The sequence below is a fragment of the Hydra vulgaris genome, chromosome 07 (genome assembly GCF_038396675.1).
Source record: "Hydra vulgaris chromosome 07, alternate assembly HydraT2T_AEP".
Taxonomy (NCBI): domain Eukaryota; kingdom Metazoa; phylum Cnidaria; class Hydrozoa; order Anthoathecata; family Hydridae; genus Hydra; species Hydra vulgaris.
This window is the reverse complement of record NC_088926.1, coordinates 15,151,396-15,208,336: the sequence shown is the minus strand read 5'-3', so window position 1 is coordinate 15,208,336 and position 56,941 is coordinate 15,151,396. Positions and strand designations below refer to the sequence as shown.

Below are 56,941 nucleotides of genomic sequence, written 5' to 3'. Positions count from 1 at the left end.
AGAGCCCATCGAGTTGGAAAAGAAACAGGAAAAAACAGATCAATAGTTGTTCGATTTCAAAACTACAAAGACAAAGCCCTAGTGTTAAACAAATATACGACGATGAAGCTTTGGAACGAGCGGTTGTACGTTAACGAAGACTTTAGCGATTTTACAATAAATTTACGAAGAAAGCTTTTCAAAGAAGCGAAGGAATTGCGAGCGAAAGGTAAGTTTGCTAAAGTAACTTACAATAAATTAATTATTCGTGGCCTATAATTATAAAGGAATTCTTTTAATATTCTATAATCAAATTTAAAAACAAAAATGGATGACTACGAATCCTTTACTTTTAATTTTCATGATAAATACTTAAAATCAGATCTTAATTCAGATCCAGATGTCAACTTTTTTAATGATGTGAACACACATTGTTCTTATCTTTATCCCAATAAGTTAAAAGAATTTCTTAATAAAAACGGCACTGAAAATCAAAAAATCAGAATCCTTCACATTAATATTAGAAGTCTGAATAAAAATTTTGAAAAGTTTTGTGATTTTTTAGATGAAACTGAAAATATTTTTAATATAATTTGCTTAACAGAAACATGGATTTCTTCGAATGAGTTTAAAAAAAATTCCATTTTCCATCTTCCAGGTTTTGAAACAATTTTGTTAGAAAGACAAACAAATAAACGGGGTGGAGGAGTTCTGATTTACGTTAAGGAACACATTGTATATCATATTAGGAATGATATGTGTGTTTCTGACGGTGATAAAGAAATCGTAACTATTGAAATTTTAAACAATAAAAAAAAAAGTATTCTATTAAGCTGCTGTTATAGACCACCAGATGGTGCGTTTGAAAATCTTAGTTTCTTTTTACAGCGTAATATCATTCACAAAGGTAGCAAAGAAAACAAAATTACTTTTATAATTGGAGATTTCAACATGAACTGTCTAATTTATAGTAAAGATAAAAAAGTAAAAAGTTTTTATGATGAAATAGATGATGATGGATGATGAATCAGATGGTGATCAGGGCCAGCCCTGGAGAAGAGACTGGTGGAGAGACTGGCCAGATGCAGAAAGAAGATGAGGAGGACCCCTTCAAGTACATGAGGGACTACGACGATCTGTTGGCAAGAAAGGGTGTCCTTGAGGAGGACATTGAAAAAGCTTACGATGAGTGGAACAGAATCAGAGTGAACAGTAAACTACGTGTCTCTTATGACCAGTTCCCCCTGCTCCACAGAGTTGCCTGGTTGGATATGTTCCTCAAGTACAACACCCCCCTCCCCTCCTCCGCAGCTGTGGAGAGGCTGTTCAGTAGTGGTTCAGATATCTTGAGGCCTAAGCGGTCGAACCTGACAGCTTTGACAAACTTGTTTTTATCAAGGGTAACCTTCCCTTGCTTTCTTAAAATAAATTTTTTGTACGTTTTCTTTTTACAACTTTCTAAAATTTGTTGGAAAAATTACCATTCTCTTTTTTGTCGAAATTTTCTAATGCAAAAATTTTTGTGGTTATTTTTTTTATATGCTGGACAGCAATTTTTCTATATACCACCATGGCATACTGCTTTGGGTGACAAGATAAACTATAAGATGCATTTAGTTATTTATGTTTTTGATATTTTGAGATAATTATGATCGGAACATGCATTTTGGAGGTCAACATGTTAAAAAAAAACCTCAGAGGAAATTTTTTTATTCTGGAATTTTTTAACATTAATACACAAGATCTTTCAAGAGAAGAGATAATTTCATCAATTAATTTTTTTAACTAAGATTATCGGACTTAAATTATCGGACCGGTAAATCTGGGAAATTATCGGACTTAAAATTATCGGATTGGTCTTTTTTTTGAACTATCGGACTATCGATTATCGGACCGGTGAATCTGGAAAATTATCGGACTATCGATTATCGGATTAAGAAAATAAACTATCGGACTATCGATTATCGGATTAAGAAAAAATTATCGGGTGCCCACCTTTGATATTTACATTACTATTATTAACTACTTTTAACTATTACTACTAATATTATTATTGTTATTATTATTGTTATTGTTATTGTTATTATTGTTATTATTATTATTATTTGTAGTATTATTAACACCGTTATTTTTATGTTATAAAGTTTATTGTTTTTATTATATATTATGAAAATTAGCATTATATTTATTTGAATTAGATATTATTAGCATTAGCAGGTGTTTACTTTATATTAGTAAATTTACTATTTGTAAACATCTTGAATGTAAAATCTTATTTCAGAAATAAATTATTGATTGATTGATCACAAAAAATCACAATGTTCTATGGGAAGATTATGCCATTCAGTATTCAGGCATACCCCATATGGTTGTTGCTCACAAAATTTTAGATTGTTACCATGGTTTTGATAGGAATATTTCAGCGAAATATTTATAAACAGATATAAAAACAGTTATAAAACAGTTATAAAAAAAAAATTAGAAACTGTTATAAAAAAATAGTTATAAAAAAAAATTATAAAAATGCCAAGGTTATATTATCACATTTATCATTCATACTCAATTAAAAACTTTTATTCTTTTATTTAAATTAAATTCTTGTTTCTCTGAAAAAACAAGAATAAAAGTTTTTAATTGAGTATGAATGAAAAAAAACATTATCACTATTTTAAACAAATGAACATAACATTTCAAAGGTGGTGCCTAATCCTTTTTTTTACAATTTTTAGTAAATTATAGGAAATAAAAATCATCTTTTATCATTTTTTTTCTTTTAGATGGATGATCACAGCTTTCAAAAAAGTTATGTGATTCTGCAAGATACAAAGAAGTTTATATGTCCTGCAAAGTTAGTTATGAGAGAAATATTACAATTTCCTGATTTCAAGGTTTGAGTAACTAAATTATAGGTAACATGCCTGTTATAATTTTATAATGTATGGTGTTTTGACCTAAAGAAGCCCTGAATTAAATTTTAGGGTCCCCAAAGGTTAGTGGAAAAATATATCTTTCTAAAAATGTGCCTTTATTGAATCAGAATTAAGGTTTAGGTGTCTCACCCGACTTCCTTTGCTAAAACCCTCTATAAACCCAGTTTTGTCCTTATTGTTTTTGTATCTTGTTTTATTTTTTTAATTTAGATACCTAAGCATTCAGCTTGGCACAAAAAAAAAGCATCAAAACTATTAAAAGAAAAATTAAAAATCTCATGTTTAAATGAAGTACCTTATATTCGGACAATTGTTGTAGCTATTGATGATTTATCATGATAAACACCCTATTGGAAAGGTAAGAATAAAATTTTTTAATATACTTTTTACTTGCAAAAAAGTATGTGTATATCAGAAATATTGAGTGCGTGGAGGGAATGAGAGCGACCAGCACAAGCATACCAGTTAAAAAAAATTATACAAGGTGCTTTTGTTATCAAATTAAAACTAAACAATAAATACACAAAAATAAAAGCTTATTAAAATGGCTCATTTTTTTTTGTAGGCAAATGGCTCAATGTTCTACTTGTAACCATTAGTTTCATAAGGAATGCGAAAAAATTAACGATATTTCTTTTGAAAACTAAGATAAATATTGGAAATGTCAAGATTGCTACAACTTGGTAAGAAACTAATAATTTGTTATATAAATTGTTAATAGCTGCTGATTAATTATTAATAGCTAATGCAATTAGCCTTATATATAAGTAAAGGAAAATCAAAATGAAATGTTAGTTTACCCAGCCACAAAAATTTATAATTTATTAAAAACCTGCAGACCTCAATTTTTTTATTCCTTCTAAATATTTTCCATAACAGAAATGACTGTTTTTTTGTGTTACAATAACTACTTCCTATTGTATATCTCAGAAACTAGAGCTAATAAAATTTTTTTGATGAATAGGGGCACCAATCAGGGTTGCTGTTCCAGGCAGCGTGACAGTTATTGTTGCCCTGTTAATAGCTTTCCTTTATAAATTTAAATGTATTTAATTTTTGTTTTCATAATTGTTAATATCTGTTTTATTTTAGACTTCAATCATACACTAATCTTAATTCTTCATTGAAACCTTAAAAAACAGCAAAATCACAAAAATCTTTCCCAAATGAAATAAAAAAGTATGACAGACAATGCAATAGAATAAACAATCCCTCAAAAAAAATGATTATTTTCATAGCCACATATATTTAAAGACATTATTCTAACTGAACGTTATGTGTTTGTTACAGAGTAACTGAAGCATGTTTTTACGTAAATAATTTTTTCATTATAATGCAAATCTATGATACTCTTCTAAATGTGAAGATATCTAATGGGAATGTATATATTATAATATTTGTTTTAATTGCAAGCTCTCCTTTGCTTAAAGAAGATTTATTGACCAGATTAAGAATAAGTTACAGCTACTGATTAGTTAATAATAAAACTATAAAAACAAAATGGTAAGTTTCTTTTAATCAACGAAACCTTTATAACTTTTTTCTGTTGAATATCTCTTTATATTTAACAACATTATTTCATTTTAGTGTGGATACCGTTGAGAAACAGTTTATTGGATACTGTTGCAAAATGGTTTTAATTTAGTAATTTTCAAGATTTGAAATTTACTCTATTGATCATTAACTAACAGTTTAGGAAAGAAAAAAAAAATTCCAAGGTAAGAATAATTTTTTTTATTGTTAGCATTTAAAAATGGTTTCCATATTAAAATATGCAAATGTAAGATTACCATGTTTTTTTTTTCTTGTTTTTTTTTGTAAACATCTTTGCTTCCAACAAGGCTGCAAGCAACCACTAATTAAAGTTGGAAATTACTGGAAGAGAAAAGATAAAGATTGTAGAGCAAGATAACGATTGACAGATGACTTAAAGGATTGCAAGTTATATGAATCAGGGAAGCAAGATGAAGGAAGCAAATTCTAAAGAACTGATGTTCAAGGAAAAAAACTAGACGAATAAGAGTTTTTGGAGTACTTAGGAACAGTCACAGAAAACGGATGAGACTTAATTGAATGACGAGTAACACGAGAATGAATTTTTGTAGATTGTACAAGAGACGCTAGCTCTTAGTTGGACCTGCTTTGCAAGAGCAGGTCCAACTGTTTACAATGTGTTTTTGCACCTTGTCTAAAAGAGAAAGGACATCATTAGAAGATCCGCCCCAGATATGGCAACAGTATTCCATACAAGGCCAGATTTATAGAGATAAAGTATAGAATCCGAAGTAAGAAAGTGTCGAGCTCAATAAAGAGCTCAATAAATGCAACCTTAGCAGATATTTTGGCAACAGATTTGATATATGGTTTCCAAGAGAGATCGAAAGCAAGAGTTAATCCTAGAAGGTGAAGAGTGGATGACTCATCGAGTACATCACCGTTCATAAATATAGGAAGATCTAAATTATTGCGTTAACAATTGACTGATTTAAAATCGAGTTTAATCTATATTGAATTTCACCAGCCACTGTGAGCCCTATGCTGTAGCAGAAGTGAAATCCTTTTTAAGCTCATGTGAGATTTAAAATTTTATACTTGGCATTAATCGCCTTTAGGTTTGACAAATTTTAACTAATATTTAACTTTTTTTTTGCAAAATATTTTGCGCTTTGTTTCCCATTCCATAAATTGAAGATATTTAAACATATTTTTCAGTAAAGACTAAAAGAGAAGAGGTGGTTGCATTTCTTCAAGCAGATTTAGCAATACCAGAAATAAAAAACATTAGCTGTGTTAAGAGTACAACTTTCAACAAAAAAAAAATGTTTAAAGAGCCAGGATATAAAAGAAACCCTTCAGTTACAACAAAAAAAACTTATCACTAACATCAAACCCCACAACAGACATACCTAATCAGGTTCATGAGAGGGATGACCCAGGAGCTCATTGTCATGTTTTACTGGTAAAAAAAAACTCTATTGTTCTATTGGTGCTATATTGTTGACTAAAACATATACATTTCTTCAAACTGATTGACTACTAAGTCTGAGTCTTAACATTTGACATTTTTTTAATGGAAATTAAAAAAAAAAGATTCCTGCTTCTCTTTTCACATATGAAAAATGACTCACAACAGATCAAGCAAGAAATAGCAGAAATGACAAGTAGGCAACTACAGTCATGGTAGATAATGTAACTGAACCATTTCGAAAACAAAAATCATTCTCAAGTTATGTTTATCTTGCTGCATTTAAAGAACTTAAAATGCCACCTGTGTTTTAAAAATAGGGGCAAATCAGTACTTGGAAAAAATCCTAAAATAAAAAAGTTCTTTAATGGGTCTAAACAAACTACCCAGACTTGACAAACATAGTCTATGTTCGAAATGGAACTCTGTGTCACACAGTTAATGCAATGCAGAAACGGTTGTCCAAGAACATAAATTTCTTGTCAAAAGAAATCTGCAAACCTAGGTCATCAGACCTTAGTCCTCTGGATAACTCTATATCGGCTAATGTTTAAGTAAAGGCTTGTAAATGCCAACACGACAACATTGACAAATATACAAAATATATTATTTCAATATTCAAAAACTTTAAATTTCACACAGTATCTATGAAATGCTAAGATAATTACTATTAGGAAATCAATTTTTTACAAATATACAGTTAGTTTTTGGCACAAAAGTTGGACCAATATTTCATTTTTTCACTTTGTATGATATTTAATGCATCAAGCATTATTCTGGAAATTTCCAGAAGAAAGCTGTTAAGGGTGGTATCACATTCAAAATGTGCATATAATAATATAGAGATGATGGATTCATAAACAATGATGCTAAAATGTTTTGTTTTTTTGTAACCCCCAGAATTTGACTATTGCTATGAAAATATCAAATGTTTTAAGTGACCCACATTTGTGAAGCTTCTTAGATTTAACACCACATTTATTAATAATAAAATTTTCAATTTTTATGTAACAAGTCACATGGTAATTCATTTTGTGGTTTAAGCTAAAAACAATATTATACAGAAAATTGCATGGCTTTCAACAAGATTTTGCGAGGCTGCTAAAAGGATCTGTGCTTTAAGATCACTGATTTTGCTTATTTGGCTAGTCAGGAAATTTTTGCTTGGAAGGAGACAGACATTGCTTAATCTAATCTTAATCTTTCAATGAGATTACAATAGTCATAAGGCTCCCATGAGTTTTAGACCTAATTTGTATTTTTACAAAATTTATTTAGATCTAGATTAGCCACATCTTGTCCCTGATTATATCTGTTCTGAATTTACCTCCAGGCTAAATTCAGAGCAGATAAAGTGATATAGATTTGTTGATTCTTTAAATTTGAAATGTAGTTGCTTCTTCTAAACATTTCTTCTTTGTACTATAGGCAAACAGTTTTTCGTCTGACTGTCATCATTTTTTGTTTGTATTGTCATTTTTTTAATTTTGTTTGATTTGGCAAATAAATAATTATTTTTAGTCCATCACAAAGAACTTTCAACTGTAAAAAGTAAATAGCAAAAGATGTTGTCAGCGCTTTCCCAGAAAGAAAAAAAACAAAACTTTTTTCTAGCCTTTTTAATTGAAAAGAATTTTTTTTTTAAAATACAAAATAGTTTTACAATAAAGCTGTCATGCTGATTTACAAGAATGGGTTTAAATATCTTGTAGTACCGTAAAATACCTTTTTGGTTAACTCTTTATGAGCTTTGATCTATAAAATAAACAAAAATTTCTATAAAAACATCTGAGAAATAAGCGAAAACTAATTTTTTTAAAAACTTGAGCAAATACCTTTTACCTTTGTAGATATTTGAAATGATTACTAACTTAAAGCGAGTAATAAAGGGCATGAAAATATTAGTTCTTGTATTCTTGTCTAGAGAGTGTTGTCTTCTTGATAAGAAGCCAACACTCTCTGATTGCTTGAGCTTGAAAAGGATTTTACTTCTGCTACATCATGGGGCACTCAGTGGCTGGTGAACCTTAACTCAGATAAAATCAAATTTTTTTCAGCTAATCATTATCACCAATCTTCTTATATTTATGAACCGTAATGTACTTGATGAGTCATCTACCCTTTATCTTTTAGGATTAACTTTATTTACCCTTTATTTTGTAGGATTAACTGTTATTTCCAATCTTTCTTGGAAACCATATATCATATCGATTGCAAAATCTGTCCTTGTTTGGAATACTGTTGCCATATCTGGGGCAGACCTTCCAATGATGCCCTTTTTCTTTTAGACAAGGTGCAAAAACGCATTGTAAACATAGTTGGACCTGCTCTTGCAGCCAATCTTCAACCATTATTACATAGTCATAATGTTGTCTTTATCTCTTTTCTATAAATACTATAATGGGCACTGCTCTAAAGAGCTAGCGTCTCTTTTGCCATCTACTAAAATTCATTCTCGTGTTACTCGTCATTCAATTAAGTCTCATCCTTTAACTGTGACTTCATCAAATCATCATTCAATTTGCTCTTCATATTGTTTTCCTGATTCAAATAATTTGCAATCCTTTACGCCATCTGTTAATTACTATCTTGCTCTATAAACTTCATCTTTTCCATAACTTTCAACTCTAATAGTGGTTGCTTGCAGCCTTGTTGGAAGTGATGATGTTAAAAAAAGTTTTATAGAGATTTAAAAAATTATATTATTTTTAATTGAATATTTAGAGATGCTTAAGGTGAACATTCTTTAACAAAGCAATTTCCCTGTTTGTTTGTTTTTTAATTTTTTTCTGATTCACTCCTAACAAGGCTGCAAGCAAATACTATTAAGTTAGGAGTTACTAGAGAAAAAAAGAATACAGTTATAGAATATGGAAATGGTTGACAGAAGACTCAAAAAGTTGTAGGTTGTATAAGACAGGAAAACATGAAGATGGGAGAGAGTTTCAAATAGTTAAAGTGCGGGGAAAAAAACTAGACAAGTAAAAGTTTTTAGAGAATGAAGGTAAGATATAGTAAACGAATAAGACTTTGCTGAATGATGGGTCAAACAATAAACAAGATCTAAATATGAATAGGCCCCTAGATTATTTGAATAATAACTTCTTTAAAAAATGCACATTTTTAATGTATCATGTTTGAATATTTTATGCCTAATGTTTAAATGTAAAGAAAATTTTTCACCTTGTTTGTTTAAATCTTTAAAGTTTCAAACCTAAAAATATATTTTTTTGCATTAAATACAACCTTTATGCCTTTTTTTCCGTAAAATGACAAACTAGTTACTTATCAATTAACAAGATTCTTATCTCGCAAACAAAATAGTATTATTAAACTTTGATTTTTTTATTAACCTGAATTATGCTTTATTTAAACAGAAGCTTTAAAAAGCTGTCAAAACCATATAAAATGACTTATATTTTATGTTAATGCTCTTCATCTGATACATTATTATTTCCAACTATAATGATTATCACAGCGCAGTATTACAATACTATTCTAACAATAACTAAATTTAATAGTAGGGTATGGTTTAATCTAACGGTATGGTTATAAAAAATAAATTAAAAGTAAATATCTTTTTTTCTCTCGAAATATGACTCAACATAAAAATCTAGTAATGTTTCAATAGCTTTTAGTAACAGTAGAGAAAATTGCATCCTTTTTTTTAAGATTTCAATAACTTTTTAATGATGAAGACTTTATAAGATTTAGAAACATTTTTAAATAAAAATAAGTGTTACCTTAAAATGTTATTGATTTCGTAAATCTGTCTCTTTTAATTTGTAGGTTTTTATAAATGACCAGTTAGTTTATGATTTAAAAGATAAACATCTTACTGAGTTTTAACTATTAAAATCATATCTAAAAGTACAATGTAAAACTAAATGTAAGGTTGCTTAGCTCCAAATCACTAAAAAAAAAAAAAAGGATTTTAACATATTAGTTTTCAATTTTCAAAACATAACAACTTTACAATAGTTATAAAATAACATGCCTAATATTTACAATAGTACAATAATAATTACAATAGTTATAAAATAACATGCTTAATATTTATCAGCATTATTTTGCATTAAAAATAACATTTGTTACCTCTGTTAAAATGTATTAGCCTCATTAAATTAAACTAAATGTTATTTCCAAGGAAACTTGAGCAAATACCTATTAATTTGGTATCTAAATATTTGAACTAATTACTCACATTAAGTAAGTTGCAGATCTCATCTGAAAAATCAAAAAACTGTATTATTCTTGAATACCATTTTTTTATATTTAGTGATGCTAAAGGTAGATCTCCTAATAAAGCAATTTTTTATATCTCTTGATAATTGAGATATAACTATTATTGAATAGTTATGCACAAATTGCTAAATAAGATACTAAGTCTTTTATTTTAATTATCTAGACTTAGTATCGTATTTAGCAATTTGTACATAGCTATAATTTATGTAGTCATTGAGTTTGGTGATTGCAAGAAATATTTAGGGATTATTATTGATTACCAACCTAACTTTACTGAACATATAAAACATATCTCCAATAACATTGCGAGCAAAACTGGATATTTTGGTAGAATAAGCAAACTTTTAACTCAATGGACTAAAAAGATAATCTTTCTAACTATAATTACTCCCCGCTATGAATATTGTGCTTCTATTTTTCTTAATATAAACAATAATAACTAAAACATCTTAGAAAAACTACAAAACTAAGCAATGAGAATCATATTAAAATGTGAATGGTCAACTCACAAAACAGAAATGTTAAAATTGCTTGGTTGAATCAGTGAAAACAATTAAATAATTTTTAAATCACTATGTTTAATTCACAATATTACATCAACTTAAAATGATATTTTTAAACAGTTCTATTTAAAAGACTGTGAGTTACATCAACATAACACTAGACAAGCTAGTTATTTTCATAGTAGTAGCCAAAGTAATAGAGCAGGGCAGAAGTTATTGTTTGTGTGTGGTTTGAAACTACTCCATGAAGTGGATTTTTTGTTTGTGTGTGGTTTGAAACTACATCAGCTAGTGGATTTGTTCAACTTGACTTTTTTTAAAAATTCAAAAAACTACTCCAAACTTTAAACATTATTCCAAAAAAAAAAAATTATATATATATATATATATATATTATTTGTAATAAACGCGAACAGTACGAGTCAAGCCACCTTCGTTTAACTTAATAACGAGCCAAACTGTAATTAAAAACTTGTTAATACGGAAAAATAAAAAAATAAAAAATATACGGTAAGCGAAAACATCGACCTACTTTGGAGTTATGTTAACGTCTGCTAACCATTAAACTTAAAAGCTTACAAAGTCCATGGATTTCCAAAGGTCTTATTAAATCTTCCAAAAAAAAACAAAGACTCTATGAAAAATACTTAAAAAAAAAAACTTACAAAAATGAAAACAAATACAAAAATTATAAAAACCTCTTTGAGAAAATAAAAAAACAAGCAAAAAAAAATTATTATTCTAATTTATTGCAAAACAATATCGGAAATAACAAAAAAACATGGGATGTTATAAAAGAAATAATAGGGAAAAAAAAGATTGACTCTGGTAATACACTGCCTAAACGTTTAAGTACTAATGATAAAAACATATTTATCAGTGATGAAAAAGAAATTGCTGAAAGCTTTAACAATTATTTTATAAACATTGGAAAGACGTTAGCAAATAAAATAACCCAAAGTAAAAAACTATTTAAATCACACTTAAAAAAAGTAGACTTTACAATGGATGAGTATGACTTATCTCCTGATGAGCTTTGGAATGCTTTTGAAACCATACAGTCCAGAAAAAGTTCTGGTCTTGATGACATAGACTCTAAAGTTGTTAAAAACGTTTATGACGTTATTGAGTATCCCCTAATGTATATCTTTAATCTCTCATTAAAAAATGGAGTTTTTCCTGACCGCCTAAAATTAGCACGCGTAGTTCCAGTATTTAAAAGCGGAGATGACTCGACTTTATCTAACTACAGACCCATCTCCATACTCCCATGCTTCTCAAAAATATTGGAGCGCATAATGTATAATAGACTCTTTACATACCTCCAAAATCATAACATCCTCTACAACAACCAATACGGATTTAAAAAAGGCCACTCAACTGAACATGCTGTAATAAAATTAGTTAACGAAATTTTAAGTGGCTTTGACAAAAACAAACACACCCTTGGAGTATTTATCGACCTTACAAAGGCTTTCGATACAGTAGATCACGAGATCCTTCTATACAAACTTTATAATTATGGTATAAAAAATAAAAATTTAAAATGGTTCAGTTGCTATCTAAAAAACCGTAAACAAGCCTTATTTTACAATAAAACATACACTCCTCTTGAAATCGTCACATGTGGTGTTCCCCAGGGGTCTATTCTAGGACCTCTGCTTTTCCTAATCTATATAAATGACATATTTTTATCTTCCAGTATATTGAATTTCATTCTTTTCGCAGATGACACTCAAGCTTTCTATACCCACTCTAACATTACTACACTTTTTAATACAGTAAATCAGGAACTTGAAGAGTTGAGCGATTGGTTTAAAGCAAACAAACTTTCTGTCAACATTCAGAAAAGTAATTATATCTTTTTCACAAAACCATACAATTCAGACAAACTACCATTAAAACTTCCAGATATTCTATTAGACAAAGTTAGACTAAATCGAGCGTTCTCAGTCAAATTCCTCGGGGTATTCTTAGATGAACATATTAACTGGAAAGACCACATTAATATATTAAAAAACAAAATATCTAAAAACATTGGAATTATGCATAAAACCAGATATACTTTAAATAATGCATGCCTTAAAAGTTTTTATTTTGCATATATACATAGCTATATTAACTACTGCAATATTGCCTGGGGTAGTACCTACCAATCAAAACTAGATTTAATATATAAAAAACAGAAACAAGCATGCCGTATATTAACAAACGCAAATAGAAATGCCAATTCTAAACATTTAATGAAGGAACTGAGAGTTCTTAATATCTATGAACAAAATATCTATTGCATTCTTCAGTTCATGTTTAAACTCAAAAATGATCTGGTCCCTGAAGTCTTCCATAACTTTTTTCGCCTTATCAATCACAAATATCAAACAAAATACTCTATCAAGAACTACTATATTCCGAAAACCTCTTTAAGACAATCTAAATTCTCAATATCCAGCAGAGGACCCCAATTGTGGAACTCATTTCTAACAAACAAAATAAAAACGATAAACTCATTCCAACATTTTAAATGCGTTGTAAAACAACAGCTACTAGACCTCAACATTAATGAAACAATCTCTTATTTTTAAAATTTTTCCTTTTTCATTTTAAATCTTCATTTTTTCTTGAAATTCTATTATATTACTTACTTGGTTATTTAATGATGTTCATTGTAAAAAAAAAAAAAAAATTTATATGTATTATAAATATTTTATTATATTTGTATTTGGTTTATATTTTTGTTATATTTTGTCAACGACAAAAATGGGGCAAGATGATAAGACTATTGTCTTCTACTGCTCCAGTCATATATTTCACGGTAAAGTGTTGTACAAACTTATATTAATAATGACGAATATATATATAAATATAATAAAAAAAAAAACAAGCGAAAAATAAGAATCGCGCATTTTTTTTAAAAAGCAATAACACGATAGTTGTTATATGTTACTTTTACTTACATTATTTTAGTGAAACAACGAAAAGAAGATGTCCGAGTTAAAGCGATGCTGAAAATTTTAAGTGAACGTTTAAGTGACGATGAAAATCAATTTTTAAATACCCGCCTAACCGGTGTGGAATTAAAAGAAGCCCTTTTTAAATTTGAAAACGGAAAATCTCCGGGCTATGACGGACTTCCAGCTGAATTTTATAAAACCTTTTGGCAGACTTTAGAAAAAGATTTTGAAGAACTTGCCTACGAAATACTTTTCCTAGAAAAAAATACCAGCCACTCTATGAAAAGATCAATTATTTCACTGATTCCCAAACAAGGAGATCTTACCGAATGCAAAAACTGGAGGCCTATATCCTTAATCGGCGCTGATTACAAAATAATCACAACAACGCTGGCCCTAAGACTTGCAAAAGTAATAGGGAAAATTATACAACCAAATCAAACTTGCGGAATCCCAGGTAGAACAATATTCTCAAATTTACATTTAGTCCGTGATCACGCGGAATTTACGCGGAATTTAAAAATCTACCTAGTTTCATTTTGTCAATAGATCAAGAAAAGGCGTTTAATAAAGTCGATCGTGCGTTTCTGCTTCAAATTCTCCGAAAATTCAATCTCTGAGAAAATATTTTATCTTTTGTCAACACCCATGGCGTACTTTATAACAGGCCTATTCACCGTGCGGATGACGTCATAAACTGGAGGCGAGTTTTTTAAACAAAAAATACAGAAAAAATAACCTAAACTGAACATAAAAATTAATTTTTAAGGAAGAAATAATAATAAACAACAAAAATGCATTTAAAATATATTACAAAATAATAATACTTTTTTCTTTTATTCTATTATAGCGATATACAGTATAATTATTTAAATTTAACAGTTCAATTTAACAAAAAAACAGTTGCTTTCGACCTTTGTTATTTAACACTAAGTTTTAAAAGTTTTTGTTTCGGTTCTTTTTCAGACCTTGGAGAATATAAATTACAATATTTCTTAAAGAAAACATTTGAAAATGTAACACCATGGTTTCTACACATATTTAATTTATAGGATTCTGATACAAGCATCATTAGATTGCACAAGGAAGATATGCATGTATTATCAGCTACTTCACGAAACATAATATAGCAATATATTACCCATTGACAAACTAAATCACCAGGTATAGTTAATCCTCCACGATTAATTTCTTCAGTAAAATCTCTAAATTTCTCATAATAAAAATATGAATCATCTGAATCTTTGTCATTTCGGACAACATAACCAGCTATGTAAATTAGAGTCATTTTGACATCTATAGATAATATATTTTCTAATTCTGGCAAATTATCAAATATCAAACATTTTTCTTCATTTTAAGTAAAAACTACATCTTGTTAATACGACAACTTTATTATACTTTTATTTTTCGACTCTGTTTATTAAATTCTATTTACAATTTTTATACAGAAACAAAAATTCTCGAGGGCGTAATTATATACAAAAATAGCTTATGACTTGACTAATAAATTACATCAATTAACTTTGATAATATTATGACAAGAATTTTATACACGTAACAATAAAGTTTTATAACGATCAGCTATTATCACATCACCCCAAGAACTGAAGTTCTTAAGTAACATAGTCATTTAAATATGTCGGCTTTTTCCTTTCTCTGGTTGATCGTCTGATCGCTGGTAATAAATTATCAACGATTTCTCTGCCGTCAGCTTCCTCCTCAGCGTCAACAACTGTTTCTTCAGTTCCTTCCTCTCGTGCAGCAAAAATGTCTAAATCTTCTAAATCACTTTCATCACTGTCAACCTCTTCACTGATAACAATTTTACTTGAAGCGTTTGAAGAATTTGAGGCAGGAGCTATTCTCACGTCTCGCACATGTCTTGGTACACCATCAATTTCAATATTTGTGTTTGTGAGTATGTCAGTTACAGTACCAATTTTCCAAACTGAAGTGCACTTTGCATCAGCGGGGCGAACATAAACTTTTTCTCCAATTCTATAAGTTTTCATAACTTGCCGTTAACTTTCCTGAGTTTCAGTGTTTTTCTCCTCTTGAATTGGCAGACGCCAAACGTACTTATTTTTTTGAGAAGCAGGTGCAGATTCCTCGTTTGTTCCCACCGTTGGTGTTGCATTGTACCAAAATACCGCTAATAAAGGACATATTTGTGCCCTCGCAGCTGTTCGTTTTACTGTGCGGTGGTTACGCTCAACAATCCCATTTCCTGATGGTCTATATGCACATCTATACTTCTTTTTAACACACCATTTTTCACATATATTTGAAAATTCACTAGATTTAAACACCGCTCCATTATCCATTAACAGTTCTTGCGGCGGGCCATGCTCCCTAAATACGGATTCCAATTGACTTACTACATTTTTGGTATCTTCGCGAGGCAACTTTCTCCAAATTGCAAACCGACTTGGTCCACAGTCAATCATTGTTAAATATGGCGACCCCTTATAGTGAGTCACATCACAAGCAACTCGGTACCATGTGTCTGGTACATCTAGCACTCCATTTTCCCATTTTATTGGCGCTGGATCAATTGAATTACATTGACAACATTTGCGAACACATTCTTCGACATCTTTTCTTAATACGTGCAGAAGTCTTCGTTGCACTGTAAACATTGTCCGATTAACGCCAAAATGATGCTTTGAGTGACAATTACGAATTTCTTCAGCAATACTTACTCCACATAGCTCTTTAGTACTTCTTCGTGAAAGCTCATTTAACCAAGTCTTTGGAACTCTTGTCAACACGTCAGCTTTGTTTTTGGAGGACGGAACCCATTTTAACGTGATGTTTATATTATATTCTTTTATTAGGTCTTGCAATAGAGAAAGTCTTCTTTTAATAAGCATTTCTGATAATGCATTTGATCGAATCCTATGACTTTCAGTCAGCATACTTTTTAGCCATCCATGAACTGTTACTGAATCAGTGAACACCGACAAATTCTTTATATCCCACTTAGCAGCTAGGTTTATCCCACGCACCACAGCATCTAATTCAGCAATATTAATATGCATAACATCATTTATACTTCGAAGCCAGGCTGCATCCTCAACTATTACGCCATCGTATTCTATAGCAACCCCTATTGCCATGCTGCTAGCATCACACCACAATGTTGCTCCATTTTGAATCCCTTTAGCATTCCATTTCCCTCTCACAGAATCACAAACTTCTAATCGACACAATATTTCGATTAACCATGACTGAGCTTGATCTCCGATTAGATCATCCCAAGTATTTCCTTTACTATGACGTTTTATAAAACTGCAGGCAATTCTAAGCCACCCTCCAACAGGATAGTGACCTAATAAGTGTCCACATATTGAAAAAAGTTTCCGTCGTGTTACTTTTTCAGTTTTGATATTTTGTGACTTTGGAATGATGTATAATGCTAAATGACATGACTGAGCTTGATCTCCGATTAGATCATCCCAAGTATTTCCTTTACTATGACGTTTTATAAAACTGCAGGCAATTCTAAGCCACCCTCCAACAGGATAGTGACCTAATAAGTGTCCACATATTGAAAAAAGTTTCCGTCGTGTTACTTTTTCAGTTTTGATATTTTGTGACTTTGGAATGATGTTCCACGTTTCCTACATAGCTCCTTTTTTTCATTTCTAAACAGTTGCAAACCCAACACTCGTGCAGTATCACATTGCACCGGCTCTTTTGTTACCAATCCATAACACGCTAAATGATTTACGACCTTTTAAACTGATGTCTTTTCCAAATTGACAATTATGTCATCAATGTAGTGGTCTGTTGCTTCACTAATACCAGCATTAAGATTCAACACACTGCCTAAGACTGAAGACATTATTTTTGGGGCAGAATTTAACCCAAAACCAAGACGTGTAAGATAGTATTTTTCTTCTTTGTAGACTACCTTCTGATGCTCCCACAAACTCGGATCAATATGTATTTGCATATAGGCGCATCTAAGATCAAGCGTTGCAAATTTGTCACCAACAGTTCTCCATTTTCTAACTTTTTCATCACATGCATCACTTGAGGCATTATGTGAATTAACATACTGATTCAATTCGCGAAAATCTAGAACAGGTCGTATCTTTCCTTTATTTTCCTGCTCAACAGCCATTAACGGGACAATCCCTATTGTACTTTTTTCTTCTTTGTTGCATGGTTTCAACCAGCCATTTTTTACCCATACGTCCATCTCGTCATTAAATTGATGTAACAACTGGGGTTTCACCTTGTACTGCGCGACAGAATTTCTCAGTTGTGGTTGACCTTGTTTCCATTTATATTTAGCAGTCCACTTTGTACCATCAAAATAAGCATCAAAATCCTTGTCCTTTATACCAACAGCTTGTTTCTCTGCATGAATTGAAACAAAACCAAATTCAATTTTTCCATTGTACAAATGCACTCCTCCATAGCGATTAATGACATCCATACCAATAATAGCATCAATACCGTTGACAACACTTTTCAGAATCATTACTGATGTTTTGAGCTTTTTTCCTTCAATTATCAATGTTACTGTAGCTTCTCCCTCCGTTTTCACAAATTCTCCATTAACAGCCAACACCATTAGTTCATTTCTTCTGATACGAACACCGGCTTTCTGAGCCATATTGTTTGAAATAATAGTTCGAGTACATCCGCTGTCAACCAGTGCTTTTCCAGTAAAGGTGTTCACTTGCACAGTGCATATTGGGAGCGCCGTTAGTTGTTTAGGGAAACAGCTGGCGCTCGCGATTCCCCATTTAAGTTTCCCTGATGCAACGAACAAAATCTTGCAATGTGTCCAGATTCTCCACATCTAAAGCATTTTATTCCATCATTAACAATTTGTTTCTTCGAAAAACAGATTCGGGCAACATGTCCAGGCTTGCCACACTTATAGCAGTTAAAATTAGTAGCGGATGGTTTTTTAACATGTTTATCGAAACCAGAGATTGCTGTTGAAACATACTCTTCTTTTGTTTTTTCCGTCATGAGTACTCGTGCATGGTTTAATGCATCCTGTAAACTGATCCCAAATATTTTCACTTGTGCTCGTAGCTGCTTTGAAATTTCACCCGGCAATCCAGTTATGAACGCTCTTAGCAATAATTCTTCGCTTTCAACGTTGGCCAAACCCATAAGTTGACGTAAACTGGCCAAATACACATCAACAGATTCACTGTCATTCCATCTCCGATCTCTGAACTGCTCGTAAGCTTGAAAACCATCGACTGCAAATGCATCTAGTAGAGCTTTTTCAATGTCCGCAGCGGCGGTTTTTTGGCTCTCCCCAAGTTGCTCATATAATGCAAACGCACTGCCTTCAAGAAACAGCGGAATGATCAATGAAAGATCGCCCATATTTTGCAGCTCTCCCACCAGTTTGATTTTTTTCAGCCACACTACAACATCTCCAGATCCATCAAATTTTCCAATCATTTTCGCCATAGATGCCATACTGCCGAAATAGCTTGTTAATACGACAACTTTATTATACTTTTATTTTTCGACTCTGTTTATTAAATTCTATTTACAATTTTTATACAGAAACAAAAATTCTCGAGGGCGTAATTATATACAAAAATAGCTTATGACTTGACTAATAAATTACATCAATTAACTTTGATAATATTATGACAAGAATTTTATACACGTAACAATAAAGTTTTATAACGATCAGCTATTATCACAAGAATGACCTGATGTAGTAAAATCAAGATCAACACCATATTTGTCTAATTGCAAAAGTAGTTTTGTTTTTTTGATACCTACTTTCTCTAGTATTTGTTGAACAGTGATAAAATATGTACCTCCTGATCCCTGTCTCAGTTTTCCAAACTGCTTTTCTAAAGGATCAGGTGTAAATGTTACAAGAAAAACATACTTATGACTTGCAGACAAGAGAAACTTTGATAACTCCACAAGGCCATTACAAGTGTGATAGATACTTTTAGAAGTATCTTTAGTGAAACTTTTAAAACGAACTATTTGAGAAGAGCACATTTACTTAGCCATGTTTTACAAATTCTAACAGCTTTTGAAGATTAAAATCATCAGAAGAGAAAATAGCAGACCGATTCGGATCACGCATATGTACATCTGCATAAAGGCTATGAACATTAACAATTCTCCAAAATTCAGTTATTATTGAAAGAAAAGAATTAGTCTCATCAACATCTTTTAACTCTGGGTGACATTTTAAAGCACAAACTGTTTCTTCACAAAATACTTTCAGACAAGTTGAAACTTTTTGCCTTTCAATTGGTTTGGGGAACACAGCAACATCTGTAAGTTTAGACATTTTAATCATTTGATTTGATTCTAATTTATGCAATGCTACAATATGAGACCATTTGGCAACTTTTTTTTCTTTATTAACAAAAAATTCAAGTTCCTGTGACTTTTCAGTGATCCAATTATTGCGAATATTTTTTAAAAGGTGCACAAAATCATACAGAAGATATATATTATCTTTTGTTCGCCAATCTGTCTCAAATTTCTTGAAAAAAGCTTGATTTACCCTGTTACCGTCACAAACTATAGAAATAACATGACCACCAGCTGCTTTATCGCAGATAAAAGAAAAGTAGTTTGTTCAAAAAGCAAATTTGAATCAATGTCACCAAACAAAGTAATAACCATAAAACTTAAAACAGTATTTGCAAGAACATTTGGATTATTAACTGCTTTTCCAAAAACTGTTCCCCCATGGTACTGCAACATAGTCTTTACATAAACTTCATCTAATAGAAGAATGCAGTTTTTATGTCTAATGTCTGTTAAATTTGAAAAAATCTTTTGTAAATAAATATCCTCATGAATAGATTTTACTTTTGATGTTAGTCTTGTTAATGTTGTTATGCTAGGAAGTTCAAAGTCTTCTCGAAGACGATTATATGTAGCATGTGACATTGCAAAGTACTCAAAAGCTCTAATCATTGTTTCAACAGAATACTTTTTATCTGTAACAGGTTTATCGTTCATTGAAAAAAGTTGCTGTTGAATAATTTTTTTTTTACTGCTTATCTCATATGAATTTAAAAAGTGAACTGCTTTTTCAATATTCGACCATCTATTCAATAAGGTAATTCTGTTCTGTGAGAGTGTTTTTATTAAGCATTTGACTCCAAAGTGAAAAGATTCATACTGAAAATTATTATTTATTTTTAGAAGAAACAATGGAACACCTGTGTCATGAACATACTCTAACGATTGAATCAAAACTTGATTTTCTGTTTTAGTATTAAATATATCAATTCCATTAAATTTATAGTTTTCTTTGTTTGTTTTCAGATCATTAAAAGATTTTATAACATCTTTTAAATTAAAAGCAGACAACTCGTCAGGTTGAACATTTCTAGTTTCTGCATGTGATCTTGAAGTTGTTCTGGGACAACCAGATGGTTTAGGTATTAAACTTGGTTTTACACACTTAAACACAGATGGAGGATCACATGGTCTTTCTTTGCCATAATCTTTTGTCGAAATGTATCCAACAGGCCAGTGCCTTTCACAAACAACGGTGTCTTTCTTATCTGGTATGTTGTTTCTTGGCCAACCACTTTTTTCTTTCTTCTGGTGTTTGAGGAAGACGAAAGTTTTTTCTTTGGAACTTTTATCATAATTGCCGTTGCAATTCGTGACACAGCATTTACGACCCATGTTTATAACAAAGTGAACTAAAAATTTTAAAATTGATTTAAATAATTTAGCAAGCACTTCGACTTTATGTTACAGAATGAATATAGGAAATACAAAAAGTTCGCCTCCAGTTTATGACGTCATCCGCACGGTGAATAGGCCTGTTATAAAGTACGCCATGCTTTCCGCACAACATTTCCGCTTTCATCATCAGAGCTTATTTCATCAGAACTGTTGAGATTCAAATTTTCACCATATATAGATAAATCCATAATCTTTGTTTTTGTTTGCTTTAATAATCCTTAGATTTTAATATCACGTTTCCTCATAATATCACGTTTCTATATTCGCTGTTTTGAATTAACTCGAATAAATAAGTTAACGGCCGCCGAAAAAGTCGACCTACTTTGGAGTTATGTTAACGTCTGCTAACCCATCACTGAACTCTAAGTTAAAATATTCATAAGCATTATTTGCGTCTTTGTAGTTGATGAGTTGATCCCAATCTACCAGTGATAGATAGTTACGAAATGTTTCAATGGTATTTTTATCTATCTTTCTTTTTGTAACGCTTATTAATTTGTTTGATTCCTTGATTGATTTTTCTTTGTATATTGAATTTGATGTGAAAAATATTGGGAAATGATCACTTATATCAGTTCTTATGATTCCGCTTTGAGTGAGATATTTCGAGAAGTTATTAGTAAAAATATTGTCTATGAGAGTTTCAGTATGACGAGTTATGCGAGTTGGTTTATTAATTAATGGTAAAATATTGTGCTGATAGAGGAGATTTAGAAAGCGTTCGACTTTAATATCATTTTTTAGGTTTAAAAGGTTTATATTAAAATCCCCCATTAAGTATATTTGTTTATTACTAACGCTTACTAAATACTGTTCTAAATAGTTTTCAAACGTTGTTACATTTCCGCTAGGTGGTCGATACATTGCGGTTAAATAAACACTTTTTTTGTTATGGATCAGTAGTTCTATAGTTAATGACTCACATTCCGCATTACAATTACTAAGATTTTCTGATTTTTGAAAATAAATTGAATTAGGAATTAAAAAACATATTCCGCCTCCTCTGCCACCAACTCGGGTTTGATGAATTGATTTGTATCCTGGTAATTGAAGATTCGAGTTAACGGAATCTTCAATTTGACACCAAGTTTCTAAAAGACATATTACCTTGAATTCATGGTTTATGTTTCGTAACATAGCTTTAAGATTTTCAAAGTTTTTTTTAAGACTTCTAATGTTTAGGGTTAATGTCGAAAATAATGGTTGCGTTGAGTTAAAATAACAAGATACTTCCTCAACATTAAAGTAACAAGAGTCAATTTCAATTTCATTAAAAAGATTTATATCAGGATCTTTATTTTTATTCAAAAGCAGTGAACTATTTTTATCAAAAAACTTAAAAGTTTTTGTTTTATTTGTTTTGTCAGCCATTTGTATTATAAAAAATAAAAATATACTTTTGAAAACGAAAATTAATATTTTTACTTACTTAGATCTTTCTTGGTAAAATCACTTTTAAATTTAATAATTTTGTCGTACCTTACAGCGACGTTCTCTCCGTTTTCTCTCCTTAGCTTCGCCTCTGAAAATAGCTTTTTTCTTATAATTGAAGTCTCTCGAGAGTAATCTTCGTTTATATAAATGTTTAGTCCTTTGAGTCGGTGGGCTTCTTTTAAGATTTTTGTTTTGTCTTTAAATCTTAGTAATTTTAGAATTATAGTTCTTGTTTTTCCGTCTTTTTTATACCCTGTGGGTTGTGGGTCTTTATTATTATATATGTTTTGATGAAATATTTAAAGAATACCCAAATACGACGATAATTAAAACGCATGTTTTTGAAACAAAGAAAGTTTATCGCAATAAGAAATTTTTTCAAAATTTCTGGAATATTTGAGCAAAATTTCCGAAAACTTTCAACCCTTATTCAAAGTAATAATTCTTAAAGTAATAACAAAGACATAATTATAACTAATATATAAATTATCATTTTTTTCTTCAACTTGAAGTTTCACCATTGCTGGATCATCAGGAAGAGTTACTAAATCTAAAAAAAAATTCAATTTATAGAAAAAAATATTTTACAGGAAGTTATAAATTATTATAAAAATATTTTTTTATTTAATTACTATATTTTTTTGGTTAACGGGAAGTTACAGAAAGTAATTATTAAATAAATTTCTTTGGAATGGGGATAGTTTAATTTGGTAATTTGTTTTTATAATTTTTTAAGAGGTATTTATTTTCGTGCCTACATTCAGAAATTAATTCAGATTTTTTATTTAATAAATTTTCCTGATTTAAATGAGTAATTATTTCAAACTTTTCTTGCAAACATAGCATACATTTTTTGGAAATGTTATTATAGGCAGGGGCAGATTTTAGAATAGACCATTGTAAATTAAAATTTTTCTTTTTTCTCTTTTAAATCCCAAATATATTTTGACAGCATAGTCTCTTTTGAATATTTTTTATGTTTAAACGATTGTTTGTGGTTGGCATAACGTTTTTTCCATTCCCCTCATTTAAGCCAATATAATGTTTATCAGGGTTATTTTGTGAGGAAACAATGCACTTGTAAATTACATTTTTTGAACGGCATTTTCCATTTAGAGGGCAATCTAGATTTCCCTCTAAATGGAAAATGCCCCAAATATACTATTGCTATTCTAAACTAAATTTATATTTATCAACAGATTTCAAATTTTATCCTATAATACTTTAGCATTCGAAAATTATGACTATGTAAAGTTTCCACCCTCCCCAAAATGAGGGGGTTAAAAACTTTACATTTTCATAACTTTCGAACGCTAAAATATTATTAGATAAAATTTGGAATCTGTCCATGAATATAAATTTAGTTTGAAATAGAAATTGTGTAAAACTTGGTAACTTATTGCCCTCACATTTGGGGCTGGTGGCACAAGTTTTTGGGTTTTGGTAGTTCCCAGGCTTTACTCAATGCAATTTTTTACAAAGTGTTCTCATTTAATATAAGTATAAACATACCCAAAATTAATGATTGCTCCATGTCCGAAAGTTATCTATCTTAATCACCAAAAAAAGCTGCCGTGACCCCTGTATTTCTATGGTATTTTTCATTACAAAATCTAGCCAGTTAAATCGAATTATAAATAAGCTATTATAATATATTATATTATTTTCGATGTTAAACTTAGAGATGAATCTAGAGGAAGGTGGATTAGCCCTCCCCTATTTATAACCTTTCTTTCAAGCTGCAGGAGGAGGAGGGGGAAGAAATAAAGAAAATCAACGTCATCTTAGACTTTAAATTATTTACACTCAACATTTTAAAATGTTTTTTGTTACATTCGATGCTAAATCCTTTTTCTTTGCCCCTTGTTTACTTCTTTTTTAAACATAGTTAAGCAAAAACAAATCCTGTCTCTTTTTTTCTTTGTTTGATTTTCCAAACGGTTCTTTAACTAGATTAATGGCGAATCTCTTCTATATTTTCTTATGATAAATTTGGAATGGTTTCCAATAGGAAATACATTTTAAAGTAAAACAACGCTTTTGCCATGCCTCTTGCATAATGCAATAGAAGAAGAATATATTATCTGTTACATCTCTGTAGAACTGTTCAGCCTCAAGATGTTGTTTATTTATCCAAGTTTCTGTTTGAGTTTGAATTCTCATTAATGGAACTGTGTCTTTTTCATGATCATTCCAGACAGATTTTATGTGTTTAAAGAGCTGGTTCTCCGGATCAGATGTGTTACTACCTTGATATATTGTATTAAAGTTGGTAATATGTCATTCCAAAATATGGCGTCTACAGGCAAGGAGAAGTTGTGGCCGCTCCAGCTTATTCACCATTCTCATTATAACTCCTTGGCTTTCCATTGGTAGAAGCAGTAGTATCAAAGCTTTATTTGGTAAATAAGAAAATCTTAGTGATTAGAGCCTGGGAACTACCAAAACCCCAAAATTTGTGCCCCCAGCCCCAAATGTGAGGGCAATAAGTTACCGAGTTTAATGCTATTGTTATTTTAAACTAAATTTATATTTATTGACAGATTTCAAATTTCATTTAACAATATTTTTGCGTTTTACCGTTTTTGGGCTGTGAAGCAGAAGTTTTGGGGCTTTTGTAGTTCCCAGGCTCCAATCACTCAAATTTTTTTCGAAACATCCTAATTGATATAAGTATAAACATACCCAAGTTTGATGTTTGCTCCATGTATGCAAGTTATCTCAATTGCCAAATAAAGTTGCCGCGATCCATGAAATAGGGAAAATCATTTTTTTTGGATTACTTTTTGACTTTTCTATAAGTTTTCCAGCGTTGAGAAAAAAAGAAATACAGTTTAGAGTGCTTAATTTTATTTTTATATTAATCATTGTGAGAGTTTATATAGGAAAAAAAATTGAATTCAATATTATTTAAATTTATATGTATTAAAATGCATTCATTAGATAACAAATTTATTGCGTAACTTAAGGGGGAGGAATTAGTAAAACTTTTACTATTTGTAAACTTTGATTTGTTACTAGAAGGGGAGGAAGGGGAAATTGTCAAAAAATGCGTTACAGTTTATGTACGACCCCAATTTTCTGAAAACGTAAACATTAAAAAAATCTTTAAAAAAAATCTTTTAAATTTTTTTTCTTTATTAGAGTTTAATTAACAATGTAAACATTTTTTTACCTAATTGGGCTTTAGTAAATAATAAATTATTGCTAATTAGTAACTGCTTTAGAAAAATGTTTTAAGCATTGTTGAATGGGATAACTTCTGATATCATGGTATGTTTATAATGCATGTATATTTATAAGCATATGGAAATTTAGCAATAATAAAAACTAAATGACATAAATCCGTATAAAAGTTATCTATACTTCCTTATTAACAGTTTGTTAGTTTATCCAAAAACGTCGTATAGAATTCACAAATAAAAGTCGAGAAAAGTAAAGAAGTGAATAAGATAAATCTTTACATTACTGTCCTTTATGTTGTTGTTTGAACAATTTTGAGCACAACAGATTTTTTAGAATGTTTGTTATCAATTCCTATCAATTTTTTGGTTTTTTAATATCTACTTGTTTGCGTGATTCAATACTTTTTAACTCTTTTATAACTTCTTCTTCACGTAATTTAATCTTTCTTAACTGTTTTATAACTACTTTTTTACGTGATATAATCTTTTTATCTCTCGTACAGCTAACCTTACCACTTTCTCGCATAACCTAGCCTATTGCAAATCAATTTTTAATTACAAAAAAAAAATGAAACGGTTCCGTAATTATGCATGATGTAAATATTAGTACATATTTCTTCACTGATATTAAAATTACATCTTTTTTTGGCACGTCTTCATAATGATTATCTTATAAGATGCTTAGTTATAGAAAATTCTTTAAGAATTTCCTCTTATTCTTCGCAATGTTATCACTTCATTTTGACTCATCATGACTACCGATGCGGTTGCTTTCGTTTGACGTCAGAGCGAATTAATCAATATGATACCTTTATATATGTTTATTATATAATATCTATAGAACTTCAAAAGTGTTTTATTTTGTATTTTAAAAATTAAAAAGAATTAAAAAAAAAAGTGCAAATGATGGGATTTGAACTACGGCGCTTTGCAACAGAAACGCTGCGACCTACCCACTTTGACCATATAGGTGTATTGTACTACATACATTTTAATAATATTTGAGAAATAAAAGAATTTATAAAACGGCAAATAAATGCCGTTAAAACAAATCAAAGTTAAGGAAATATAGCCGCAATGCACTTTTTTAGTAAAAGTTACACTGTAAATTGTTATATATGTTTAAGTATACATTGTTTGAAGTTTACATAAGATAGATATTTGCATACACCTTTTTTTTCTTATAAAAAAAGTGTTGCGACTCTTTCTCGCCATTACCTCGGTTGCAATGGCTGTCAAGAGTTCCTTGTCAAACACGCTCAAATGAGCTTTAATAAGTTGCTCGATATATAACATGATGATAATATACATGTTTCCTTTTCCTTAAGTAAATAATTTTATTCTATTTTTTATTTTTGAGAATGAAGATAATTTACAAAGTTAACAAATAAGTAAAGTTTACTTAATAAATAGTTTTGTTTTTTGTAGATTATCAATTATTGCTTTGTGTGAAGATGTTTTTGTATTTTTTTTTATAAAATATTTACAAATATTCAACTAACGATTAAACTTCAAATTAAAGTTACAATTGTATGGGTACACCACACTAACAGCGTTGTTATACCGGGCTGCAATTTTTCATTGGTACAAAGTAACCTTTTTTACTTGGAGATATAAAATATCTTTTACCTAAAAATGTACCGTCCGTTCCTAAATCTTCTTCGTGATCAAGTTCAATACCTGCTACAATTATATTGCTTTTTTTGGGAAGATTTTTTATATGACCCATATACTTAAGAGTTCCTTTTATAGGTTCTGATTTGCCTGTTATTTTGCATCTAACATGCATTCCAATAGATGGTTTAATATGGAACATAGACTCAACAGCCTTTAGAACATTTTCGTTATCAGTGGCGTTGCTGCCGTTTTTTTGATCTTGTTGTTTTTCAATTGAAGAAGTATTGCTTGTGTTATTCGCTGCACCTTTGATTCCCATCAGGTTTTTTGCCGTTGTTTTAGATTTTGAGCTTTTTTTGTTTTTTTTTTCTACTTTCATTTTCTTTTTTTCTGGACGTGAAATTTTTGCTCTTTTTTCTTTCGGAATGGGAACATATTCGCGTTCATAAATACGTTTAGCTGCGTGCGAATGACGCATTGACTTTGATATGGGTACTGTATTAATTGCTAAAGATTCTGCAAGTTTTTGAGCTTGTGTTGCCTCGTCCAAACCACTACCACTTCCAAAACTATCTTCGCTATTTGTTGCCTCGTGTACTTCTGTTACTCCTTCACGTCTGAAAAATCATAAATATAATAAGAAACTAATTAAATGTCAACAAACACAAACTTTCAATAATATATTTTTTCATGGTTATTACTTTAGTTAATTTACCCGGCTTGTTGTTCCTCAACACTTTTTATAACTTCTTTAGGAACAGCGTTTCCAGAATCTCGACCATCATATCTATACATCACATCGTGTGTAATGAATGTTGCCTTTAAAAAAAAAAAAAATTAAAAAAAAATTAAACTCTCAATTCTTTATTTTTTTTGAAAATATAAAATAAAAATATTTGTCATAAAATAAAAATATTTGTCATAAAAAATAGTACTAAAAAGATTGAGGTCGTAACAAAATAGCAACCAGACTAAATTACCTTATTTACATGTCCTAAAGTTGCTTCCAATTCATCTTCCACCTTTGGAACCATTGTGAAATTTACAAATACTGCATCACCAGTCCCTACCTCAACGTTTTTTGAAACTGCATGAAACCCTTTAGCACGACATTCAACTTCGTAGGTTCCCGGTACTAAAAGTCTCCAATAGTCACCATCTTCTGCTGAACGAATGTCGTGTTTTCTATCACCAATGCTAATTCGTGCTCCTTTTATTGAGTTACCGTTTTCATCTTTAACAAAGCCTTTAATTCCTTTGCTAGCCTTAAAATTTAAATTAACAATAAAAAGTATAAACTTTGTTTCACGTGAAACCTTTCAATCCCCACCACTTCCCTGGTAGTACCGCGCTAAACTTGTTTCTCCGCGCAGTGGCCTTGTTTGTCAAGGTTTGTGTTTTGGAATTATAGAGTTGAGAGAGAGAGTTGAAACCACAACTTTAGTAGCCTCCTCGACTGTAGTGGCCTTCATGGCAAGGGGGGGAGGGGAGGGAATTTAAATTAAAAAAACAAGCAAAAAAACTATATATACCCCACATATAAGAATAATGTAGAAACAAATATTAAAAAAAGTAGCTTGTTTATAAAGTTTTTGATATCGAATAATTTTCCTTACCATTTCAATAAATTTTATCAATGGTTTTTTGTTATCTCTCCAATAAGATTCGAGGTCTTCTTCTCTTGGAAACTTATGACATCCTAATTCTACTGTTACTTCATAACAATTTGAGCGCACGTAGTTATAATCTTGCATACCTCCATTAAGTGAAGACCACGCAGCTCCATTGCTGATGCCGTCTGTGAACCGTTTTAGTGCATGAGTACAATTCATTTTTGGGTTTGCTAAGTGCATTTGTGGGTGATTTTCAGAATAAGACTTAGCTATTTGACGAAATAAATCGTCATCAGGTGTAGCGCTGTATGCAGATTGACCTGTTGATAAGTATTAAAATTAAGTTAAAGAAATAAGTTAAAATAAAATAAACGAAAAAATAAAATAAAAGAAAAAAATATATTAAAACCAGAAAAAAATATTATAATCTACCCATTGCGTAAGATTAATTATGTGTAACAACTGAGCGAATATCGAGGTTGGGTTTTTTAAAAATCGGTTTAATTTTTTACTCTTGCTTGCCTAATTTCCTTTTTTTAAGAAGTGGTACAAAATTAAATTCTTAATAAAAATCTTGGCAAAAGACGGCAATTATGAAGAGGCAACAGCTCTTTGTTGCTACTTTTCCCCCTAAATCAACTCTTTTACTCCAGTATGCCATCATTTTAATTTAATCATTTTTTAAATGGTACTAAATTTTACATTTTGCATTAAAATTTTAAAATAAAATTGATCAAAAAATTAATATTAAATGTAAGAACAAAAAAAAAAAATTGTTTAATCTTTTTTTTTTTTATTATTGTTATTATTATTTTTGCAATTTCTTCGAATAAACTTTTTTTTTATTCCGTCCTCATAAACTAAATTTTTTTATATTTTAAAATTGAACAAAAATTTGTAAATCTACCATTATTTAATTTTGGGACAAATTTTATGACACAAAAATTTTTTTTATGACTTTTATTAAAATTATAAAAAGGTTTTGCTTCAAACTTAAATGATAATTCACACGCAATACATAAATATAATTCACACACAGTATATAAATTAACTTAATTATTATATGGTTATGCAGTTACATAGATTAAATACACACATTTATACATTCTAAAAATAAAAAAACATTGAAAATATTTTCATACATAGTTTGTTTTATTTCAAGAGAAATAAAACAAACTATGTATCAAACTATGTAACATAGGGGTTTTCTATTAGCAACATTTACACCCATTGACTTCCCCCATTAACTATTTCAGTAAGTTTAAAACAAATTATTGATGTTAAATTTAAAAACAAATTATTGATGAAACTTTCAACCAAACTAATTTTGAACTGCTACTTATTTCTTTTCGCGGTCCTGGTTTATAGAATAAAATAGTTTTGCCTAATTTTGATATTTTTTCATTTTTTTTTATTTTATTTTATTTAGGTGCCCCAAGAAGTCCTTACGGCCTTATCACAGAGCGCTGCGGATGAGCATTTAATTGGAAGTTCACGCCTCCTTTCTAACCGATGTCGCAAAACTTGCCTAGAGGTGGGGTTTGATCCTTCGACCATATAAACTAATAGACACGCCTTACTGTAAGTTAATATTCACAAAATTTTGAAGTCAACATCTTTTAGCGCGTGACGTCACGTCTGGGCATTCAACAATTTATAATATCGGTTTAGGGCGAAAATAGCTTGACGTGTTTAACACTTTTTAAGTTTTAATATTTATTATGTATATTATTTTGCTTAAATCTTGATCTTAAAATAGAATATAGGTATATAAAGATTATGGTTTTATCTTGTTCTGCATATAATTGCACTCGAAAATATACTAAAGGGGTTTCTTTTCATGTGTAAATAGCTACAAATCATTCTTTGCTAAGATCCGTTATATTTCGAATATAAATAGCATATTACTTTAATATACCTATTTTTGTTGGTAGTTTTCCGAAAGAGCTGGAATTGAGGAGAAAATGGATACAAGTTATGCGGAAAGATGGTTTTACTTTTAGTAAACAGTCTAAACTTTGTGGTAAATATTTCACTGGTATGTCATGGAGTGACACTCCATAGACTTCCTTCAAATCACTTCATAGACTTCCTTCATATTAGGAAGTCTTTGGAGTTCACAAAAGAAACTAAAAAAAGTGTCTTTGGCTGGAATAAAAACAACACGGTTAAAGTAGAGGTAGACTATCTTAAGAGAAAAGTGAGAGAATCCTTGATAATACAGTATTGCCAGTGTTCTCCAAATGAAGGCGGTTTGAATGAAGACGACGGTGATACGTCACATCGTCGTTTTGGAAACCTTATTTTTCTTATTTAAGACGCAAGAACACATTACATTGAAGTTTTATTATTTGTTTATTTTTTATATTAATTGAATAACGAGGGTATATATAACCCCTAGAAATATTGTATTTTAATATAAAGAAATTTCTAAGGATAAGTTTACAATGTAAACTTATCCATATAAATTTATTAATTTTAAATTAAATTTTTATTAATTTTTATAAGTTTTTATAAATTTAATTTTTAAAATTACTTTATATAATTTAATTAAGTTGAAATGTCTGTTATAGTATGTAAACTTTACATACTATAACAGATGTTTCAACTTAATTAAATTATATAAAAACTTATCAAAAATGTTAACTATTAAAAATTGTTAGCCAGACAAATATTTCTATTAACATTTGGATAGCGCCGGAATGGAAGCCGGTTATAAGTAGGCTAGCTTTAGTTAGTTAAGCCGCGCCGCCTATTAGTAGCCGGCGGAGCCGCGCCACCTATTAGCACTAACAATTTGATTTCTTAACATTTTTTTAAAAAAGTATTAATCCTAGAAAACTACCAAAAAACAGACAAAGTATTATTTCAAATAATACCACCAATGATTCAATACAGTAAGTCTAATGTAACTAATCTTTTTGCAATGGCATAAATTGATTTAAAATTTGTAAGTTTACTTTTTGCAACACATATATTATGTACCTATGTATGTTTTTAAGAACATTAATGTTGATAATTTTATCGTTAATGTTAACTATAATATCTCCGATGATTCAATACAGTAAGTCTAATGTGAATACTTTACAATGGCATACTTAACAATTACTTTTACAACTGCATATATTGATTTAAATGTTTGAGTTTACTTTTTGTGACATATAACACCTTATATTTTTAAGAACATTGTTGATAAGTGTTAAATCAATCCTAACATCAATGGCAAACGGTATATTGGTGTATTTGATGAAAATGTTATGGTAACACCAGAAAATAGTAAAAAGTTTTTAAAATTAACTATAAGTAATTGCTTGTTGCTAAACAAAAGACAATTAAAATGCTTCAGCAATCCAAGCGTCGTCCAATAAAAAGGATTAAAACTTACATTTATTCCTTCGTCATCTTAAATCAAAAAGTATGAATCATATGATGAATCAAAATCATAAATCATACTATGATTTCTGAAGAAATATCAACTACACTAATAGTATGATATATTTTTAATAGGAGTAGTTGTTAAACATATTTACATGTTTGACATATATATGACATTTTTATTTTATTTTTCTATTTAAATATATTGTTACTTATTTAAGTTATACCTTTGGGATTATTTTGTTTTAGTCAACCTACTGTTGAAATATGCTTTTAATTTAGTAAGTTTTTACGATTAAAATTTACTACATTAATCATTAGATAACAGTTAGGGAAAAATTTAGAACATCACAATTACGGTAGGAATAGCGATGATTATTGTATTTGTTGCAACAGTAATAATTGTTGTTATGATTGTAATGCTGATAATTTGTTGTATAATTCTTCTTTTAACTGTAACTATTTTTACAAGAGTGTGTGTTTGGGCTGTTGTGTATCATTTACATAAAATCTTTTTGGCTTTTTACTATGCTATCATCTATTTCTTGATACCCCAATCAATAACGCCCCATTTTACTTGATTGAGTTATCAAGTATAAATATGATGTTGTAACTGATAATATATTAATTTATTTAATCTATTTAATAACAGGGAACTATGTCTGAGTCTACAAAACAGTTATTTTATTGGATTTTACAAGAAAAGTTAAAAAGCATTACCCACCAGAATTACGAAGCTTTGCTCTAAGATTAAATTTTTATTCTGCTAAAGCATATAGTTATGTTAGGAAAACATTTAATAATGCACTTCCTCATCCACGAACTATACAAAAATGGTATTTAAATAAGCTTTAGTTACTCTTCATAGCAAAGTAAAGAGGCTCAAAAAATTGATTAACGTGTTGTGTGTTCATTGATGTTAGATGAAATGGCCATTAGAAAAAAAATTGAATAGACAGGCCACAAATTTTATGGTCATATTGATTTTGGAGCTGATATTAATAATGATAGTTTTTATGGTAAATGGTTTTAACTGTGTAAATGGACGTTGGAAAGTTCCTGTTGCATATTTTTTAATTTATAGTTTAGGTGGTTGTGAAAGAGCTAATATTGTCAAGCGTTGTCTGCAATTTTTTTATGAAAGTGGCGCAGAAATTATCAAATTATTATTGCTAAATATTTAAAGATACGATTGCACCAAAAAAGCTGACTCGATCAACGATATACGACATAATGAACGTATATAAAGTGTATTCACAAATCAAATTTTTTTTTCGTATCTATAAAAAGTTATTTTGTATATTAACGTAATAAAGCACATAAAGTTGTAATCAAATTTTAATGCATTCTAAGAATGCATTAAAATTTGATACAAATAATAAACATAATAATATTTATAAAAAAAAAAAAATGATAAGATTTACTAAAAATTTTTACATTTAACCTTAAGTTTTCTATTCCTTAAAGCTTTATTTCGTTTGAATCGCGTTTCATTTTGCCCAAACGTGACGTCACGAGCTAAAAGATGCTGGCTTCAAAATATTTAACTTATGGCGTGTCTATCAGTTTATATGGCCGAAAGTTTGAACCACGGATACTTTGTTTCTGAGGCAAGTACGCTGCCACAACGCCACTACAGCTCATCTTTCTTATAAAATGGATTTTTTTTTTAGTTTTAAACAAAAATTAAATAAAAAGTTATCTTTCAAGGTTTCTTGAGATTTATAGCGTAATGTACAATGCATATTATCAAAATCATTTTGTGTGTAAAAGTAAGTTTCAAGTGAAGTTTTGTATAACGTAAATATTTATAAATAAGTATTTAAAAAGAGATTTAAAAAAATGATAATAATAAAAAATAATAAAGAAAAAAGGTTTAGTAATAAAATAAAACTTTAAAAATTAATTATTTAAAGTCCGATAAATAATCGCAGTAAAAAAATAATTATTTAAAAGAAAAAATTTAAAACAACAAACCTGAGGGAGAGTCATCAAAAGGATATGTAACAACAAGTGCTCCGCTGTGAAAACTTGCTGACAAAGTAAAAGGATATTTTTTTATCCAAGAAATAACAGCAGCTGTTTCTGGTTCAAATGTTTCAGTATTCAATTCAAAAAATTGATCTGGAAAATTCCTATTTAAATCAACTCCATTTGCGTTTAAACGTCCGATTACATCTTCTGTAACATCAGGACTTTCGCTCTTTTTCCTTGCGGCAGCAAGTTCGTATCCGTCAGGGTTCATAGAAGGCAATATATGAATTCTTGTTTTGTCTACCAGGTCGGTAACTTTTTCGTCCTTACCGTAATTTTCACACAAATATTTTATAAGTTGAAGAAGTATCTCTCTACCAATTACTTCGTTTCCATGAACATTTCCAATATATTTCATTTCAGGTTCACCTGGTTCATGAAACCCAACATTATCACTGATCTCCATTACCCACATTTTTCGATTTTGGACAGTTGTTCCTATAATAAAAATTTTCATTTCTTTCTTAAAGTTTTATTGTTAGTTTTAAAAAATTAAGAAAATTTTGGTTTTACTCAAAATGAAGATTTTGCACTAAATGTTACTCTTTAAAGCGAGTAGTGATATGCAGTAATTAATTTTATCTTTTTTTTAATTTTATTTTAAGGTACTACGCTACTTAATTTTATCTTTCTAAGGTACTACGCTACTTAATTTTATCTTTCTAAGGTACTTATTTAAAACTTAACCACAAGTTAGTGCATATTTCCTTGAAATACCTTTTTTTTTTTTTTTTTTTTTTTTTTTAATTTATCTCCCAAGGCCAAGAAGGCCACTATAGATGAGGAGGCTACTTGTGGTTATAACCCTCTCCCAACACTATAACTCCGAAACACGAAGCTTGACGAATAAGGCAGCTGCGCGGAGAAACAAGTTGAGCGCAGTACTACCTGGGACGTGGCGGGAATCGAACTAGGAACCTTTCGCTTATGAAGCGAGCGTTCTACCACTACACCACTACCTAGTAATGGAAGTTAACTTGTGAACTAATTTCTAAATTTAGAATAATTAAACTAGAATATTTTAAGTTCTGTTAAGTGATCTGTAGCATACTAAGTATATCCTGAAAATTTCAGGCACAAATTATTAACCAATATAAAGAAAGTACGTTTCAAGATTACCTTAGTATTATTAAAACAAGATGATGTAAAAATACATTTAAATTTTTTTAACTCAAAATCATATTTAACGGCCACAACGCATGACTGATTAGTTTCATTTGGATTATGCTTATTACGAAAACCTTTGGCTACTGATCTTGACTTTTTACTTTGGCATTGACTTTATCGTTAAATAACAGTTCTAGTTTTCTTGATTTAGGTAACTTTTTAATTTTATCTTTTAAAGTGAATAAATTTTATATCATACTCTTTTAGACATTCTTAAGTACAAAATATTTTTTTCTTCTTTTTTTCCCAATTTGTTTCAAAATTTTCAAAAATTTTTTACTCAACGATTTTTTCTTATTAAAAGTATAAGCAGGAGCGGCTTCGTTTTATTTTTTTAAATAAATAATGATATGCAGTAGCAGCTTGATTTTTTTAAAATGAATGATATGCAGTAACAGATTAACTTTATTTTTTCAAGTAAGATAGAGCGGGGCTAGTTGAGCATAGGGGCAAGTTGGGCAATTAAAATATCTCAAAAACTACGCATCATATGACAAAACATCTAATGGATGAAAGTTAGGGAATAAAAATGTTAACACAATGCGCAACAAAAAATCGTTGGAAAGCAGTTAAGTAAGAGACACGGGCACTTTACTTATTTTTCACCAAAAAGTAAAAAAAAAAAGTTTTGCTATTTTTTACTTAGATGCTTATAAATTTTTCTATCTGACGTCACTTTAGTGTTGATATTTTAACAATTTATCGGACTTTCGATTAAAACTACCCGTTTTTTCATGTCTTACTGTTTTTTTTAAAACCTAACTAATGTGTCACCTAGTCTAATAGGTAAGTTGAGCAGCTTGGAAAAAAAAAATAAAACTGAACTTTCGAACACAAAGAAACAACTTTGATAAAAAATAGTTGAAGACACATTATTTATACATATTTTTAAAATTAGTAATTTATAAATCAGGCTTCAAAGTTCAAGATAATTGTATAAAATTATATTTTCATATTTTATGACGCTTTCTTACTATTAAATTTTTTCTCTTCTCATATTTACGTCATTAAAGTGTACAGAATAAAAAATTTATAAATTAAACGCGCTTACGTTAGTAAAAGTTTTATTGAAGATTCACCCTAGTTTTGTACCATGCCTATTCATTCGTTTTTTGATTGCTCAACTTACCCTCTACTATTGCTCAACTTACCCCGCTGGGGCAGGTTGAGCAGCTCCGCAAACTTTAGGCATAATCTTATTTTTTACATGGTGAGAAAATTATGTAAATCCGACGCACCTTTCATGAGATCTGTTAGAGTTTATAAAAATTGCTCAACTAGGCCCGCTTTACCATATCATAGTTAATCTCGAAAAAAGTCTGTAAAATTTGGTTGCATAAAGATTTTCATAAAATTTTATTCTCTAAAGTGAATTTAATGATATGCAGTAGCAGTCTAATTCTATCTTTTAACGTAAGTAATGATTAGTGAGTAATGATATGTAACGACAGCTTAATTTTAAATCTTGAAGTCAATAATGACATGCGGTAACAGCTTCATCCTTTTTTTTTAAGTAAATTATGATTTGCTGTTACAAGTTGATTTATTTTTATAAAGATAATAATGGTATGCAGTAGCATTTTGATTTTATCTTTTATAGATAAAATTTTTACTTTTTTCAAATCTTCTATTATATCCTACTCTCCGTACTATTCATAAGTACATAACACTTTTTCTTCCATTTTTCTTTTCTTGCGAATTTTTTTTTCTTTCTCTTTATATATATGTATTGATATCATTTTTTAAAAAGGAATTCAATTTTTAAATCCTTACCTATCTCATACATCCTTGCAATTTCAGGGTATTCTTCAGCGTAAAACTTCATAAACCACGTTAGAGATTCGTAGTTATGATGTTTAACTTTTCCTTCACCAATTTCTTCCATATATTCTTTTAAATAAGGTATAGTGTGGTTTTTCCATTGTGTTTTTTGTTGATCAGGTTGAACATTAGAACGATCATTTTCAGCTTTTGCATCAGTGGAAGTAAGTTGATGGGAATCTACTGAGGTAGTGGGATAAGCATAGTTATATGGAACGGTTTCGCTGGCCTCGTTATTGGCAGTAAGCTTGTGTCTTCTTCTATGGTGCTTTCGTTTAGATTCAATATTTACAAGCAAGGATAATAATATAATGACTCCAATTTTCATCTTACTTATTCCAAAAAATTTATTTTTAGTAATATTATATTGACAGTAATGAAAATATGTAATATATTTATTTATTTATTATTATATATAAATATAGTCTCTTTTACATGTCGCTATATTCAAACAAAATTAATTTTATATAATCACATAGCACAGAGAAAGATTGTCCAACACGGCGTTACTATAGTTATAAAAGGCGTTTAAACACATCAAACCGGCAGGTGTAATACAGTTTTTGCGCATTTACAAAAGGCGTAAACAAGAACAACTTATAATGTTTTAGTTAGACACGCTTGGTTGGCGATTCAAACGTAACTATTCAGAAAAATTGTTAATCGACAAGATGGTAAAGTTTTATGAACTAATTGTGTATATTGCTTGTCTATTGCCGAAAAAAAAAATAATCGATTGACATTAGTATAAACATTTTTGGCATTTTAAATGTTTGCAACATGCTTCACACCAAGCAAAAGAAAGTTTGATAAAAATAATTTTTATTAAATTTCAATACAATTAAAATATTCAATTTATAAATTGTTTTGAAAAATTGGCAAAAGTGTTTTTAAGTAGATAGAGTTTAGAGAATTTTTTAACATTTTTAATACGGTAGTCATAAAAAGCGAACTGCGAACCGGTGTAGCGTTTTTAAATTATTGCGTCAAAATATTTACTGCGCGAAAATTTTCAACCGCTCAAACTTCCTTTGCGTTAAAATATAACGCTAAAATATTGCTGAGACTTGTATTTTAACGTTAAAATTTTACTGCGGTCGGTATTATTTTACCATCATCAAGTAAAGCGATTTTTCTTTATTGTGCGACAAAATCTAATCTAAGAATAAATTAAATAGCCTAGCGATCCATAAAATCGCAAAGAATATGCAACCTTGAGCAATTTTTTTTTATAACAAACAATATGTAAAACAACTGATATATGAACATCACTTTAAGCTCAGTATAAGCATCATTTAATTTACATAGTTTTTAGTGCAAAACAACAACATAATGATTGTTTTTATTTTCTAAAAGAATTTTATGAGTTGTTAGTTGGTCGAGAATGGATGTTGGATATTTCAGCCATGCTAGTGCTTGTCCAAGAACCACACAACAATATCAATTCTAATAAGATTTGCAGTACCAAGGATCTCAACATCTGTAGCCCATATACAATCTGTTGCCATACCACTTTTGGTTACATAGTTTTCCACATCATCATTTAAATATTCTGATAAAAGACTGGAATAAGGTTTTGATACCATGTGCTTAACAACAACATTGCAAACACGATATTTTGACACTCAGAACCTGTCAGCAAAAACAAAATTGCTCGAAAAAAATAATTGCCATTACCTTTGTAAATATGTATTTTTGAAGGTACACCATGTTCTTCTCTATCAATAAAATCTGGCATTATAATTATTTTGAGTACTTTTTTTTCAGCTATTTTTTGGCGAATTTCTTTGGAGAGATGTTTCATTAATTTGGGATTACGTTAATTTACAACAAAGCACAACACAGAATATTGTTTAATTACTTTATTTTATTTAAGTAAAACCTTTTAAATTGATTAAAAACTTCTTCCCATAAAATAAGTTTTCCTAACCTTTCCAATACCTTTTTTGCAATACATTAACTTATTGTCAACAATAACAAGGTTTTTACATTGCTGTATAAAATTTGCTTTTTTTCCTTTCTCATTCACATCTTCAGAAAAAGTATTGTCATTTAAATATTTCCTGACATCATTAAAGTTAGTGTCTGTACACCTTGACAAAATAAGCTATATAAATTGTAAACTAAAAAGTCAAAAAAATAATAACGAGTGAAGTAAAACAATAACGTTATAATCAGGGGCGGGTCCAGGAATAATATTGACTGTAGCAAAAGTAAAACCAGATAACCCCAGCAACAGAGGACCTTTTTTTTTTAAAAAAAAAAACTCCTAGATATAGATGCCCTTCTTCTAAAAATTCAAAAATTTCAGAGGCACCAAAAACCTTACTTTTAATTACATTAAAAATAACAAACAATGACAATTTTTTTTTTGATTGCTTTCAACATTAATCTAGCGAGCATTGTAATCAAAGTTTAATAGAATAAAAAATAACATCAGAGCTATTCTAAAAAAGAAAAACTGATGAAAAGTATGTGATTTAATACACGTTTATTGCAAGGTCATTGTTATTATTAATGATATAAACAATACAGCAGTGCTTTTTTTCTAAAAAAAAAAGGTGTCGGAACTCATCATTAGTATATCACAAAAAATTACGACAAAGGTAACACTTTTAAGTTTTTTTTAAAAGGTGAAAGAACGGCGTTCGGTGAGTTTGAGGAGAAAAACGCACTGCAATATTTTAATCGCAAAAACCTGTTTTGTAAGGTTACTAGTAAACAAATTTATCCTTACCTTAATTGTATTCAACATCCTAAACTGTTGGCTAATGATCAATAAAGTAAAGTTCAAATCATGAAAATTTACTAAATTCAAACCATATTTCAACAGTAGGCAACTAAAACAAAATAATGGTAAAGATAAAACTGAATAAATATAAAGAAAAATAAATTTCATAAAAAATAAAAAAACCTATTAACTTTTTTTACAAAATCTTATAAGATAAATATAATAAATAATAATAAAAGTATTCATGATAGCATCAAAAAAATATCCTGTAAATATTCTATCAGTAATAAATAAAAATATCCTGTAAATAATATAAACATATATATATATATATATATATATATATATATATATATATATATATATATATATATATATATATATATATATATATATGTGTATATATATATATATATATATATATATATATATATATATATATATATATATATATATATATATATATATATATATATATATATATATATATATTTATATATATATATATATATAAATATCCAATTCAGCATAAGAATAGCTTGGTTCTGGTAAATCGTTTTGGTATGTACAAACAAATTCTTTAACTTTTTTTCCTCTACTCCTTGTCAGAAATTAAATTTGATGGTATAATAAAGAAACTATCTAGCAAAACTAAATTTTCTAAAGAAAATAAAGAATATAGTTGTATCAGAATGTGATCAAGGAATTGAACAAGTTACTCGATAATATTCACTTATATCATCTACTTCATGGTTATCACGTTGTGTTTGTTGACCACATGCTCTTGGTTTAGATGGCATTGTACTAGTAGTTGCAGCTATGCTAACAGCTTCTTTATACCATTCTGTGTGTGAAATATCAATAGAGCTCCGAAGAGATATAGGAGTATTCTTTAAATTTTCCACATCTTTACGAGCTTTTGAGAAATCTTGATCAACTTTTTGCAAAGTTTTTGTCAGTGATCTTGTATAGCCTAATAACTTCCTAACTATGATTAAGGTGATGATAAACTTAAAAGAAAAACATATTGCCACATATGCAGAAGCATCACCACTGGATTTGTAGTTCCATGTCACATCTTCTTTGATACAAATAAGAGATGCAACCATCGCTGGATATAATTAAATAAAGGCTTCAAGACCATCAATTCTTTCAATCCACCTGGTTCTACAAACATTGTCTTTTGAAAAGATGATGTCAGACATAGCTCACTAATTTTTGTAGGTAGATCTTCTAACCTTTTTAAAGAATTATTAAAAAAATCAGAGACAATTTGAACATGATCTATCATATCTCAAATGGAAGGAATTGCACATGCTTTGCAACACATAGATTAAGTTGATGGGAAAAGCAGTGGACATATGGAGCTTTAGGAAAATCTTTTAAAATTAATGCTGCTACACCACAAAGACGCCCTGCTAAGTTACCAGCTCCATCATAACCTTGCCCACAACAATAAGACATTTCCAGACCAAATTTATGTATACTTTTCTTGATCTTGGTTGATAAAGAAACTCCACTTAAGCCAGTATTGCAAGAAACAAATTTTAGAAAATCTTCCTATACTTTACAGCATTCATCCACATATTGAACAATTACAGCCATTTGTTCTGTTTGGCTAAGATCTGAAGCCTCATCAGCAAAAAATTTTGCTTTCTTTATTCTGTCTGCATCAACTTTAAACTTCTTAGCCTCAAATGCAATAGATGCAACATTGGAGATACCTAACAAAAAAGTGGATCTTTCTGATCGAAAAACACCACTTGAATGCCCGAGACGAAAAACAGGATGCAAAGCAAAAAAATTTGCGTTCTTGTATAATTCAATTGCACAAATTTTCCTAAGAGTTGGTGCTAGTGTATTTTTTACGATTAAAGCAATGGAGACAGCAGAAAATAAACAATTGCTATCTTGAGGAGTTCAGGACATAAGATTAAATTTATATGCATACACACAAATATATATATATATATATATATATATATATATATATATATATATATATATATATATATATATATATATATACACATATATATTATATATTATATATACACACACACATATTTATTGATTACCATATATATAGCATTGCAGTGGCTAATTATAGGGTATTCAGGTTGTGGTGCTTTGACTATAAAACAAGAAGTTTAACGAACTTTAGGAATTATTTTTATTATAAATCAAGAACTTCTTAAAGAAGTTCTTTTAATAAAGCAAATCTAACTAAAAAATATCTGTTCATCCACTGCGCTGCTCAGCTAGAAATCAACAAAAACTATAAAAAAAAAAATTACCTGACAGGCACCATGGAATGCGTTTTTTCGTCTATAAGTTTATCAGCATACAACCTTGTCAAACTATTACTTGCTGAAGCATCTATAAAACCATCGGCTGCACCAGACAATTTATGTAAATTTATATATATTCCCTCAGAGTCTCGCTGGCAGAAATTATTTAATTCGGCGGTGTTACATAATTTAATCTGATCTATTAAAGAATGATTGTTTGCTTTTAACGCTTGATACAGCTCCATTTCTTTCATTAAAAAAAGTTTTTTAACCGTATATATAGTGATATTAATTCACCCAAGTATAATTTTTGTTTTTTACTACACTTGCTACAGGTTCTCGGTTAATGACTTTTAATTCTTATTTAAGACCTGTCACGGAGAAAACTGTCCGCGGAGTAAGTTGTCCGATCGGACATTTTACTCCGGAGTAGAACGTCCTAGTTTGTCCTATCCATCCGTCTGGGACAATTTACTCTGGAGCAAACTGTCCTACGTTGGAGTAAACTCACTGATCTCAAAATATAACTGGATAGCTGGTTCTATTGTTTTTTCCAAAAAAAGTTGAAGCTAATTGGCCTCCCAACATGGCAGCAATTTTAGTTTCTAGCGGTGAAACCGATATAGATTTTAAATGGCTATATCAAATCACAAAAAAACAATAATTAAAAAAGCTTATAAATTTGTTAAAAATTAAAGAAAACAAATGAATTTTATAAACATTAGAGAAAAAAAGAAATTATTTTTTTGTATAATTGAATTTATTATTAAATGGCATTTCCAAATTTAGTTAAGTCTTATGTATAAGTATTGGGAACTAAAAACTATGAGTCTTATAGTTTTTAGTTCCCAATGCTGTATGCTAGAAGGTTAATAACATAACAGTATGATAAACGGCAATCATTTCTACCCTCTATATTCTCTACTATATTCTCTATTTTTTGTAGCAAGATGCCATTTTGTACAAATTCTACATGAATTGTTTACTGAGTGCTGTGAGTATACAAAAACTTAGGGGTTCCTTCTAGAATTATATTATACTTGAATTCTATTATTGCATAAACTATTTGAATAAAATATTATTAAGTGTCACTTATACTGGTAAAAAAAACCAGGTCTGAATTATAGTTATTTATAACAACTTTTAAAACAAATAGAAAGTAAATAATAGTTTCTTATAGTTTGAAGGATAATCACTCAATTCAATTGAAGAAACAAATGTATATAAAAATACATTTGTTTGAAAAAAATTTATTTATATCTTTATATAGAAATGTTCAAAACATTTCCTCCGTTTGAAATGTTTCCTTAACTTTAATTAAATATCCTGCTTACCTGCTGTTAAGTATTATGAAATGTTATATAAAAAATTAATATAACATTAATTTTTTATATTAATGAACTGTAATAGCTGTTAAATAATTTTATAAATATGTTGTTGAGTTTATTCGCATAATAGATTGATTATATGATATTAAATTCAAGAAAATGATTTGCTAAAGAATATCATTAGTCTTAAAGAGATTACTGCTACACAAATGATCTTGTATAATCAAAAAACTGATTTCATTGGATATTTGGCAGCAATTAAATCTGCTCAAGGTATTTCTTGACTAGGTTGAAAAAGAAGGTTCACCATTAAACTATATATTATCATATAAACTCAGCCAAAACCATCTAGAGCTCTTTTTTGGTGCTGTGAGATCTGCAGAAATGTTTAACAGCAATATCAATTGCCAACAATTCACATATAAATAACTTTTTATGCAAAGTATCGTTTAATTTTCAAATGAAAACTGCAGCATCAGAGATAAAACTCATATATATGTTTTAGACGATTCTTTTGGTGATTTTAGTACTAAAATATCTTTTACTGAAATTGAATTAATAAGAAAATATGATTTGTTCGAGAGAGAACCAACAGTTAGTGATCACGATAATGCAGATATTCCAAACTGCAACAATCTATTTTAATACAAAAAAACTTTGATCCCATATATTGCTGGATACGTAGATAAAATGACTTCAAAAAAAATTATCCTCATTAAATGTCAGAATGCACTAGTACTCCCTTTTCATTTAAAACAAAATAGCTTTTTAAAATTCAAAGACATAGGAGGTTTGATTAAACCAACCATAAGTGTTATATGCAAAGAAACAGAAAAATGTTTCCGAATTAATTGGTTGTTTTAATAGATTGCCTCTTTCCAAATGAAATTGAAATTCAAAATGCATTAGCAAGTGCTGCTTTGAGATCAGTCGATTTCTTGAAAATAATAATTGATCTAGTTCCTCATGTTTGACTCAACTATAAGTGATAACAATATATTCTCCTTGTTTTTTGGCTCATTTGGCAGTTTGGCTGCCAAATTAACTAGAAAAAAAAATATATATATATATAAGACACAAATAACTATATAAAAAAATTCTAGAAGGAACCCCTGAGTTGTGTGTACTCACAGAGCTCAGCTAATAGTTCATGCAGCATTTGTAAATTTGTGTAAATATTTGAAAAACTAATTTCATAATAGTTAATTTTAAAAAGATATTTAGCTGCCTACCATGCAGTTATGTTATTAACCTTCTAGCACACAGCATTGGGTGGTTAAGAACTAAAAGGTGCATAAATTGTATTATAAACAATATTAAACAAATAATTTATAGTAAAACTAAAATTAAAAGAAAGTAGTAAAATGAAAAATAAACAAAATATGAATAAAATTAGTTCAGTTTTTCAAACTTAAAATAATTATTCGAAAGTTGTTTGGAAATTGTTAACTTGTATAACTACTAGTTCCTTATTTGTTTTTTACTAATGTTAAATAAACTAATTCTTAATTGAAAAAAACTAAAATTTTTTATCTTATTTAATAACATTTATTTATCTTTAAAAAAGCAAGATATTATTATAATATCTTGCTTTTTTAATAATAATAATTATACAAACTTATTGTTTAGAATATATTTTGTTAAACAATAGAGAAATTTACGTAAATATGTAATATTGCCTTTTTTTTTAATTTTTGTTATGTAAAACCAAAAATTATATTTGAGACATGTCGCTGAACTGTCGCCATCTTGGGAGGCCAAAACTGGCTTCAAAAAATTTGCCGCATACGCATCCAGTTATATTTTGAGATCAGTGGAGTAAACTGTCCTACTTTTTTGCGGATTATTTACTTCGGACCGCTCGAGCAATGTGTTTTAGGGTTTGTTTAAACGATGGTTTGAGAACTCGCGCATTATTCTGCGGCATAAAGAAAACTTTAACACTTTATATACTAAGCATAATATTATTATAATTAATATAGTAATATTATGCATCATGTAACTTATACAAATAAAATTGAAGCTTGATAATTCACAAGGTCATTTTTTAACGGCTAAAAAGTTCAAAAAAATGCTAACACTGACATGTTTAAATCTTTATATTTCGTTTAAGGTTTAAGTTAAAAGCAGTAAAAAATATAAAAATTATGTTTTTTATGTTATCTTGTTTGAAATTTATTCTAGATTTAGAATCAGAGCCGTAACCACAAATTTGATATTAGGGGGCCCTAGGGTTCTTTGAAAGGAGGAAGGATTTTTTTTAAAGTGAAGTTTTTTCAGCTCCAATAGCAACGCCCAAAACAAAGGCAATTTCCTGACTTTTAGTAAACTAAATTAATGAAACACAACTGTATAAACAATGATGATATGGTTGTTTGATTAGATAAGGTATACTTTGTGGGGTTTAAGAAATAGTACAACATACATATTATAGTAGAGTAAATAAATGTAAATAAATAATGGTACAAAACAACAATAAGATATTATCTAACTACAGTTAAATCATATTTTGCAATCAATGAAATAATGGAAGAAAAAAGAATCATTTTTTTAAATATAACTAATAATAAAAATAAATCAAAAACTACAAGTCTTTCAAACCTTATAACAAAAAACTTCTTCAAACTCCAATCATAAATAAAAAAAAATAAATCCAAATAAACAAATGAGTATCCCATGATAAAGAAAGGTCCAAGCCATCTGAAATCTAATTTGCCTTCTTTCCTTTTTTTCTGCGTAAAATCCTTGATAAGGACTTTGGACCCGATGGCATAAACAAATGGATTTGCATGCTTCATGTTATAATTTTCTTTCTGCTTTTCATGAGCTGTTTTAATGTTTTGTTTAGCTTTTTGCAGCATATTTGATCTAAAGTATAAACAATCATGGCCTACTATATAACACGGCCGGATTTGTTGCCTTGAACGCACAAAATTAGTGGGCCGATTTTAGGTTTTTAGCTTTTGAATCAAAACCTGAAGGTAATTCTATAAAGACATTAATAATATTTAAATAATTTGCTCTTAGCTATAATTATTACTATTACCAAAATTCTTAACCTTCAAACACTAAAACAGTTAGCTAATAATAAATCATGATTGCATTAAGCCGAATGAACTATTTATTTTAACCATCAATTTTAATCTACAAAATCTTAGTCTTAAAATTATTGGTTCAAACAACTAAAATTAACAAAAATGTTAGTAAAACTAGCATAATTTTTAAATATACACATTTACTGAAAGCATTTACATATATTACAAAAAGATTAATCAAGTCAAGTTTCTTTTGTTTCTCAAAAAAACAATATACATATACTATGTTGTTATGGGTTTATTCATTTGTCTTTTTTGATTTGTCGAACTTTAAAGGCAGCAACTTCATTTTTTCTAATGTTTCCATTTTTAATTTGTTGCTCATTGTTAAAATATATGTTGGTAATAATTGTGTTTACCAAATGCCTTCCCCATTCCTCATGTTCTATACACATAAAATCACTATCACTTGGTTGATATTTTTCTAGCGCTAGCAAGGATGCATTTTTTATATCATGAGAATACTTTAATAACATTTTCTTTACAGTGTCTAGAATTATAAACCCATTACAAACATAGTTAGCTAATTCTTTGGAAGGTTTTGTTAAACCACCACGTGAAAGAATTTCCAGATATTCTGTTGAGACTTTATTGAAACTTAATGATTTCAGACAGTTAGAACAGTTATATTTATCCCCAATCTTTTTCGTGATGTAACCAGATATATTGATTGCAACTTCGTAAGAGTCATGACAAAGCTCATTCTCTTGAATTTCATTGCTATATTTTTCCAATTTTATTAAAAGTTCATTTTTGTCAATTTTTGTATCAAGTTTAAGATTGCTCGTCCAACAATTGATATTGGCTTTAATTAAGGATTTCATGCATAATATCTTTTCAGAGCTTTGAACTTCACGTAAACTGACTAAAAATCTTCCACCGCTCATTTGTCGATATTTACTGAAATGTCTTTCTAATGGATCAGTTTGAAACCTGCTAGTTAAAACATATTTATATCCTTCTGAAAATAAATCTTCAATCAGACTTGCAGTACCCTTCAGTGTAATTAATGCATTAGTTGTTTGAGCAGATAAAGTATACTTATTACATCTTTGAAACTGCAAGTTTTTCCATTCATTAATCCATGTTGCAAAAACTCGAAAAAATTGTGACTTTTTGTCACCTGGAATAGCTGCATTACCAATCCTATTGTTTGTATTAAACATTACCTTTGAATTAGAAATAGTCCACCAAATATTAATAAGCCTTAGAAATCCAGAGGCTGCAGTTTCGTTTGGAAAATAGCTGATGATTGCAGCAGAGGTGGTTTCATCAAAAATATTTAAAGCTAAAGGAACACTTTGTTTGTTGTTTCCTGGATGTAAAGTTTGGGCAGACAATTTGAAAGCTTTTTTTAAGTTAGCAGGTAACAATTCATCTTTCTCATAAACATTATGCAATAAACTCCAAGAAATTTCTCCAGCTTCAACATGAATAATATCATCAAACTCAATAAAATCAAAAGGTGGAAATACAAACCGTTTTGAATTTAATAAATTATTTCTAATGTTTTTCAGTAAATGAACACTGTCATATAAATTGTAAACCCGGTGTCCCATAAAAGTAAAATATATTTCATTATCTTGTTCACCAAACTTTAAACGTAGAATTTTAAATGCTGAAACATTTGTTGCATGATTGTCAGTTATTATAGCTCGTACATTAAAAGATGCTTTATATAAAGTATCTAATGTTTCTTCTATAAGTGAACTAATCATAGAACCAGAAATTTGAAATTCTGGACAGGCCTTAATTACAAAGGGGATAGATTCTTTCAAGCTAACCACCATGAACACAACTATACCAGAATAGAAATTACCATCATCATCAGCACCAATTAAACTTCCTCCATGATATTGGACACCTTTTTGTAAATACATCTCATCAATTAAAACAACACAGTCAGCACTAATACTACCATTTTCCAAAAGTAATAATAATCCTGATAATGGATCAATGCCATCCTTTGAAAGTGATTTTAAATAAGACAACGAAGGAAGTGGAAACTCTTCTAATAGCAAAGTATAAGCCTGTTTTGATGTATATCTGTGCATTAGAGAAAATCTAATGATTTCATTTGTGTAGATTGGACGTCCTTGTGGTTTATAAAGAGATAATTTATATAAATCTGATAATACACTTTTTGATACGTTCTTTGCAACTTCATGCATATAAGAAACAAAATTAACAAGCATACTGGCACTGATCAATTTACAAACACTGCCTTCTCTAAACCATTTAGGCAATGGAACTGGGATACCTTTCATATGTAGCTTTACATGTAAGTCTTTATCAATAGTAATACTCTCAATGTTAGGAGTAACATCCCCGTCGTCGAAATAAATTCGAAGAAATAACATACGGTTATCAACTAGTTTAAATGAAAATCCTGCTGGACAAAAACTTTCATTAAGATCTATAATTCTTTTAATTGTATCATGTTTTCTAAAATCGTATGTTTCATCGAGAAAAGGATGAGAATATATACGAACTGCAGAGGGCTTACGTAAAGCTGAGGTTGATTGAATTAAAGATGGCTTTGATAGGATGTTTTGGTTGGTAATAATTGTTGGTATAGGATTTTCGCAATAATTCAATGTTATACGTTTACCTCTTTTCAAATATTTATCTTCAAAATGATCGATACATATAACTGAGTTTTCTGTGGGGCTCCAATCAGTTCGGTTGACGATCTTAATCCAACAATTTCGAAGATCTAACTGCCTGCTATCAGGAAAACTAAACACAGTTTTGTATGTTACGTGGCACAGTGGGCCTAGAAGTGGAAATAGAGAAAAAATATTTGTTTGAGAAAGTCTATAAAAGTTATTTATTCAGAAAGTCAGATAAATTTGTGGATAAATAAAAAAAAAATTATGTTTCTAGCTAATTTCTATGTGATGATATGCAATTTTGAAATTGATGAATTTTCAATTTTTTTGTGTATCTATAAAAGTTTAGTAAATTCGGTTAGTTTCCATTCAAAATGAATTTACTGGCATGAAAATTGATAAAACACTTACGTAAAAGTTGTTTTTAGTTTGATATGTAATATATTTTTGAATAAATAAATTAAAAATATGTTGTTTTTTTTATTTATTTTTTCTTCAAAGCTTTTAAAAATTAACTATGTTATTATGTTATATATTTATGTTGTTATTTTTTACAAAAAATCAGATTAAATCTTAAGTTTTTTTAAAAGTGCTAACTTGCCTCTACTGTGTCATACATTTTTAAAATATTTAACATTTCTTCTTTTCAAATATTTTAAGGAGAACTGAGGCAAGTTAGCACTTTTTTTTTATTCACATGATTTAAAAAAGTTGAACAGTGATAATTATTTTTTCCTTAAAATATGTGAAGATTTTACTTTTAGTTACAAATATGAACATTTTAAATTTTTTAATATTTATTTAATATGGTTTTGTGTTTGTTTCAACAGAAGTAAAGTAAAATAAAAAATAAATGTAATGGAGGAAAATAAAAATGTAAAATACATCACAGAAATAGATTTATTCACACAATTTGTTAGAGCTGACAAAACTGTTAAGTCAAATTCAGTAACATATTCAGCCATTAAAGAAATACTTTATAAAGATTTTGAACTATCAGTTAATTCATTGGAGTTCGAAAATGTTTGTGAAAAAACATGGAAACGTTATAAACGTCTGAAAGAGAAACATTTCAAGAAAAATGGATATGCATTTATACTTTCACAAGCATCAAAAGATATCATTTATGAAGTAGAGGATGCTTGCATAACAGAACCATGTTTTTCAAAACAAAGAAAGTCTTTTACAGAACTGGGTGATAAGATGAAAAAGGAGAGGACACAGGAACTTCTCAATTATATAAACAAATTTATCACTAATGAGTGCCCAGAGTTGCATGTTAACCAGTTATTGGGTTACCTTTTACATAGAGTTAACACAAAAAATAATAAAAGTATTGCTCGTGTTGGAAATGCTATTTTTACAAACCATATGGAAACAATAGATATCTTTAGTATAGATGAATCCATTGCTCTAATGCATTCCCTTACATTAAGTAAAGAGCAAATGAGAAAATTAAGATTTCTTTTTGCTTCAAAAGGCATATATTTTCCAACAACCAATGAACTGCTTGAAGGAAGAAAAAAATTGCGCCCTACAATTAGTAATGTTTTGACTGGAAGAGGTGTTTCTGTTCAATACAAAGAACTTGTAAAAATGACAATTGATTCTGTTTTGAATATTATTAAAGATTCTTTTATTCCAGTAGATGGTGATGAGTATCAGATGTGTTTTAAGGATGGTTGTGATGGAGCAGGGCAACAGGTATCAATGAAATCAAAAGAAATGATTGAAAGCAAATCAAATATCTTTCAATATGGTCTTATTCCTCTGAAACTAATATGCCATCGAGATAGTAAAAATATGACCCTGTGGCAAAATTATTCACCAAATGCATCGAGATCATTACGTCCTGTGTTTTTGATAAGAGAAACAGAAACTAATCAAGATTTGCTAGATCTTATTGTCCCAACTACTGATAACGCACGAGAAGAGTTGAATGCTAAAGGAATGTGTTGTCTATTTGGCAAAAATTATATCAATGTCAAAATTTATATTCAAGATACAATGAAGGATTTAAAGTTTAAACGACTTATCAGTGGACTAGGAGGTGCAGATTGTATACTTTGCAAAACAAAAACTACTGAATGGACAGATATTACGAGAGTTAGTGAAGGATTTCCGATTGATCGATCATCAGAAGAAACTTGGATGCTGTATGAAAAGCTAGTTAATAAGGATGGTATCATTCCAACTAAAACTGGAGATTTTGCCACACGAAAAGGACTTACTAAAAAACCACAAACCAAATCTGACCAAAAAAGCATATGTATAACACATTCATATATAAACAGCACTACCTGGTTTTTAAAACTACTTTATAGGTGTCATATAGATTACAGACTTTGGGTTACAAAAACTGGACCACTTGGTAAACCAATACGTAACGCAAAAGACAGGGTTATTACTAAAATAAAAGAAAACACTGGACTGCGATTAGATATGTGTTGTAACTCTGGTGAGAAGGGAGGGACATCTACAACAGGGTCACAAGGCCGTAGATTTTTTTCTGAAGAACTAATTTCCAGCATAAATGATCTATGCTCTCCTATGTACAAAGATAGCTTGTTATTACTACATTCTCAAATCAGTATAATACTTCGTATAGTTTCTTGTCAGCGTAAAATTAAAATAGACAAATTTCAGGAGTTATGCAATAATGCTACACTTAACATTATTACAAATATGCCATGGGCACAAATTAACCACACTCTTCATGGAGTCCTTCATCATTCAACTGATTTAATAACTCTAAATGATGGTTATGGCCTTGGCAATTTATCGGAGGAAGGTCTTGAAGCAAACAACAAAGATATTAGAAACTATTTAAAACTTCTCTCTCGTAAGACATCACATCTAGAACAACTTACAGATGTAATGAGTCGTCTTTTAGAGAGATCGGATCCTTGTATTTTAAACCAAATTATCCATTCGCATCCTCCAAAGTTATGCGAAGATAGTGGTTCAAATGAGCATACAAGTAGATCTCATGAGCGTATGTTTTCAAAACCAAAGAGATATTTTGATGATATGTTTGAAAACCTTATTTATGATTAATTATAAAGTTATTAACATTTTTTACTATTTTAACTTTTTATCTTCAAATATATTTTGCAAGTTCAATTCATTAGAACTCTTTCCTTATAATTTTATTATACTTACATTATTTTAAATCCAAATTTGACAGAATACTTGTTTTTAAATACTAAACTTCTTATCACTAGAATAGTAGAAACCAGACCCCCATATTATTTAAACTTTTGAATTTTTTTTTCTTTAAGTATATCTGATAAATTACTTTTTTAATTGTCATCTAAAAAAAAATTTAACTTTGAGTATTTATCAAAAAATACTAATTTATCAAAAATGACCAAATATGGTAATTTGAACCCAGTCCACAAATTTAGTTTAATATTAAAAATTTTAATTTTCCTATAACCAGCAAAAAAATATCTTTCTAAAAAGTCCTCAATGAGTTTTCTAGGATTTCTTAATCATTAGTTATGATCCTATTTCCAAAACTTATCATTCTGGGCCCACTGTGCGTGGTTGCTGTTACTGGAACATTCTTCAATCTTTCGCTTATAATTACTTCTACAACCAACAACACAACACTTTTTTGGCATTGCAAAATAAAGTATTACTTGAATTAAAAAAAGTTTAATTTAAGATTGTTAAATCGGTTCATTGTAAACTTCAAACTCGTGTTTTTTCAGCCCACTAATTTTTTGCGTTCAAGGCAACAAATCCGGCCGTGTTATATAGTAGGCCATGTAAACAATTATTGTAAAACTTCAAAATATATTTATAATGAAAGAAAAAAGAACATTTTGCATATCAAAACTCTAAGAAAAAACCTTGAAAAAAATCAAACTGTTACAGTAATGTTCTACAATCATATTTTAACAAACCAGTAAATGCTTTATACCTTTCCTCAATTATTTTATTCATAAAATGTTGGTTGCTTATAGGTCTTGTGTTAAAATCAATTAACAATGATTGAGGAGATTCTCCTACAACTTCTAATTCTATAGGAAGTATGGGCTTCCTTCCGAACATTAACTCAAAGGGAGCGTATTTTGTAGACTCTTGCCTTGATGTATTGTATGCAAAAATACAAGCATCCAAATGAGTATCCCATGTAATGTGGAGATCATTACAAAATTTTACAAGCATTAACTGGATGGTTTGATTGAACCGCTCATCTAAACCATTAGCCTAAAATACAAGATGATTAAATCCAAGATTTTAAAACTAGACAGCTCTTATACACAAACTGAATTCAAATTTTTATACCTGTGGATGATAATAATATTTAAATTTACCTTATACAATTCTATTGCAACGCCGCTTGCTAATTTTGATTTTAGGGGAAATGCTGCTACTTTTGACGCTTTTTACGCTTGCTAATTTTGATTTTAGGGGAAATGCTGCTACCGACTTTGTGCAATAATCAGAGATAGTAAGAATATATTTATTTTTATCAGATGTTTCAAGTGGTCCTACTAAATCAATTCCAATATGAAACCATGGTGACTTTACTTTAATCGGATGAAGCTATGGACTAGTTTTTTCGAATTTTCGCATATTTGTGTGCTGACACTGTTCACAGCTTTTAACCTATGTTATGTGTAACTTGCAAATTACAAATTCTAGCACATGGTATATATTAATATTCTGATGTCACAGGACTTAAATTTAGAACTATTTAAGAACATACTTTAAAAAAACTTCACACAATACAATATATAATATATGTATATATTATACATTATCGCATTATAAAAAAATAGATACACATTGGTTACAGATATGATAGCAATACTAAAATATGTATCAGGTAGTAATTATACTTATATTCTATAAAAGTGTTATTATTTGTAAAATAGATTAACATTTTGAACAACTTAAAATTTTGAGAACTGTTTCAAATCTTCTATCATTCAATTATTAAAATTTTCTTTATATTTTAAAACATAACATGGTATTATATAATATATATAAATATATATATATATATATATATATATATATATATATATATATATATATATATATATATATATTATATATATATGTATATATATATTATATATATATATATATTATATATATATATATATATATATATATATATATATATATATATATATATATATTATATATATATATATATATATATATATATATATATATATATAAATGCCATATTAATATTGATAACAATGATGCAATATACATACAGCATAATCTACATCTTTGAAAATTCCTGGCCAGTAAAAACATTCTGACACCTTGTAAAAAGTTTGTGTTCTACCAAGGTGACCAGCAGTAGGTTCGCTATGACAAAAATTAACAATTTGTTTTCTTTGCTCTTTGCTAAAAATTACTTCCAACCATATGTCATTCTTTGTCTTGTGATGCAGTTTATCATCCTCCATCCTAAACCTGTAAAGTATAAATAATTATTTATGTATTATTGGAACTGCTTCCAATAATACATAAATAAACTTTTTGTGCTATAACTTTTTTGAATATCCTTGTAAGTATTAGTAAATGAGAGCAAAGTATTTACTTTGTGTAAAAAGAATCTACTATGTTTAGTTTGAAAGTACTGTGTGTATACTAGTATACACTTGTGTGAAACCTAGGTATACCTAAAACAAATATTCAGTGGACATACTTTGTTGATTGCTAGTATACTAGGGACATACATACTCTAATACATAACAAAACATGTAATGTAAAATGGTAGCAATAATGCCATCATATATTACAAAATGTTATATGTACACTGCAACATAGATCACTAACATATATTATATTATATACTTTAGGTACGCGGAAATCGCGTTTTACGGAGCCGATTTTTGTGCTAAAATTTTGTTCCACGTTTTTTTCACTTTTTTTAAGGTAGCGTCAGACAAACGTTTTTTTGTGGTGTCTCTTTTTAGAAACATATATAAACCTAGATATTTTTCTGAAAGAAGAAGGGTTAATCTTGATTTTTATGTGGCTTTTAATGTATTGTTACTAATTTTTCATGGTTTGTTATGGTCCTGAAAATATAGTATATGTTCTCACATTAATTTATAGTAGAAGAAATGTTGAGCCCGCTTTTTTTATTATTGATTCAACTTTCTACATGCATTTTCTAAGCACATGCCAATTTTCAAAGAAAAAAAAAAGGAGCAGATAGTTTACTATGTGTTATTCTACAAATACCACTTTTTTTAGGTAGCCTCAGGCAAACGTTTTTTTGAGGTGTTTCTTTTTAGAAACACATATAAACATAGGATATTTTTTGAAAGAAGAAAGGTCAAGCTTGATTCTTATATTATTTTTAAGTATGGTTGCCTAACTTTTTTATGAATTTTTTTGCTGACAATTTTCTATGAAAATTTAGTCGATGTTCTCACATTAATTTCGTATCAAAGAAATGTTGAGCCCGCTTTTTTTATTATTTATTCTACTTTCTACATGTATTTTCTTTTTACCTGCCAAATTTCAGCCAAAAAAAAATGGGAGCAGATATATAACTAAGTGCAGCACTTTTGGTACCTAATTTCTGTTTTAATGAATTTTTTTTCGGTAACAGCGAACTATATAAATACGGGGGCGGATAGGGGGGCCAGTTCTTAGAAAAACAAATTTTTTCTGCATTATTTTTATTATTAGATAACAGATAACAGAAAAACAGATAAAATGGTAAAAAAAGACTTACAAAAATATATAGATTCTCTAACAGATAGTAAGCAAATTTTTTTTTTCATAATTATATTATTGCTAACTATTTTTAAAACAAAAACATAAATGTAAAAACCTTACTCTTTTTGTTTATCTTAGTAAGATAATCTTAAGTATAAAAAGATTAATGTATTACTAATACATTTTTAGTAATACATTTTTAATAATACAGTTTTAATCTAATACTATTAAATTAAAACTGTTTTGATTTTATTGATAGATTAAAGTATCATTTCACAGGTTCATTAAAACATCATATAAGTATAAAAATTTGTTAATACACAAATAAGTATTAATAATACTTATTTGTATATTAACAAATACTTTGTTAAAAATAAATTATTTTATGATTTGTATAATTTGCTTCTTTTCTTTTAATTTCTATAGAAGTCTACAAATCGAATTTATATTGATTTATTCTTAACAGACATATTTTTTGGTGTTTAGTTTAAAAATGGTATAAAAATTACACTCATCTTCTTTTTTTATTTTCCTGTTGTATACTACTTCTTCCTATAAATATTATTTAAATAATTATACAAACATGTCTAATATTTGCTTCTTGTTTAGATCCTAGCACTATCATTATA

The 56,941-nt window shown here is 29.1% G+C and overlaps 3 protein-coding genes across 3 annotated transcripts; all 3 read right to left on the bottom strand.

Moving 5' to 3' along the window:
• Window positions 1–15,597: 15,597 nt before the first annotated feature.
• LOC136082587 (uncharacterized) lies at window positions 15,598–18,203 on the bottom strand. The gene is made up of 2 exons (XM_065802003.1): window positions 17,322–18,203; window positions 15,598–17,199 (listed from the first exon to the last, which is right to left on the bottom strand). The coding sequence occupies exons 1-2, from the start codon at window positions 18,201–18,203 to the stop codon at window positions 15,598–15,600; spliced, it is 2,484 nt and encodes an 827-aa protein (XP_065658075.1).
• Window positions 18,204–18,295: 92 nt separating this feature from the next.
• LOC136082586 (uncharacterized) lies at window positions 18,296–19,033 on the bottom strand. The gene has a single exon (XM_065802002.1). The coding sequence runs from the start codon at window positions 19,031–19,033 to the stop codon at window positions 18,296–18,298; it is 738 nt and encodes a 245-aa protein (XP_065658074.1).
• Window positions 19,034–27,237: 8,204 nt separating this feature from the next.
• LOC100208105 (carboxypeptidase D) lies at window positions 27,238–38,025 on the bottom strand. Its single transcript, XM_065801167.1, has 6 exons — window positions 37,500–38,025; window positions 34,503–34,997; window positions 29,154–29,470; window positions 28,518–28,802; window positions 28,253–28,356; window positions 27,238–28,154 (listed from the first exon to the last, which is right to left on the bottom strand). The coding sequence occupies exons 1-6, from the start codon at window positions 37,873–37,875 to the stop codon at window positions 27,479–27,481; spliced, it is 2,253 nt and encodes a 750-aa protein (XP_065657239.1). The 5' UTR covers window positions 37,876–38,025; the 3' UTR covers window positions 27,238–27,478.
• Between the last annotated feature and the right edge of the window lie 18,916 nt (window positions 38,026–56,941).

Coding starts and splice junctions, on each gene's coding strand:
- LOC136082587 (XM_065802003.1), bottom strand. CDS start 18,203: ATGGCTCAGAAAGCCGGTGTTCGTATCAGAAGAAATGAACTAATGGTG. Junction 17,200..17,321: donor TCAATTTGGAAAAGACATCA/GTTTAAAAGGTC, acceptor GGAGCTATGTAG/GAAACGTGGAACATCATTCC.
- LOC100208105 (XM_065801167.1), bottom strand. CDS start 37,875: ATGAAAATTGGAGTCATTATATTATTATCCTTGCTTGTAAATATTGAA. Junction 34,998..37,499: donor TGCAAGGATGTATGAGATAG/GTAAGGATTTAA, acceptor TTTTTATTATAG/GAACAACTGTCCAAAATCGA. Junction 28,155..28,252: donor GTTGAGGAACAACAAGCCGG/GTAAATTAACTA, acceptor ATGATTTTTCAG/ACGTGAAGGAGTAACAGAAG.
- LOC136082586 (XM_065802002.1), bottom strand. CDS start 19,033: ATGGCATCTATGGCGAAAATGATTGGAAAATTTGATGGATCTGGAGAT.